The following is a 72,089-nucleotide window of genomic DNA, read 5'->3' as shown; positions in this document are numbered from 1 at the left end:
GCATTTGCAAGTCGTCCAGAGCTCTTCTTGATGTTGACCGTGTGTTGATAATCAGTCTTCAAATGCTGATCTTCACATCTTGTTACCATAGAATAAGTATGGATCCTGTGTTAATGGACAGCATTCTCTAAAACACTCCAGTCACTCAGCCCATCTTCTCTACCACAGGTGAATGAAAAGTATCTTTGTGGTATCTTTGGCAATGCACAAGGCTTACACAGAAAATAAATGCTGGTGGCTGGACTAAATATTATGTAGCTGGTACCAATGAGAACAATCACCTTCCTTCAGACCACCATTAGCAAGAAATTCAACTGCACGGATTGTCGTAGAGAAAGGTAGGACAAAACTAGGAGACTGTTTCTCTGACAATAAGAGGAAGAATCTAAATCTTCTACTGTCAGACTTATTCTTTAATAGATGCAGTGTTCAACACATTTCTATCTATGCGAAAGAGGTAGAGTACACAGACCGGCTTGCATAGGGCAGAGCACCTTTGGTGCCTTCCCTGAATTATTTAAAGAATTGAAAGGATGCTGTGTATGTAGAGTTGGCTGTAGTACAGCTGTTTTTGGTAAATATAAGGGGAGTAGGGGAATCCAGGGAAGAAAAGTAAGCAAAATCACCTAGATGAGAGGTTTACGGTCCTGAAGAGTGATCACAGAGCTGTACAGCTAAAGAAATAGTGTGTTTTGGAAATGGCTTGGGAGGGGTTGAGTCAGTTATAAAGCTATGTGCTGCCCAGCAAAAGGGACAAAAAACCCTGACTGTGTCATTTTGAAAGGAAAGCATTAGAGCGCACTGGAGATATAAGACATTGTGAATATACAGAATAGCCTCTTTTTAAAGCCTTGTTAGTATAAAGTGCTGGTGCTCTGGTTCAGTTAACTGAAAAAGACAACTTTTTATTTTTCCTTGCATGCAGAAAACAAGAAAGTAGCTGCCCCAGGGAAAAGCAGTGCATTCCTAGTTCTGCTTGCTGCAAGCAGAGCTTAGTTGGTTAATTGGGCTTCTGAGGATGTGAAACACACCGGCGGGAAATTACACTATGACAATCACGTTGCAGGAGCACAGCCAGCCCTGCAACATCTGTCTTTTCCCAAATTTTGCCGAAGCCAATTACATTCCCTCATAACCATCTGATCCCAATGTGACCACACACTGACTCAGTCAATGCAAGCTGAGCTTTCCACGCTGGGGCAAGGCAGCTTTCATTTCCACCTCTCTTACACAACTTGCGCACGTCAGCCTCAGTCTTGCTCCCATGGGCTTCCTTCACCAAAATGCCATTGCCTTCAGGGTAAGGCCAAAGGTGCCCTCAGAATGTCTTCAGTCTTCCTTTGTGTTTTAATATGTGAGCCAGATAACCTAATGTACGCAGCCAAAAATACCTAGTTCTTCTTGTGCTGCAGTTATGGTTGTCATATTGATGTCAGCGTCCCCAGTAAATGTTAGGCTGTAAATGCTTTCCCAGTGCTCAGAGCCTGCAAAGCCTTATTTTTCAAAGCAGTCCCTGTCATATGAACCCTCCTACTCAGGAGAGCAAGGGCTGGACTGACTGACCAACCCCAGCCCAAAAAACACGTTTCATTCCAGCTACCTTTCTAAGATATCTTTGTAGATTTCTGCTGGGTAAGGTCACTTGCCCCTTGGCCTACCGTCTTTTCAAAGGCATGCAAAAATCATTTGCAGAGGTGCTGCCTGTCATTTATTTCCTAGCAGGCAGAGTTATTAAGAGCAGAGGGCAAAATAATATGGTATCATGGTTCTGTTTTCTTTCTGTTCCTGTGTATCAATCAATTAAGATCACACAGTAAAGAAAGTTTTATAGTACAGTAATTTTCATGAAAGTCATAGTCATACATTGATGAGACTGTTGACAGAAATGTAAGTGAATTATAGCTTGGCAAGAGATGAAGCTATTAAAGGCAAAATGTCCTCCAAGTCATCCCTAAGGATCAGCAGGTTTTATACCCGACAGCTTTTCTTTACTTAATGATGTTTCAGTGGGAATTACAGGAGCCCAGTATGCCTTACGGTACTTTTTATCTCGCATTTGAAGTGCTGTGCCTAGTTAGTGTGGGATTAGGGGATGAGAAACAACACTGTTTTGAAATTAGGAACTGAAGCGGCTTTTTTCCTCCGTATAACCCAGCCTAAAATCTTTATATACCCCAAGCTGAGTAATTACTATTAAAACACTTATCTGATATGAATTTATCATCATTGCCAAATGAAAACTGTGATAGTAGGATTTGTTGTTACAGGGGGAAAATATAAATAATATAAATTACTATAAAATTTTTTTTATTCCATATGAGCACATTTTATTTTACCCGTTCATCTGCAGTTCATAATATCATCAGTGATCAATATATTTTCATGCTTTCTCTGTGACAAGAATTATTTTTTATATAGAGACAGCTCTACCTTGATAACTTCCTACATGAACTCATCAACATTTTTATAATCTGCCATCTCTTGCCAGAATGCAGAAATGCCCTGTAAATATAATGTCTTCGTTTGGTTCTGTTTCAGAGCCAAGTCTGGAGGGAAAAAATCTCTGTCTTACTAAATCACGATCAGTCTTGTTTATTGAACTCTGAGAGGTGCTGGAAGACCTCAGAAAAATGATAAGCTCATATAAAAATAATATTATTTGTAAATATTCTTGTTATTTATTGCATTTTCCCAAATAAATATATTTCGCAGAAAGCATAAGGGATGATTCAGTGTACTAAAAAGCAGGCACTCAACAAGCATGATGAATAGTCGATGATGCATATCAAAGCATGAAAAGGAAGACTTAAACAGGCCCATATGGTTGCTCGTGGTTCAAACTTTATTGTTTATATATGTGTGTATAGATGTAGAAGCTGTATCAATAGTATCTACGTTTTATATATATACACGTGTGTATAATTAATGTGCCCATGACCTACTTAAGATATTCTGAGGCATGGTTTCATTTTGGAAGAGATTACCTGCATATATTTACAGTTGTCCAAACAGTATGGATCCACTCTTACATTTTCAAACCTGTTTATATCATCCAAGTAATCACGAGCATTTTAAAAATGTATTTTAATGTACTTTTGCTAGCTTAAATGCAGTAGTATTTGTACAGGTCAGAAGAGAAAACATCACAGCAACAATCTTTTTGGTTGTTCCTCTGGGCTGGAAAAGACTGGCTTGCTGAAGAAGATGGTTTCTTTGAAGAAAATTTTTTTAAGCCATGGTCTAGAGACATTAGAGCAAAATAAATGGCTCCCTTTTGTGTTAGTTCGTTATTTGTCCTTTTAATCTCGGCCTGGGGTGCCTCTCTTTCTGTGCTGTAACCGCTTGTGAATGAAGGTCCTCAGCTTCTGCTGATGCTCACCAGACATCTCCTTGTCCACCAGGAGTGTGGTTTGGATTGTCTCTGTGCAATGTATTTCCTATGAAAAATAGCAGCACTTTTCCACAGGCAACTAATTATTCTCGTGACAGCATAAACCCACTGTTCCAGAGCTGGCAGCTTTGTCCTCCACTTTTAACCTTACGCTGTCCTGAAGATTTTGGGAACTATAGCGATTCTGTTTCTTGTTCAAACAGAAATTGTTTCTTTCATATTACTGTGCCTTTTCCTTATGATTCATTTTTGATCAAAGCATCACAAGCTTTCTGAGCAACAGAATAGGGAAACAGGGAATTGTGCTGCCAGTGGAGAAAGTAGCAGGCGAGTAAACAGATCTTTCCCTCTTACACCACGGTACACAGCATTAGCTTTGAGCCCTCAAGAAGCAAGAGCAGCTCTGGGAAAAGCAGCGACACTTTTGCCATCGTGATAAAGGAGAGCTTGAGGCTGAGCTTGCAGAGCTGCATTGCCTGGGACAGCAACAACAGTGACTGCTGAAATCACTTCCAAACAATCAGTGAGTTCAGCCAGCTTCTTGGGGTCTTTTTTTTGTTTTTCTGCATTTTTTTATTATCAGAGAAGGCAATAATATGACAAAAGTGTATTGTAACATTGTGTAATGACATGTCCGTGGTATCACTAGTTGTCTCAGTGTGACTACAAATTTTGCCCAACATGTGAACAATATGGTCATTAAGGAGCTTCCTAACCATTTTGAATTACTTCTGGTATCTTGTAAAACTGCTGACAATAAAATGCTTTCAGGACAAAAGTTCACTGATAATATACATCATGTCCCACACGAACTTCTACCTACTCTGCTGGCTTCTCATTTACAATGATATTAGGAAGAACATTTTTCTCTGCTGCACTCAGATGCTGTTCCCATCATTTTCATCAAAGTTGTGATATCATTGTTTTCTAGTATATTGTTGACAATATTTCTTCTAATCCCTGCAGTTCATTGCCAATATTAAAAACAGTGTATTTCAATACTTCCAGAAATAGCTGTCATCATGATGTGAAAGTTCAGAGCACAAACCATACATAAGCAGGTTTTGGCTGTAATTCCACCTACACATGACTGCGTCCTTTCTCAGTGAGGAACGCCAAGCACGAGGCACTCAAAAGGAACGCTGCAGATCTAAAGGAGGCATTAGGCTCCATCCTGCCAAAGGCAGGTTCTCTCCTATCTGTTGCCCACCTTAATCAGGATTCAGTTCACCGGTAGGAAAGCAAAGGAAAGTACTTCAGCTCTCTTACACCCTCACTTAGCTCCTGTTCTGGAAGGTGCTTCAAGAGGTCCTTCAAGAGGTACTCAAGCTAAAGACACTCGGCAGCTCTGCCAGTAAGCCTGGATTTGTCAAACGAGACTAAAGAAGTGAGAAAGAAATAGCAGCCTGTGCTCTGGGTGTTTGGAGTTTCTTGGGTATTTTTTTTATTTTTCACTTTCTTCAAGCCTGTTAACTAATGCAGTGTGTTGCAAAGTATAATTTTAATTCCAAAATGAAATCTGATCTTTTGGAATTAGTGGCATGTCCTAGTTTCGGCTGGGATAGAGTTAGTTTCTTCCTGGTACCTGGTATAGTGCTGTGTTTTGGATTTAACATGACAATAATGTTGATAACACACTGATGGTTTAATTGTTGCTAAGTAGTGCTTACACTAAATCAAGAACTTTTCAGCTTCTCATGCTCTACCGACTGAGAAGGCTGGAGATGCACAAGAAGCTGGGAGGGGGCACAGCCAGGACAGCTGACCCAAACTGGCCAAAGGGCTATTCCATACCATATGACATCATGCTCAGTACAGAAACTGGGGGAAAGCTGGCCGGGGGACCACTGCTCGGGGACTGGCTGGGCATCTGTTGGTGGGTGGTGAGCAATTGCATCGTGCATCACTTGCTTCGTATATTCTATTATTATTATTGTTGTTGTTGTTGTTGTTGTTATTAATTTTATTTCATTTAATTTCAGTTATTAAACTGTTCTTATCTCAACCCACAAGTGTTCTCACTTTGAATCTTCCAATTCTCTTCCCCATCCCCCTGGAGGGGAGTGAGCAAGGGGCTGTGTGGTGCTCAGTCGCTGGCTGAGATTAAACCATGACAGTCCTTTCTGGTGCCCAATGTGGGGCTCAAGGGGTTGAGATAATGACAAATCTGACCAGAGTGCATTAGAACAAATTTGTTATAAACGTTCACTATATTAGTTTGATAGGGGCTGGTCACAATGTTGATTAATTTGCTCTCAGAGTTGTCGTGCTTGTTCTCAGAGTTGTGTTATGTAACACCTTACTTGCAGTATATGTTCCCTGTTGTGCTGTTTGTCACCTCAGGGAGCTCGGTCAAGGTTATCATTTTGCTGCACTTTGTAGCACTGGCTTATGATTTGATAAAATGGCTGGTTGTGAGACTAATCTGGTATTTGTACTCAGCATTGCCGTCACCGCTGTACTTCAGGAGCCATCTCTTGGAAACTATTAATAATTACACTTTTTACCTTTTCTCCTCGGAGAGCTAATTTACAGGGGAGACACCTTCCTTCACCTTCCCCTTCTCCTCCAATCTAGTTACAATAGCTCTTGAGAATTTTGATTATCCTTAGGATGTTCAAACCAGCATGTTCCTGTTGCTCCTGCTCCTGGATGTGTTTCAGGTCTTGTTTAAAGTTAATCAACTATTTAAGAATACCACCCACAGATCTGCCCCGAGGCTGGATAGTTGTGAGTGGCGAGGTGTGAGGGATAGTATGGGCAAGTACCTAGGACAGTGGGCACCTCCAATGTTTTGGAACTTCACCCCTGAACAACTGCAGAATCCTGAAAAACTAGTAAAGTATTTGGAAAAAGTATGCTGTCACCTTGGCAATTCCAGAGAGACACAAATCACTGCAACATGCTTGGGCCTGGCCCATGCCTACCAGGCCCTTTTCAACACTATTCAGTACCCTCAAGGGGAAGAGAAGGTCTCTGGATCTGGACGACAAAATGACAGGCACTGCGGTTACTCCAACCCCCACAACAGGCACTGCAGCTACTCCAACCCCTGCAACAGGCACTGCAGTTACTCCAAACCCAGCTACAGGCACTGCAGCTACTCAAACCCCAGCTACAGGCACTGCGGCTGAACCAGAGAACCAACCCTTACCTGTATCAGTCACCCCTATACAGAAGAAGAAATCTTGGAAGTGAAAGTCAGCTCGTTTAGTAAGGGATGATGAAAAAGCAGGGCCATCACGAGAACAGGAAGAACTCATAAATGAGATGGTAACCACCTATCCCTATCCCCAACTGACCTGCGAGATATGCAAAAGGATTTCAGCCACTGTCCAGGAGAGCACATTGTCACCTGGCTGCTCCAATACAGGGACAACGGGGCCAGTAGCCTGGAATTAGAAGGTACAGAAGCCAATCAGCTGGGATCCCTTTCTAGGGAAGGGGAGATTGACAAAGCGATTGGAAAAGGGGCACAAGCCCTCAGCCTCTGGAGGTGACTCCCGTCAGGCATGAAGAAAAGGTATCCCTTCAAGGAAGATATTATATCATCCGGGCAAGTGGACCACCATGGAGAGAGGTATCCAGTACCTGAGGGAATTAGCCATGCTGGAGGTGACTTATGATGACCTGGACAATAAGCAGTTATCCAAAGATCCAGATGAAGTTCAGTGCACACGACCCATGTGGCGGAAGTTGGTACGGGGGGCACCATCGTCATGTGCCAACTCATTGGCGGTAATGACCTGGAAAGACAGAGAGGAGCCAACAATGGATGAATTGCCTGGCCAACTCTGACAATATGAAGACATTCTCTCTTTCTCCCTCTTCTCAGCTGTGGAGAAACTGTCCCGCTAGGTCCAGCAACTCAAAGAGGATATGTCCTACTCCCCGCCTCTATGGACCAGTATCTCAGCTATTAGGAGTAAGCATGCTTCTACTCAAGAGGGAGGATATAGTGGGTACACACCATGGGTCACCCTGTGGTTTTACCTGTGTGACCATGGAGAGGACATGAGGAAGTGGGATGGAAAATCTACCTCGACCCTAGAGGCACAGGTACGTGAGTTGCAAGGGAAAACAATCACAAAAAGGGGTTCTTCCAGGAAAATTGTTGTGCCAGTTTCCAATGGGCAGTTCCCCAGACAGAGTAGAAGGCCTGATCTTACTTCTGAGGTTAATGAAGAGACTTCTGACTCATATTTACAAGAAGTGGGTAACGAATCCTATGACCAGGACTAGAGGGGCCCTGCCTCCAGCCAGGTGGAGGAAAGGGACAACTGGGTTTACTGGACTGTGTGGATTCGATGGCCTGGCACATCAGACGCACAAGAGTATAAGGCTCTAGTGGACACCAGTGCAGTGTCCCCTAATGCCGTCAAGCTATACAGGGGCAGAACCCATCTGTATTTCTGGAGTGACAGGGGGCTCCCAACACCTAACTCTATTGGAGGCTGAAGTGAGCCTAACTGGGAAAGAGTGGCAAAAGCACCCCATTGTGACTGGCCCAGAGGCTCTGTGCATCTTTGGCATAGACTGCCTCAGGAGAGGGTATTTCAAGGACCCAAAAGGGTACGGGTGGGCTTTTGGTATAGCTTCCTTGGAGATGGAGGAAATAAAACAGCTGTCCACCTTGCCCAGTCTCTTGAAAGACCCTTCTGTTGTGGGGTTGCTGAGGGTTGAAGAACAACAGGTGCCGATCCCTACCACAACAGTGCACCGGTGGCAATATTGCACCAACTGAGACTCTCTGATTCCCATCCATAAGCTGATTCGTTGACTGGAGAACCAAGGAGTGATCAGCAAGACTCGCTCACCCTTTAACAGTCCCATATGGCCAGCGCGAAAGTCTAATGGAGGGTGGGGACTAACAGTAGACTATCATGGCCTGAATGAAGTCACTTCCGAAACAACCTTATAGACACCTGTCCAAGCAGGGGCAGGAAGGGGAAATGCTGCCACCAAGCACTGAGTGCCAAAGAGCACTGGCCTTGAGTGGGTATATCACATCCCCTATCATGCAGCAGCCTCTGGGAAAATTGAACAATACAATGGACTGTTAAAGACTACCCTGAGAGCAATGGGTGGTGGGACATTTAAACATTGGGATACACATTTAGCAAAAGCCACCTGGTTAGTCAACACTAGGGGATCTGCTAATCGAGCTGGTCCTGCCCAATCAAAACTTTTACATACTGTAGAAGGGGATAAAGTCCCCGTAGTGCACATACAAAATATGCTGGGGAAGACAGTCTGGGTTATTCCTGCCTCAGGCAAAGGCAAACCCCTTCGTGGGATTGCTTTTGCTCAAGGACCTGGGTGCACTTGGTGGGTAATGCAGCAGGATGGAGAAGTCCAATGTTGTTGTAGTTTAACCCCAGCCGGCAACTAAGCCCCACACAGCCGCTTGCTCGCTCACTCCCAGTGGGACGGGGGAGAGAATCAGAAGAGTAAAAGTGAGAAAACTTGTGGGTTGAGATAAAGACAGTTTAATAGGTAAAGCAAAAGGCACGCACACAGGCAAAGCAAAACAAGGAATTCATTCACTCCTTCCCATGGGCAGGCAGGTGTTCAGCCATCTCCAGGAAAGCAGGGCTCCATCATGCCTAACGGTTACTTGGGAAGACAAACACCATTACTCCGAATGTGTCCCCCCCTTCCTTCTTGTTCCCCCAGCTTTATATACTGAGCATGACGCCATACGGTATGGAATAGCCCTTTGGTCAGTTGGGGTCAGCTGTCCCAACTGTGTCCCCTCCCAACTTCTTCTGCACCACCAGCCTCCTCACTGGTGGGGTAGGGTGAGAAGCAGAAAAGGCCTTGACTGTGTGTAAGCACTGCTCAGCAATACTGAAAACATCTCTGTATTATCAACACAGTTTCCAGCACAAATCCAAAACATAGCCCCATACTAGCTACTATGAATAAAATTAACTCTATCCCAGCCAAAACCAGCATAGATGTGTACCTCAATGGGATTTGATTTCATGTGCGACTAGCCAATAAATTAAATTGTATGATGTTAATTGCTTTATAACATTATAGATCATCACTTCTATAGTGGCTATGTGCCATATCAGTGGTATTACGGTAAGAATCACCCAGATTAATGACAATGAACTTCGATGAAAACCGAGTAAAGTGCAGTGATAATGGAACCAGAACTGGCTTCAGCATGCAACAAGCCAACACCACACACCATCTCTCCTGCCCTGAAGAACTGTTATGACAGATGGAACCCAAAGTCATGGACTACATGAACACAATGAACATTTTACATGGATGGCCCATAAACTAAGGGAATTATATCTGTGTGTATATATCAAAAGACAGGAAAAGTGGTGGTGATTAATTGGAATTTATTGGAAAGCATGGGACATGGGCACAATGTAGATGGTATAGAATAAGGGTGGATACTGTCCTGGTTTCAGCTGGGATAGAGTTAATTTTCTTCCTAGTAGCTGGTATAGTGCTGTGTTTTGGACTTAGTATGAGAATAATGTTGATAACACACTGATGGTTGAGTTGTTGCTAAGTAGTGCTTACACTAGTCAAGGACTTCTCAGCTTCCCGTGCTCTGCCAGGTGCACAAGAAGCTGGGAGGGGTCACAGCCAGGACAGCTGATCCAAACTGGCCAAAGGGCTATTCCATACCATATGATATCATTCTTATTATATAAACTAGGGGGAAGCTGGCCAGGGGCCTGCTGCTCGGGGACTGGCTGGTCATCGGTCGGTTGGTGGTGAGCAATTGCATCGTGCATCACTTGCTTTGTATATTCTATTATTATTATTACTCTTTTATTTTATTATATTTCAATTATTAAACTGTCTTTATCTCAACCCACGAGTTTTCTCACTTTTACCCTTCCGATTCTCTCCTCCATCCCACCAGGGTGGAGTGAGCAAGCGGCTGTGTGGGGCTCAGTTGCCAGCTGGGGTTAAGGCATAACATAGCAGAATATATATGCTCTCCGTTTTCCCGTGAGCAACCAATCTCTTGTATTCCCCTACTATTACATTCCTATCTGTCTATTATTATCCCTCAGTTGGGAAGAAGTAGACTTTACTTTGAAAACATGGTTCTTTCACAATTTTTAAAGGATTTAGCAATAGACAAATTATTTATCTTAATTCCCTGATTGGTATCATCCTATGTCTGAGGATGGAAGTCTAACCAAATCCCCAATATATTCTAAAATGTCCTTGTTGACTTCCAGGTCTATAATAAATGTCTGCCAAAGCTGTCAAGGTACCTTCCAAGCGGAGACCAGCATCAGCATATTTTTTTTTGACAGTCAATATTTTATTCACCTTCCATAGAGACCATGAGTTGCTGAGATAATAGTTCCAATGTGTGTCATATTGCAGAGGTTACATAGTTCCTGTGTGTCAAATTTCAGAGTGATATCCTGGGTAACATAATAGGCCAAGGCCTGTTGTCAGGGCGGATAATATGGCCATGTGTGACATTAGGTGTGAAAGATCTAAGCAGAAAGTATTTTCTTCCAAGAAAAATATACAGATTTAGGGCCAAGTGATGTTAAGAAATATTTGCGCAGCTTTGGCATCTGAACTATTGCACTGGGTCACCAGGAACCCTCACAAAGGGGATTTCTTTCACCACATCATTAAAATTCAGTCAACTCATCTAAGTGATCTCTTGTGATATATGATATGCACTTAAGTCATGAGCATAGAGCAGCCTAAATTAGAGTGAGTAAACCCCTGGTGTAAGAGAGGTACATTAACAACCAACATCTACTTTTCACCAGGAACCTAAAATCCAAAGGAAATCAACATCTCATTCAAAACAGGAATGGTTTTGCTGCCTCTTCAGTCCTGCTCACCATACTTCTCATTTTCAACAATCTCCATCTTATTTACATCATTTATATAGATATATCATTAAGCAAGGTTAGAAAGAAGCTATGACATCTCTTGGCTGCTCTTTGTTTCTCAAAGGTACTTTCCCTAGAATTAAATAACACTTCTTCCCCTCTAATACCAATTTATTTAGGGTTGCTCTAAAAGTCCTTCAACATCCTTTTTGCTGTGCCACAATTTCTATTGCATTCAATCAGGAAGACATGCCCCCTTTGCATGATTACTATGGGCAGTCTGCCATTTTCCAGCAATATTTTTCAGGATTCCATGACCTTTTCCAATGAAGTAAAAATAGAACCCCAAATTACTATCTCCAGATCAAATAACTTTGAACACATCTAGGCAACATTTCTGCCCAGTCTCTGTCTTATCTACAGCTATTACTGTGTACAGTCTCAAATCCTTTCTTTTTTTAAAGAAATCAGTACTGCCAAAAATCTATCCTAAAAACACATTTACAAGTTCAATTGCTGTAGAGGATCTCCTTCAGTAATACAAAGAAGAGTTTGCAGCAGAAGGTACAGTGCTAAAAATCCTAAACTTGCTAGAAGCTGCATAAAAGCCCATATGGCATAAGTAAAAGAAACTACAGTATTATGTATCATTATTTTTTCCCACTACAGGTCTCACAGTCTCACTGTCTACTCTGATTTGCCTAGCAGACTACGTCTGCATTAGGGCTATTCTGCTTAATCCTTTTGCTCCCCAGAAATAAAATTTATGCATAAATTATGTTATATTAAGAAGAAAGGACATGGCTTTTAGTGTAGCTATTATGAATCTCTTTGTACTGAATGGTAATTTGTTCCAATATCATAGGACAGGAAAAAAAAAAAAAGAAAAGAGGAACATAATAATTTCACAGCAAGGACATTCACAGTTAATGCTAGAGTGCAAGTCAACTCATTCTTTCTTTATTACAGGCAACATGAGACCACAGTGTCATCAGAGATCTATCTGACTTCACTAAAGAAGTTACACATCAGCACTACTTAAATACCATTTTTGGGATTGCTATTAGTTTCAGTGTGCATTTAATATGATCATTGACTTCGGACTGAGACAGCAATTTCCATTTGTTTTAAGGCTCTGATAGATTTAATCAGGTAAATTTTCCCCCCTATTAAAAAAAAAATCAACTAATTCTAAAGGAAAGCAAAAATCCCTCCTCACTCACACTAGGAAACTGTGATTCCAGTAATGCTTTGTACCAAAATACCTTCTCACTATTTCTAATCATTAGGAATTTAACTGTTGCATAATATAACTTTTATACAGGACACACAAATTTTGCTTATTTAATTATCTTAGCTGGATTACTGACACAGTAGAAATTAGAGATGAATCAAGGATACCTAAAAGGAACTGGCTAGGAAGCCAAGGGATAAGATTTAACTCTCATAGTCTACTTCAGAGGGAAACTGTCCAGAGTAGCAAGATGAGTAGTTGCCTGCTAGAACATGAAAATGTCCAGCAAACAACAAATTAGAGCTGAGCTCAAAACTTCATGTAATTCCCTGTCCAAGGAGTAATGAGTCTTTGTGAAGTTATTCTCCCCTGCCTCAGTCCAGGAAGGTAGCCGTTTCTTTTTATTTTCTTTCGATAAGGGAAAACCCAGATCTCTCTGAACAACTCAAGGTTCTTTGGTATAAAGGAAAGAAATTTACTGAAGACTTCCCATAATAGAAAGAAAAGTTAGCAGTAAAATGTAGCGAAGAGTCTTCCAAGGACTGCAGAGAGATTGTGCCTCTGAGAGCACACTGGAAGAGAAAACAGTTTGCAAATTCCCCTTGTCCTCGAGATGAGATAAATATGGGCAGAAGAGAAGAAAAGCGGTGAAAAATCTGTCTTTTGTGCAGTGACTGAAAGGTTATAAAGCATCCAGCCAAATATATGGGAAATGTTTGAAACAGCATGATTTTAGGACAATAATTTATAGGTTCTTTCAAATTTGCCTTGGATGTAGCAAAAAACTAAAATTAAATGACTGATGCGAACATATGCATTTGTGGAGGGATTTTTATTTGTGGTTATTTTAAAGATATCAACTGAACAGACAGTTTCTGCTTGTTATGGGCAAGCACTCTTTCCTGTTAAAATTTTACTTAACATGCTAAATTTCACTAATTTAAGTGCTGAATTGGTATATTCTTTCTCATGTGTAAGAAATGGCATTAAGACCATTACTAGATGGAGTGTTATTGGAGAGCACTAGAGGTGAGTAAGTGTCTGAACATGGGACCTTGTAGGAAGGATTGTCCTACAACCTCCATGAATGCATATGGTCCAGGATAAATCACCCTGACTGGGCTTGCTGAATTCAAGCACTGCAAGAATGCACGTTTTCCAGTTTACCTCCTTGCTTTTTGAGACAAAAAGAGAAGCTAATCAATTCAATTGCAATGGAGACTGAGTTGTATCCTGATCCTCAAGAAAAATACGTAAAACACTTTATGAAGACAAACTTGTAATTTAAAATTCATAACTCTACTGGACACCAAAACGATCAAGTCAAAAGTAATACTGTTTTCATGCCACATTATATTATCCCTTGTTCCTGTCTTTGTCCATAGCAGGCTACGTGCTACTTGTCTCTCTCTCACCCCAAGAGATAAGTACCTTTATCATCTCACCCTGTCCTATTCCCACTCCTTCACCTCCTAATACTGCCTCCACTCCTCAGAAACCAGATACATCTGGTCGATCTGATGCATATGTAAATAAACCTGAATGAATTGGTTTCAACTCATATTTAGCTCTGAAATCAGTTGCTTTTATTTCAAACCTAAAGAAGGAGCTGTGTGTTGAAAACCTGCTTCTTTTTATGAGATACAAGTGATATAAAAAATGCAAACTCTTCCTCCAGGCTTCTGTTGCTTATATCTTTAGACCATACAGCAGAACATGTGTTCATTACACTAAGGCTATACTGACAACAAGCATGTGTCAGGCATATGACACACCACGTCTTACAGGGCAGTCTCCACCCCTGCATGGTGTCACAATTTCAGACCACTGTCACGTCAGACCTTGCATCTGGTGTTGAGGGCAGCTTTGGAGAGATCCCCCAAAGTCAGGCTGGACATGCTCATAATGTTCTGCCACGTGCGTCTTTGCCAAAGGGATGGTGAGGAGGCACTCAGCATCTTTCAATAAGTAGATCAGTCATTAAAAATCAGCAGTCCCTGAACAGCTCTTAGCATAGGAGAACAAAAGAATAAGAAAATCTGAGTTTTATCCAGCTGCCCTACTGGGATCTGGGGTCTGAAGTAGAGGAATTTTCCCAGAAGCAAAAGGAGTTTTCAAATTCAGGTGTTATTTCTGGGTTATAGTACCTAAAATTGTTGGAGCAGGAGTCAGAGAAGAACATAACTGTTATTTGAATAAGATTAAAGATAGATAGATAGATAGATAGATACACACACCTCTATAGAGGTATGAATACTAGGTTATATTTTAAACTGTATGACCTAAGTTGATAGAATTAATTTATCTGCACTCACTATGCTATTGAATGTTTAGGTATTAGAATATCTTAAACAAGTTCACCTTAGCTTTTTTTATTTCATGCTGAACTACACTGACAGAATAACTTCTCTCTCCTGCATATAATGTCATTACTAGACATCTGTTAATTACTAAATATAAACACTGCTGCTGATCAAATGTATCTTTGTTATAGACAACAATGTTCTTCTGCACAGGTTTTTCTGAAATGAAGAAGTTGTTACTGAGAAAATGTAACTGAAGACATCCAGTCTCTCATTCTAAACAGAATGCTTAAGATAGCTTTTAAATTTCCTTTGTATTTTTAGGTGTGAAAAATTTTTGTATCTTATTTGAAATACTTTGTATTAGCTGTAGGTCTATACACACTTACCAGTAAGAATTTCTAAGCTTAAAACAGATCATATAAAGTAAAATGCTAAAAGAAGAAGTTCCTTCAAAACTTTAACAAAAAATCATGGTAATCATGTTTGGGTTGAGTAACATGACAGGTAGTTAGGTTTATTTTGTGAAACGCAGAAGCATTACCTAAGGCCTGACGTGTTTTCCTAGTTATGGCACAGATTTTGGCCAATTCGTGGAGGTACATTAGGAGCAGTAGCAATAGGTGCTACAGCATCCAAGACACTCACCTGCTGCGTCATCCCACAAGCAGGCTGGAGAAGGCATGGTCGTACGTGGGGCATAACGCGATATCCAAAGCCGCTGCTGAAGTGCTGTAGTCTTTCACCATGTCTCAGGCAGGACTGAAAGTGCTAACAAAGAATGTGAACTGGTCTGGTCTGGTAAAGTCTAGAGCAAGTCCTAAGTATTGTGCCAGGAAAGGGTTCTTCCAAACAGACCTTTGGGCCCACCTCTGAGAATTTTGCAATAAAAATAAGAATGAATGCTACATGGCACTGTGCGACTAGCAAAGCAAATTGCTGAGGACAATGGGACAAGGGTTTGTATTATTTTCTCCAGAAACAAAGGAAGGAAAATGGGGCTTTATTATTCCGAGTTTTGTTTTCAGCTATGTGGGTTTTTAGCCAATAACTGATGTCACTTGTAGTAAATACTACTTCTATTTTTTCATAATCTCCCTTCAAATGAAAGAAAACATTCTGAACAGATTCCACACATATCAAGTTCTAGAACAAAAGTGCATGAGAATGGGAAGGTAAAAGGTAGTTAGTCAATAATCTTAATTTGATTTATTTCATTTAATAGCAAAACACATAAACTATTTCATCCATGAAGGTTGGTTGTTATTTTTCCTTTAATTAGATCAAGTATCCAGCTGATGCATGTGTCATCATTAAGCTCTTTCTCTTGCAATTAAGGTAATAGTGGTCCTTCATGGATAAGACATTTTCCAGTATTTGGGCAATAGAAACAGCACTTAAAAATTCTTATAGCTCTGTGTGAAATGAAAAAATATTTGCAGCCAGTTTCAGTTGCAGCTTACAGGAGAATAAAGTATCACTAAGCGCAAATGCTCAAAACTGAAAAAGTTTTCCAAAAACTTGTGACAACCTCTCTTAGTATGAAACATAAATCCTTGCTCCTGCAGATATGATATGATCCTTTTGAGCTATCCTGTAAAAAATACTCAGAATGTAACAACTGCTGAAAATATTAATAGAATTTTAATGTCAGAGAATCAAACAGTGACAAAGATAAAAAAATGTTACCAAACTTGTTACCAGCATGTCACTATCGACGTCTATCTCTAAGGAACAGTGATGACATGGTGAATCTGTTGCTCAGTGTTAGGTAACATTTACAACAGAAAGCTTAACTTTTCAATTTACTTTACAACAGAAAGCTTAACTTTTCAATTTACTTTACAACATATTTGATTTTTATACACAATCAAATTTAAGAAGTTAAAACAGACATATTATAGCTATGTTTAATAATTTAATTATTTCTAGGTATCTAGAGGAAGGAAAGAAGGAAAGTCAGAAATTGCTAGTTTTTCAGATACAAAGCTTTTAGAAAAACTTTATACTTAAAAAAAGGGGGGAAATACTTCAAATAATTTTTTTTAGGGGGAGAAGACTTAGTGTATTCCAATTTCTGCCTGATAACATCTACATGAATCTGGGCATCAGCAAAGATTGGTTTTGTCTGGAGATTGTTTAATCTTCTCTCTCCCAGTGCCTCTTAGGCAAGAAGGGATGTTAAAACAGGGATGTTAAATCTGACTTACCATTCAGAATTGCTGTGCTGATCTTCGCTGTTTATGAAACACTTTCAGATTCACAGCCAAGAAATCCTTTACCAGTTTGCAATTATTACTGTTATTACCAATATGAAATGCCATGTTGGGAAAAAAGTGCTTTGGGGATTTAGTAAAACTCTTGAAAAGAAAGCTCACTATGAAGTTAAGCAAAAAAAAAAAAAATTAACTGCTTTGGCTTTGTGCTGTTTCTCTGCAGGTGTGCATTGGATGGAGGCAGTTGGTTCCAGGAGGTTAACAGCCCCACTCAAGGTGGCTGTCAGGAGGAGTAGGGGACAAAGGCTGACACCAGCTGAGAATTTAGGAGAAGAGGGTGGAATAAACTACCTCTATTAAGCAGGATGGGTAAACTGCTTGATGGAGAGAAGATGAAATGAGTGAATCTGGGATCAAATTCTAAAACTAAGTTATGGTATAGCAAGGTATGCTGGACCATAAGTTATAGTACAGCAAAGATAGATGGTAGGAAGGCTCCAAGACAGGACAATAGGATTTGTAGCTAGGCCCTGAGGCTATAAATCCTCCAATAAGTAGATATACCAAGTTGGCTGAAGGTAAGCGTAAAGTGCGGCATGACATATTTGGCATTACTGAGCATTAGATGCTCTGCAAGAAGTACAGGCTGCAATAGGAAAGACTTATTGCTATCATAGACCTGATAAAGGAGTGGAGAATAAATGTGGAAAAATATTATAGGGTTTTTCGAACCATATTGTTCATGAAGTATGTCCTGGAAGATCAGATATGGTAGCTATAAAAAGAGGAGAGGATTTTATTGTTAACTTTTCTTTGATACAGGATGTGAACATTTGGTTGAGAATGTGAGAAAAGACTGACAAATTTAGGATTATTATGTCCCAAACTGGTAAAAGAATGTGGAACATGGAAAAAGGCAGCCCAGCACCAGTCAGTAGTCTCGGTGCACTGTGTGCACTGTTGGGGGTATCGCAAGAATATGACATCAAATGTCAAGGAGCCCCGTTGTGAAACTCTGCATCCCGCAGAAAACATGTTAATGGGTCTCTCTAAAACACTGAAGAAGAGGATTGCAGACTGAACTTTCTGATATGTTTGTCTGTTAGTCTTGCTTTAGTTATTCTTGCTTCTCCTGAGATCTTAACTGATGGAGGGTATAATAATAATAATATTCTACATATGTTTAAAAGTACAATTTTTTTGTTTGATAGTATTCTAGTAAATTTTATTCTGTGATTATGATGAAAGGGAAAACATACCAGCATCAGCTATTACCATCAAGCTGTAATGAGAGGCAGCATGATTTTCCTGTAATAGTAAAAATAATGATCGCAATATCTCAAATGTATGAGTAATGATGATGAGTGTTTATTATTTTTGTGCTTATATTTAACAAAAAAAATTACTAGTTTTTACTGAATTCTTTAATTTTGCAGACTGAGGTACTGATCTTATGTCCTGTCTGTCTGATTAGATCCCTGAGGCGGTATAAAGCACTCATTGCCAGTGCAGCTCTATTAATGCATAGGTTTAATATAAATATATCATCCCACATGTCTGGAGGCTTTTTGTTGGAGTACAACACCTCTGCCCTACTGTGTGCTATTCCCACTTGTCATGGGATGGGGAAAATTAATCTTGGGATAAGACAGAGTCTAGATGTTCTTCAAAGTCTCAGACGTTGGCCCAAATCAGGGGCAGAGCCCCAAACAGAGGTAGCAGTATGAAGTTGGTACTGGGAGTTAGCTCAGAGAGTACTCAGGTTTAGATGATGCTTCGTAGTTTTGTCATCCTCAATCATCTATAATCTACCTGACCTGAGATCAGAAATTAGTTTCTCCTGTATCAGACAGACAAGAATGCATCCACCAGATTTAATACTATAAAGTAAAATAGGCACTTTTAAGTGGTAATTTCATGAGTGTTCACATTTAAATGATGACATTTGGTGATTTTCTATAGATCATTATTTGCCTACTTTGAACTAACCACGATCAATAATAAAAATAACAACTTGTAGTCAACCCTTCTGACTGGTCATATAACCCTTGCTCATTTTGTGTAAGTCACAACAAGTTTTTTTCTCCAGGTCAGAATATAACTGTCAGCTACCAGAGGGCATTACCCTGCAGCATATTTCTTTTATTTACTTTCAAATTTCAGGTCACTAAAGGATAATGATTTTTGTTGTACTTAATGTCCAATTGTTGGGTTTTTTCTTTTAAATAAACCTTTGTTTTCAATAAGATGATCCTTCCATCAGTGGAAAAAATATGAGGCCTTAAAAGAGAAACAGAGTCTTATTGCAGTGTAGCTTTTCTTGAGCGGAAAACTTAATGGACTTCATAAATCTTTTAACTCATTTGAAACCAATTTTTCAAAGTAGAGCTGATAAGCTAGAAGAAGCTTAAACTGCAAGTTTTTTTCACAACCATTTCCTTCTAATGCAATTATTTCCTGATTCATCACCCCTAAGCAAATTAAATCAAGAAGAAAGAAAAATAGGATTAAACATAAAGATTTATTTCTAATAATTTTTACTTTTCAAATTATTGTTGGATTCCAATATCCTTTACTATCATCTCTAAATTATTTAAGGTAAGCTAAGCAATCTAAATTATTCTCCTTACTAAATTATTTAGGGCATAAATATTTCCTGTGAATAATTTTGTGGTTAAACAATGTATCTCAGGCTAAGTGAATAACAGTAATTTTAATGTAATAATACAAAGGCAATAGCTAGGAAAAGTACCTGAAGTGTCTTCCGTTATTTATTTACTTACAAAAATTGTAAAACTCAGCTCAGTAAAATTCATTTCTTATTTTCATTAAAAAAAAACCAAAACTCTCAAGAATTTGTTGTTACTTTTTTCACGTGACACTGAAGTCAAACATAGTAAGTTTTCTTCCAATACATGTTTACTTACAGCAGAATTCACTTCTCTTGTTTCAAGACCTATCAGGTTCTTTTCATTCATAATTATGAGGTCCCAGGTGGAGCAAATTAACTCACAGAATGAGTGAACCTCTTGGAAGGCCTTGAGACACACTGCATTCTTATTTTAAAAGAGGCATTTATGCTATACACTACATAGCGTTAATTTGGTAACTGTATTTCACAGTACTTCACTTGTAAAGGGAAGATAGGCTAGACCCAATCAAACAAACATTTAAATCACTAGAACAATTCTCATTGACTTGAAAGGACTATGTTTGAGATCACCAAATTTTAGAATCAGGTATGGAGGTCAGGAAGCTCTTTGTCCAATATAGTTTTTTAGATATGAATTAAAAGGCCAAGCTCGTCTATGTAGCATTACCTGCAGAAACTCTCATCATTCCAAATTAATATAAAATATTTTATTGCAGTAGGCTGCTGACAGGTAAGACAGTCTATCTGTTTTTATGTGTCTTTAGAAATAGTAGATCAAGGAAACAACCAGAGATTTAATGGAAATCAGCTCCCAGGCGTACTATTTCTTATTAAAAATGGCTGGATTTTTCCCACAGGAAATGATGCCCATTGGTGTGTTAAAAGAGTAAGCTACTCCCCAACATAGCAAAACCAAAAATATTTATTAAGTAGTGTAATATTAAATAAAATTCATAATCTCTAGGCTCTTAAACAGTGCAAGTGAGAAATGCGTTACTCCGAAATACTCCGATGTTATTACAAAGAAAACAAAGTGAGGAGGATGAAAACCCTGCTTAAAGGGGTGCTCTCTATTTAAAGTAACAAGTTTACTTGCACTCTACTCTTACGAACAGTAAAACCCTCTATGGAGAAGACCAGTCATAAGCTCAGATTCCATCCTGAGACTACATAAAATGAAAGTACATGTAGGTTTGTCAATGTGTCATCTTCTGTTGAAATTTAAAATATGATTATTTTATTCAGTATGACATGGTTTTTTACTTGGAAAGAAGTACAAATGCTTTAAGGACATTCATCCCTTCCTTAAAATTAATCAGATCAATATTAATAACAGGAAGAGAAGAAGAAGGTTTCAGGTCAAAACTTGTAGAGGAAAACCTGCTATTGTAGCCTTGAAGCCAAACTTCAGGCAAGCAGGGAGAAAAGAAAGCTCAAAAGACGCTCCTAACCACCATCTGGCCACTGAAAATTCACATACACAGCTTCTCAGAGTACTTGTTCATCTCAGATGGGTCTGAACTCACATGAGTGAATGCGTGTAGATGCTGAACAGGCACCTGACCTGCAAAGATCTTGTGCCAGGTATGAATTCAGTTGCTAGTCCCTACCACATCAGCATTTGATTTTGTTTTAGAAATGTGCTGGTTTTGGCTGCGATAGAACTAATTTTATTCATAGTAGCTAGTATGGGGCTGTGTTTTGGATTTGTGCTGGAAACTGTGTTGATAATACAGAGATGTTTTCAGTATTGCTGAGCAGTGCTTACACACAGTCAAGGCCTTTTCTGCTTCTCACCCCACCCCACCAGTGAGGAGGCTGGGGGTGCACAAGAAGCTGGGAGGGGACACAGCTGGGACAGCTGACCCCAACTGACCAAAGGGCTATTCCATACCGTATGGCGTCATGCTCAGCATATAAAGCTGGGGAAGAAGAAGGAAGAGGGGGATGTTTGGAGTGATGGGGTTTGTCTTCCCAAGTAACCGTTACGCGTGACGGAGCCCTGCTTTCCTGGAGATGGCTGAACACCTGCCTGCCCATGGGAAGGAGTGAATGAATGCCTTGCTTTGCTTTGCTTGTGTGCGCGGCTTTTGCTTTCCCTATTAAACTGTCTTTATCTCAACCCACGAGTTTTCTCACTTTTACCCTTCTGATTCTCTCCCCCATCCCACTGGGAGTGAGCAAGCAAGCGGCTGTGTGGGGCTTAGTTGCCGGCTGGGGTTAAACCATGACAAGAAAGTACTTATATACTTCTTTCTCTGCCTCACAATGGGCAGTTGCTTCCTTTCCAAAAATTAGCCAGAAAATGTTATCCATAGCAGTCTAGTATTTTCTGTATTACTCTGCTTCCTTTCCCCCTGTGTTCTAAACACTTTTTTTGTTTCTTTTTAAGTTTCTCTAGTTAGGCAAAGTTAGTTCAAAAGTTTTCTCCTTTCAAAATTATCATGAGGTCACCAAAGCATGCGTATTCTGCAGGTCATTATATACTGTAACATCATATTTGTCTAGCCTGTTATTTGGAGCGATACATACCATCTCCAGAGCAATAGTCACAGAGTCTTTGTTGCTTGTACCTGAAACGATACTTTTATTTGTCAGTCAGAAGGAGCCTTTGCCACGGGAGGGCCTGTGTTTATCCATGAAGTTTCAAGTACACATGACCTCAGATGGCCCTGATGTGTAAGCCAGTTCCCTGCAGCATTTCAGTTTATACTTTTCAGTTCTTTTTCATGAAAGTAACCAGTTGCTAGAGCCCATGAAAAAAAGGAAATGAAAAATTAAATTCATAGAAAAATCAGAGAATGAGTTGCATCATGTCATGTCCTACGATGTGAATCCTGGTAAAGCCAAGCCACCTGATGGCTGTAGCATATCAGTATGGGGGATATGTAGCCCACTGGAAAGCATGCTGCGAGCTACAGGACTGAGAACTCCAAACCATTCTCTTTCTCAGGATCAAAAAGATTATTTTGCAAAGCAGACAGCCTAAGGATTATATCGCTCTCTGATACTTGCTTTCATATATGTTAATATGCTGAACTGTCAGCCAGAGGATGTCTACTTGGATCCTTACCTCAGAGGGGCAATGAGGGCCAGAAACAAGAGGAGCAGAGCTTGATGCATTGAGAAATAGAAAATTTCCTGTACAAAGATGCAGCTGAATGAGTCTTATTTGTCATATCAGGGGAGATTGCTGCTAACTCCTTGAAAGTAAAGATGCAATGCTGATGTAAATCAGAACAGAGCTGCAATCCGTGTCTGTTCTCAGGCTGGCTTAAAAGCTGTATTACTAGCTGTCTGATACAGCTCTTATACCAGAAAGTGTCATACAGCATTTTTTCTGCAGGCTGCTACAAGGAAAATATAGCTGGAGAGAAAAAGCTGGTAATTCAGTTGATGACAGAGGAAAAAAGAACTTTTCTAGTACTGGAAATTTGTCATAGGTTTCTTGAAAATATATAGTGCCTGAAGAATGCTCTATTTGTGAGCATTACATGTCCTGTGTTTTATTTTATTTTCTAGTCTCCCATAAAAACCCTTTGAAAAAAAAGATTCTACAAAACGTGACCTGTTGCTTTCATCATTTCTCCTTCTAAAAAGAAAACTAAGGAGGTTTTGCCTCATCTTTGCTTGTAGGAGTTAAGTGCCTCTGTTAGAAGGGTCATGCCTAGGCTAGGACAGTCTCTCTAGGTTTCTTGCATGGAGATAAATCAGGAAAGAAACTGAATTGAGTGTATTTGTCTTACTCTGAAGAGAAGTCACTTTCCAATTGCCTGAGAGGTGGGAAAACCAGCTTCAAACCCTTATTCCAGATCAATGAAGAATTCAGTTTCACTGAAAATGTTTAACATACTTTGACGAGTTATAGTAATTTGGCCATGTAGTGCTTCAGTGGAAGAACGGTTACATGGACTATTTCATCAAGCAAACTGTCTTTTCCAGGTTGAAGACTGTGGAATTACAGTATCACAAATACACTGGCATTTTCTTCAATAGTAATTTCCCTCAAGGGCAAGTTTGCTTATGCTGTCTTAAGTGTGGTATTCACTACTGTGAATGAGCTCACTCCCTAGGTCCATAGCATGTTAACAACTAAAAAAAGTAAGTTTTCATGCATCAGAAATTATGGCATTCTAAGCATCAGTATTCTGCTTTATGCTATATTTCATTCCCTGTCACACCAGTCTAGACTGCAATATTAGCCAGAAATGGAGGTTACATGATGGTATTAAATAAAGGAACGGAACTGTATTTTTTTAATTTTCTTCTTACCCATGCAGTAATAAGTTAAGCACATCTGCAATTCAGAATTTTATAGCTGGGGTACTGCTAAGCATTGTGGATGGCCTCTGTAGAAAATTTAATCTCTCTCATGTTATGCAGAAGATCCAGACGCTCCCTCTGAGCCTCACTGTAGAAGCTGTAGGAGCAGTAGGATCTCACAAGCACATTCAATAGCTCATAGAATATGCATAAGTCCTTTAGATTCAAATGTTCAAAAAGATAAGTTAGCCCAACTTGTCCAACTCTTCAGCACCAGCTACCACCTCTAGATATAGCAAGTGGAATGGAGGGGGAGGAAAGGTTGTTTTCTGTTGACTCAGGTGAGGGAAATAAGGCATCAGGAAGCACAGATGTTAGCAGAAAGGGCTTTTTTGCAAGCCACGCTTTGTGCAGCTGTAGCTATCCTGCTTTATACCACAGTTGTGCTGTGCCCAAAACACTGAAAGGAAAGCTGAGTTTCCCATCACGGACAAATTAAGCAAGGTTGTATGGGAAAAGGGAAGGGAAATGGGGTCCCCCACCAGAGTAAGCAGCCACTAGTAAAGCCAGCTGCACTTACCCAAACCCCAAACAGCACAGCTTTACAAGGAATGAGGCAACAAGCAGAAAGTGACATGGCTTAACATTTGCTAAAGCAGTTTGAGCAGGATGAAATACCTACCACGGAAGCCTTTTCTAGCCAATACCAATTTCAACAAGCTGCTAAACCTCTGTATTGCTTGTGCTAGTACAGACTGACGGCAGCAACAGGAGGAAGATGTGCAACGTCAATGTAAGCAGAAGAAGGTGGCCCACTGAAATACCCTGTTAAAAAGTACTCTGTGGAAGTGCACGAATGCTAATGCATTTTCAAACTGGAATATATCCAAAGGGAATATATCCATAGACCACAGTCCATTCAGACTAACCAGTGACTAATTCTCTTGAGCTTGCGTTGGGGAAACACATCAAAAATAACAAAGGTATATACAGTGCCTGGGTTGTCTGGGCACAGACCAGTGGCCCTCAAGCACTCGCACCAGGCTAGCCCTTGAACCATAACAGTAACTAAGCTGAAAATGCAGAAATCTCATCCACAATGGCTTTCTATGTAATTTATAAAGTTATCTGGTGTTCTCACTTGATCACTGTGGGATCTGCTGTGATATGGAGGATCATAAAGCTCTGAGATAGTACAACAATGATTATCAACATCTATGATGTTAAATGTTTATGTAACTAACAACATTAATTTAGTACCGAACATGAAGCAGTACTAAAAGAGAAAGCTGATTCATGGGACTTTTAAGAAATGTTTCTGTTCCTCTGTTGTGACTTAGAATTCAGGCCAGAATTTGGCCAGAGCGACTTTTCAGGGAAGTGCTAAGTGGAATGGTCTTGGGCTAGTCCACATCACAAAATGTTTATTCTCACTGATTTTTTTAAACTGCAGCTACTCAATAATCTGAAGGTTAAATTTCATTCTGCCATAATCTTGGGGGCGTGACTCAGAATTCTGTGACCAGAAACACATACTAATGCTGATGAGCCCCCACAGAAAAAGGGAAGACTTCACATCCAAAGGGCTGATAATACGATAAGTTTTGCAGACTACAAATCTCTCTATAAAGAATGTAGAAAAATGTATTTCACAGTTCATGTTACAGTCAGTGACCTAAGTTTAAATGGCTCCAACGATCAAACCAGCAGAAGTATACTACAAATGGATTTTTATTGACTGAATTGGATAAACAGATTCATTTTTAAAAAATCATATTACAAACTGGTGGAGTACCATAAAATCAGTTTGTGCATGTGGAGATGCCATTCTTAGCCTGCACAGCTCCTGCAGCGCTGTAGCCCATTCTCATTGCAAGCAGTACATTTCAGGGCTTTGAAAGAGTCCGTAAAGCAGTTCCGAAACACAGACATCTTGCTCCCATGGCACGCTGAGCACGGCAGGAAACCAAAGCCCCCGCAAGAGGGGCACTCGTGAGGATGCTGGACTCTCTGCTCAAAGAAGAAAGTGAGAAAGACAAAAATGTTACCTCATCAACCACCATAAGCTCTAGGACAGTGAGGGCTCCAGGACAGCTGAAAATACACACTCTGGTTCCCATCTTGAGCAATACCCACCACCCCATCCCAAGGTTTACCACCACGGAAGACCAGTATGTCTGCCTTTTCCTCTGGTCAGATCCACATGCAATGGTCAGAGAGGCTCACTGCGGGTTCATCAGTCATGTTATATCTTAGTAGCTTGTGTTTATACTTTCCAAAATAGCTAGTTAAAGGATAGCTTGCATACATTACTCTGATGTAGCTTTAGGTCTAGATCAATTCTAGGAGGTATTGCAATTGATTGAATCTAAACTCCAGACAGTTTATGTTGGCGTTGTATTTCCTAAGCTCTATGTTAAGATATTATGACTTTTAGCATTTGCATGCTCATGCTGAACATGTTGTTCCTATTACAGTTAGAGCTGATCATATCAAAAAGCAATTCATAGCTTCTGACAAGGAGTGCTTGCGGAAATAAGTGGTGTATTCAAATTTAAGGATGTAGAATGCCGAAGCTTTAAGTGTAAAAGAGAAAGATCATCAATATTCAAAAGTTATACCTGGAGAACATTGCTGCAAGCAAGGCTTGGGCTCCCTCAACTGCCCTAATTCCTGAGTGAAACAATAATTTTACTCTATTTTTTTTATTAAAGACAATAGAGAACACAGGAAGATATTTCAAAGACATTTTTAAGTTTCACTTGCTGAAAATGTTGCTAGTTTGTTTAATGATTGCCTTAAAGTTCTATATCAGAGAAATGAAAGGTGCACCACGTTGGGTACTTACCACAGCACAGATATGTGGCTTTAACATTGCACTGTTGAGTAAAGACTTTACAGATTTATTTACAAAGGAAGAACAGTAATCCATACAATTTCTGCTAGTGTTAGTCTGAGGAATTACACACCACTAAAAAAATCAGTCACAAATTATTACCAGAGTATACTAACATATGCACAGATAACATAGTCCTTCTTGTAACTTAATTGAGAAAACTGAAGAGATTTCTGCAAAACCATTAATAATAGCATTCATCTATTGACAACTCAGATGAACATGCAAAAAAGGCACTTTTTCTTTTGGTCCTGTAGCTCATAAACTTGCTGTTCTTCACCAGGCAAACAAATCCTATTACTATTAACGTCTCCAGGGACAATGTTTGGAAGTATTTAATGTAAAATTACCATTGTTTTCATCTCAGGAGTGCCCACATCTTTCATAATTTATGATGGCAGTTTACTTCATTGGAAATTATTGCAAATAATCTCAAAATTTTAAGAGAATAATATTTTTAATTTTTACATTCATTATTGCTTGTTGGGCTTCTAAATAACTACTTTTTCATGTAGTTAAGAGAACTAACAAAAAACAAATGGAAAATTGCTTTAGCTCAGTTCCTTGAACAATGGCCGTTTCTTCTTGAACAGATGACATTTTGTGTAACCACTTCCTGCACCTTCAGTAATGAAGAAACCCGACTGCCCCTTGCAATTGTAGCGAAGCCATTTTTGCAATTAAAAAAAAACAGGCAACAATGTGTTTGAAGCAGTGTTTGTATACAGTAAGCAGTAATCATAGTACACTGTAGTCTGGCATTGTTTGTCTTTTAGATGTACTTTCTGTCCCAAGATTAGGACACACATTGGGCTAGGTAATAACGTTATAGGACCCCCCACAGCAAGATCTGGGGACATTTCATTCCAGAGTAATGAAAAATGTTAAGGAGGTGTATTACCTAACCTTTCTAGTCAGACAACAAGAACGCTGCATGCTTTAATCCTATGTATATATTTGTTTAATAGTTTCTGGTTAGCTATTCAATATGGTTCAATATGGCCAGCAGGTTCATCTGCATTTTATACAGAAATACATTCATTGAGTCATGAGGCAAGGAATGTTTTGCTGAGCTAAGGAACAGGCCAGAAAAATGCAGAAGGTACCACCTGCACCACAAAGGCATGAGGCAGTTCACGATTTACTCAATAGTGTTAAATCTACCTCCTGAATAAGACAGAGGTGAACAACCCTTGGGCTCAGCCTGACTGGAACTTTTGGAGGAGTTCAGGAAGGAGACTGGCTGTTAGAAACCAACGTGCTTCACAAACAGAGATACTCATTTTGTGATAAAGTCAAAGATGTATGGTATACAAAGAGTTACTGAAAGCATATTAGGAAAACATATGTTGTAGTTTGGCTAAATGCAAGGAAAGAAAACCCTTGGGGCTAAATCAACTAGATGTAGCTTTCTTTTGCTCTTTCATCAGTGTCTTTTACACATATCTTATCCTCGTTATCTATTTTTAATGTTGATGTTACATACTTCTGAGGTTTATGTGTTATCTTAATTTGGTTAGGGGTGATTTCAAAATCACAAGAAAATTAATAGCAATACATTCCTTTTCTAAGGACACAGCTATCCATATAACCCAGACATTATGACACACGTCTCCCCAAAGCGTTCTTTGTTGCAGGCTATCCAAAGGAAAATAGAAAAAGCCTTGAGCAGCCAATAGCACAAGACCAGCAGAAAAGTGATGACCAGTAGAGATCCTAGCTTACAGCAAAGGTGTGGGAGCAGGCCCACACTTCAGGTGTCCTCAGGGAGCGTGCATCTACTGTTCACAATAAAAGGCAAACTTGCCCCAGAGGCCTTCAATGGACAAGGCAAACTAAGAGCTGGAGAAAGGCATGATAACCTGTAACTTGAAATTTGTGCCAACTGGTGTAATTGGAAACTTCCAGCATTTGCCCAGATTTTGTAAATGTCCAGCTTTAGGTCTAGCCAGAATGTAGATGTGCAGGTTCCCAACACGTTCACTGCAGTACACAGAGAAGTGGTGCAGCGTCCGCACAAGAGGCCTGACTCCTCCAGGGCATGGTGAAGGTTAAATACCAAAGATGATGTCAAAAGTTATGGGAAAGGGAAAATGACTTGTGTTTCCTGCTGTGGCAAAACCAAGAGAAAATAGAGATGGACATTTTGGTTTAATGTTACGCCATTCACGTTTTCTCAAACTTAATGGGCTGTGATACTATGATATCATTCATTCAAAGAGAAAAACAAACAAAAAAAACCATTTGGGATCATCAGTTTATGACAGAAGAAAAGGAACGGGTAAAAAAAAAATCTTCTGAATTACAAATAGTCAGTGTACTTCCTTATATTTATTTGCAGAAATACAATTACCTCAATTTTGGTTAAGAGATCCTGCAGTTCCCCAGATTCATTCATTAGCAAAATTTTCTCAGCACCCTATTAGTAAGAAGAAGAAGAAAAAGGTCAGCCACTTTAGCATGAAAAAACAGAGATGATCAGATGTGGTCTTGAAAATTTAAACAGGCTGAGGACAAATTTGACTCACATTAAGTATTTTGTAATTAGGTCAACCTTAGGAAAGTTGGAAGGAGAGGAGAATCTAACTGCAGTTCTGATAGAAGTGCCTGCGGTTGGTTACCAGGCGTTATATCGCATTGCCTTTTTGTAAAAGGTGACACAGCTTGGAAATTCTGATTGTGTTCACTTTATTTTACAGGGTATGCTTCCTGACTGAATAAAAAATATGTCTAGTTACCGTGTCAAAAATTAAAATTATATAAATATACAACACATCAGAGAATGCAGCAAAATGAGAGGAGGAAATTGTATTTCAAATATTCTGGCAGCTGAGCATTGAATTAAGACATAATATGCCTAATGTATAACACAAGGAGAAAAAGGGTAATGAAAATACTGTAACAACATTAAAGTCAGACACAACAATGAATAATAATAATTTAGTCTGAGTACATTAGGCCTCTGAGGGATTCTGTGATCTGAACCGAGGTAGTACTGAAGTGTTTTTCCTTTTTTCCTTCTGAAAGTAAATGCTAAGAGATTACTGCAGACAAAATGAAAGTGTCAAAGATGATGTAAAACTTTTTTTTCCCTTCTCTTCTAATTAGAGGGCCAGATCTGAATGCTTACACTTCACTTATATAACCAAATTCACTGAATACTGAATATTACCAAGTGCTTACAGACACTTTTAATCAGTGGGTCACAAGAAACGGACAAAAGGTGAGGAAACTGAGGCACAGATGGAGGTATCTGCACAGCCCTTACTTGCTGCTAAGGGCAATTGGCCACATCTAGACCGGGTGGCAGGTTCATGCCATCGCGATGCCCCTGTTTGCATGCCCAGAGTGTTAAATTTCACCTTTGGGTTTCCTTCCAGCGTGAGCTAGGAGGTGTGGTGGGGTGCTGGCCCAGGGCTGAGCTGTGGTGGGATGCTGGCCCACGGCTGAGACCAGCCATTACTTGGAGCTGCCCATGGTCAGCCGCAGGGCTCTCAGCCCCAGCTCCCCACAGCACCACTCTCCCTCTTACTGGGAGGTACAGGAAAGGCTGCTGGGGAGCACAGGGAACACATATGGACTGGTAACGTACGTGCTAGTGTCCAACCATTCATAGTGCCTCACTGGGGACTGCAGAGGTTACAGGTATTGTAGCCCAAAAGCCAACTAAGGGCCACTGAAACGTTGCAAAGGATTTTGTATGTCACCCTACGAAGGCTAGTTTCCCTGTGCAAAGTGTTTTTGCTCTGGCTCTGTACAAAAAAGAAGCACTTTTGACTCTGTGTTTGATGACTTTCATTTCAGTTAAAAAGCAAAATATTAATATTTTAGTGGATGTGAGTGTTACACTTGCAGTGAACGCTACTCTTACAGTGCTACACTTTCAAAGCAATTTTTTTTTTAAAAGAAGTATCTACAAAGTAATTAGTTGTGGTTAATTAGTCACAGCAGATGACAGGAGACTCAGATCAGCTAGCCTTACTTGTGCTGACTCTTCTATTGAAATCTGTTACAGATCATGGGCACAGAGAACACTAGCTTCGACATAGGCATTAGGGCTCTCTGTGTCCCCAGCAGAGCAGCTTTTAGCAGTCTGTCGGCCCCTTTCACGCTTGCCCTCTAATCTTTCTCTGCTTTCACAGAGAACGGGCAACAGGAGTGATTGGCACAACAAAGCGAGGGTTTGCCAAGGCGGCCCACAGAGTATTAGCTCAGGGCCCGAATACACTACGGCGGCTTAAGACAAAGCTTGCACTGCCATCGGATGCGGAGACATTAAGGATTTGCAGCTTTATTGATGTAATTGCAGCACTGCAAATTCCCTAAGCCAGACAAGCCCCAATTTGCCCTCGTTTAGGGAAGGATCTCTTCTCTGCGACAACAGTTGGCAGAAGCATTCCTGTGACTTCTGCTCCATGTTGCAGTGATGCTGTATGGTAACATTCACTGGCTTTTGCAGCGGTGTAATTAAAAGTCTGACAGGTTTCCCATTATAGATTCATATTTTAAAGGATTTATATTTCAGATGACATTCAGTCGGCCAGCTGCGTTACTTTCAAAGTGGAAAGCCTCATTACTATGGTTTTAAAATTAAAAACCAAATGTCCGAATGGCTATCAAAGTTTTTAAGTGTTTCAGCATGTCTTTTCTGATTAACGGCTGCCTCAAGTGAAATGTGAATAAAAGCTACTTTGCAGATGTTAACCTTCCCTTTGGATCTGTGAATCGTAACACACAGAGTCTGTAATTAATAGAGTAATTAAAGCAGCTGTTAAATAAGTCCAATAGCTGCTTTCTGACCAGAAAGTAATGCTTTTCTTTTTCTTCCTGGATTGTACTCAGTCCACAATTACCCACCAAGGGATGTGAAACATTAAAGAGACTGTCCTTCCTAAGACTTACATAAGGAGCACGAGGGACAGGGGCCATAATGTTTAGAGAAGCAGCAGGGAGAAGTGAGGTTTCAGTTTTGTTAACCAGTTACATTTCAAAGCACCAGCCTGTGAATCCTTTATCTACTAACTTCAGTAGCTCTCTGAGGTGGTGGAGGAGCCCAGGGGCTGTGGTCAGGTCTTTGCCCTTCTTTTAGCAAGGAAATGCCACAGACTTGGCTAAGTCACTCAACAGGTTTTCAAGACCATTTTTAGTCTTCAGAATATTTTCCCAATTTTCTCTTGAGAACGTCCAGAAATTAGCATCATATTTTAGGTACAGTCCCAGTAATTGCAGAACTAGGATAAATCCAAGGTCCATTAAATCTCCTATTGCCCCAGCTCTGTCCTGTCACTAAACCAGTCTGTTGCTCACCTATTCTGGGTGTAGCCCATTACCATTTTCACGACGTAATTCTTCATCAAGGAATACACATGGGTATATGGCTCTGCATCTGGCTGTACTCGAATACCTGCTGATTTTGGGAAGCAGCCTCTCTTCCACACTCTTCCTTATATACAGAGAAAAATTAGCACGGCACTGCAACATCCTTCCTGTGGACACATTTGCTGTGCAGATAAGTTGCCTCCCTTAGCTCCTTAAAAACAAACTTTTGCTAAGTTTACTGCAGAGGCCTCTTGCTAAGGCAGCAGAATGCAATCACACGCCTTACCCTTACTGGACCTGCCATGTTTTTTCACTGCGGTTTAGCAAGGAGACAGACTGTATATATGTCTGTCTTTGCCCAAAGCTCATACACTTTTCAGCCTACAACACTACACGTCTCACAATGAGGTGCCCCTTGGCATCAGACACGCATGGAGTACGATTAGATGCCTGGAAATCTGCCCATAAACTGAGAAAATGCCACTGTGTTATAGTACCAGCAACAGAAATGTTGGATTTGATATGCAAAGAACTGAAAGATTGATATGCAAAGAGCTATCAGATTAGTTAAACCCTGCAGTTCCTGAAATGTTAAACTGCAAAATGGAAGAAGCAAGTGGGAAAACGCTAGGTGACTCGATGCCATGATTACATCCCAGTTTTACTGCCACAGCGCCATTCATATCCACCCCATCAAGCGAATGCCAGGAGAATGTGTTTAACAAAACAGGGAGGCAATTGAGAGTTACTAATCGTATATGGCCACTGGAAAGCAGCAAAAAGGGAACTGCTACTACTTGCATCACAAAAAATATGTTACACACATATCTTATAAAAGTCAATTACAAAAGTAGCCTCATCATTCTTAGGAAATAATCATAATCAATGAGTCAAATAAAATAATTTTACTGTAAATCTCATGCCTTTGCAGATTCATTACAGCTGGGAGAACTAAATAGGAAACAGTTTCTTCAGGAAAAAAAGATATTAAATTTACATATTTGAAAAAGATTCAAGTTGGTTTATATGGCAGGTGAATAGTGAATTCAGTCACATATTTAAAGTGAAAAATAAAATAAATGGCTTTTAAAACTATTATGCAATGAGCTAACATGTTTACTAAAGATGACTCTATTTGCCTTTTTTTATGTGCATCCCTTTTCCAGCAGAGTGGGTCTTTATATAACATAACCCTCTAACAGTCCTGGGTGCCTTTGTAAAAGAATCAATTAATGCTCCTTTTTTTTTTTTTTTTTTTTTTTTCCTGTGTTGTTTTCTGGTTTTTGGAAGTAATTTTTTATTCTGCTTTGGTGTCCCAGCAGATGGCATAATTCCATTTCAGATGGAGACAGCCTCAGGTGAAAAGGAGGGATTAGATCAGCTGGTAAAGAGCATGCTGCAGAAAGAACCTGCAATTTCCTGACAGGCTGATATTTAGGCAGTGCGTGTCAAGAAATACAATGATTCAATCCTGAAAAAATGAGGAGATTAAAAAGCCTGCTGTACTGCAGCACACAGGACTTTGCTTGACAGGGTCTAAATATGATTTTACTATTGCTTCTGCCCAAGTCGCTGGTTTGTTTTGTTCCCCCTGTGCAGGCAATGATAAATTCCACAGCACTGTGAAGATTTATCCACAAGCCTGCAGTGCTGTAACAACCTTGTCCCTGCTTCTGAACAGCTCGGATACCGTATACTCTATTAGGTGCACATATGTTGTGTTCTGCTGCTTTTGTTACATTTATCTCATTAAAAATAATCTTGTCCCCTTTCAAAACTGTTCATATTTTAATTAGGGGTTGTTTTTTTTCTCCTTATGACTCATTGAAAGGTGCCTGGCTCAATATAGATTCTCCTTCGTATTGCTACATGCAATCTCCTTCAGGAAGGGATTTGCCAGGAAATAAATATTCAAAATTTTAAAAAAAGAGAGAGAGAAAAAATATTGCATAATTAATTTACTGACACACCAGGCTTCTGAATTTCTGTGTTGTATTTGCATATCAGAAGATAATTATCATAAAAGGCATTATAGAAATGTCCACTGTTACCAACGAGACCAAATTCTGTAATTAGTTCTCAATCGCATTTTAATGAAACACAAGCCCAGCACAGGTTCCAGCCAACTTACTGCCTTTGGAGTCACTGATGCATTGCCTTCTTAAGGTGCCACATCCACCAGGCATTGCCATCGCTGGGGGGCAGTTACTTCGTTGCCAGACCTTCTCGATATGCAAAGTGTCGTGTCCCCCCCTTATTTCTCTTCCTGAATGAATGAATGCCAACCTCTCTTATGAAGCCATATTAAGACAAAGAAATAAAAGCTGCAACAAAATAATGAGGGTTTGCCACATTTACCAAACAGAGTGTGTGGACCCAGGTTCCCTGCCAGCGCGAGTGACACGTTGACCCTGGGGCTGTCCCTTCCCATCGCCCTGCCAGCCGCGGTGCTCCCGTTGGCAGCCACAGTGGGCTGCCGGGGTTAGCTCTGCTCACACTGAACTTGGTCTTCCCATCCTGGTTCATCGCAGCTAAAGCACATTAGAGAGTGATGCTGTAACAACAGATCCAAAGCAGCAGTGCTCCCTAGTATGGCGATAATTAGCGGTGGGCACTGCAGGGCAGAAACCTCGGCTGTGAGCACAGGCGAGGGGCACCCGCATGGTCAGAGCAAAGGGCTGCCACCATCCTGGCTGGCCCTGACGCTCCCCGTCAGCCGAGCAGGCGTCTCCTGGACTGCTCCCTGCCCACAAAGCAGATTCTTCAAAATAATATCGCTGTTGTGTGGAATAACTTTAATCCTCTCCTGGAGCTAAAGTCTGCTCCATTTAACCACAGTGTGCCTCACCAATTTAATCAAAAAAAGAAAAAAGAAGAAAGAAAATGCCCCCCAAGTCTGATTTTGTTCTGGTTTTTAGCAGATCAATACTTTTTTTTTTCCATGTGTTAAACAATGTCAGTGGAGTTGCCGTGCTGTAATAAATGTCTGTAGACCAGAACTTCCTTCATTTTTTTACCTACAGGAGGTAAAACCTGCTGAGTACCTGTCAGCAGGTAGCTGGACAGCTAGATTTATCTCTCCCACAGACACCTAGCCTCCTAATTCACTTGCCTTCCTTTCCATAACTCTCCAAAATATCTCATACAATACTTAAATAGTTTTAATGAGACTGTATTGCATGTTAGACTTGCTCCTCTGTTAAAAGACAAGTTTCCTATGATCTTGTAAAAAAAAAAAAGCAGCAGTGAATTCATGGGCCATCCATCATACCAAAATGACTTCACCTAGGCTTCACCTAAAGCTGAGCAAATAATTTATTCAATCCATTTCGGTATTTTAACTGAATTCTTTTGACAATTTAATCACACACGGACTGAGATTTTCTTGGACTCGGTCATAACTTACTGGTTTTACTTTTAATGTGATAATTAGGTGAGCGAATCTTAGTCTGAATCCTGTTAAATTTTAAGGTACTTTTGAACAAAGCACTTCTGTTCCTGGCTGGCTGGAGAACTCTCCAACTCAGGTTTTTGATAAAAGCATCCTCTACTAGGAAGTAAAAATCACTGTCCGCTAATATTCTGTACTTAGGCGATTTTGCAGTCGCTGCAGTGGTCTGGCGAGCCCTGTGCCAGCAAATGCATTTGTTAGAGTGCTCAGGGAAGCCCACCTCGAGTAGAGCATACCGAGAGCTAGGAAGGGGACAGGGAGAAAGGGGAGAAAGGGTATTCAAGTGTTTATATAGCCCCAATATCAATTATGCCTGATTTTTTATTACATTTCATTTCATTACTTAAATCTTTTGTGAAAATTAAATTGTTAAGCAATACAAACACAATAACCCCGCTGTGTGTAAATGTAGTTTACCTTCACAAATCACAGTCTCACTGTTGGTGCTAATTGCTAGTTCTTTACTGCTCGAGACAAATACCTTCCCTGAGCTCTCAAGCTGGTTTTTTTGTGCCACTTTCCAGAATCTTTTTCTCTTAAACTCTGATTTTTTCAGTTTCTGAGAAATACATTTTGAAAGTACAGGCTGGCCTTAATGAAAAGGTGATTTCAAATATCAACAGGCTTTTAGACCCAGAGTACCAGAGTACAAATTTGGATTATAGTTTTCCATTTGGAGTTTATGTCTTGCAACAGGGCAGAGTTGGGCTGTTTTTCTCTCTTTTTTACTGCTAGACTTTTCTAAAATTGAGTATCAACCAGTTCTGTACCTAAAACAATGTTCAGTTGATTACAGATGCCTGATACCTCATATAAAATTCAATGCATGTTTAAGGTTTGACACCCCAAGCTGTTAGTTTCATATTCAACACTTATATTACTAAATGACAGGTTTATGCTAGGTGTGTTCATCTTCCTGGGTCAATCATACATACAGGTTCCCATGAGGAAAAAGAAATCCATTTCTCTGGATTTTCATGGTTTCAACTACAAAGATAAGCTATTTTTTAAGAAACATGGGATAGCTTAGATTGCATTACTGCACCTTATTCCCCTCTTGATAGCCTCTCCCCGGTTATCTTTTGCATCTTCAGATCAAACCTATCAGTGGGGATCTGTGCAGCACATACCACAAAGGGATCTCTGGCTTTGATTGTTCCCATCATTCCAGCATTGAGAACAATTTTCTAAAAACCCTGCTTCTCATTCATCAAGATTTTCACCTGTTGTTCCAAACTGCAGAATAAAACATAGGCTCATGCTTTACTTACCCCAAGATAATGGCCATCGATAAACACAACAGGGAGTGAGGGAACTTCACAGACCCTCCTGCATCTTTCATCTAATTCTTTTCCATAATCGCTGTTCAGAGCAATGTTTTTTTCTTCAAATTTAACTCTGTGATTTTGAAAGATCTTTCTAACCAGTTCACATCTTTCAAAAGTGGTTCTCACCACACGAAGGCTGGTAGTATAAATTACTATGCGGCCAAACTCTAGCACTGTTGATACCTGGAAAAAAAAATAGTTCCCATTACATTAAATAAGCTGTTAATAGCTTCCAATTATTGAGTAATTTTATTAAAAATACTATTTAAGCAAAAAAATTGCATCTTGAAAACACAATCCAACATTCCACTTTTTTCAAATGTAAAGGTAGAAGGGGAGGAATTAAGTTCTTGCAATCACCAAGTTAGGGCAATTTAAGCTGTTTATCTAAGTAAGGTGCAACTTCACTTTTTTTTGAAAGCTTTGGAGATGGTGAATCAAGCCCAACATTTTCAAGAAACAGTTATATTTTAGATGCTGGTGGACTTCCAATGTGAATAAATCATCACCCTTTTGCTTTTGTCCTGTACACAGAGTAACCCGTCCTTCCCCAAGCAGTAACATACAATGCTGTGGGTTAATCCCCTCTCATCTATTAAAGCACAAATTCTTCAAAGCTGCAATAGTAACATGAATGTAGGACTCCCCAGACCCCGCCGTTTTTAGAGATGTCTGATTCTGTTATAACAGTGGCCTGTGTTTGTTTGCACAAACAGTCTGGTAGTACCCAGACTAAGTCTAAACTTGCTAGCTCAAGTGTTGTTGACAGCCTCCTTTAAGCAAGGACGAGAGCCTAAACTAAACTCCATCATGTCCATGAGCCGTTGCTAACTTGGAATACTTTAGGTCTCTCCACGCTGAACTAGATTATCACTGCAGAGGTGACAGATGTATCTGACAGATGTATAAATTTTAGTGAGGATTGATGTCAAATTACTTTAACATCCAACCAACAATAAAAAATTACATTTTGTGTGTATTCAGTGCCCGATTCAAAGCCCACTGCAGTGAGGGGAGGCAGTTTCCTTGGCTGTAATAAGTTTCATACTACAATTCAGATTTGACGTTTTACCCTACTTCTTCATATGTAAAAGTTTATCCTGCATCTTTCCTTTCTGAGATTAAAACTATTAGGGAGGGTAAATACTACAGGGATTACGTTGTCCAAGAGACAGTGATACATTTTCAAAAAGCCTGAGAATCATTGCTCTAAACAAAGATGTTATGTTCAGATAAATAGCTAAAATCCTAGCTTTTTTAAAAGGTAGTAAGGCATTTCCAAGCTTTTCAAATTATCCATTACTTTCAGCAAATGATATTTAATTATTTCAGCAATATTCCAGGAGTAAAACCACAAGTTAGAAAATAATAAGCAAAGATAGCTGTAACGCACTGTGGCAATCTATGGAAAATGAACCTTGATAGGTGAATAGATAATTTTTGAACTATATCATGTAATAACTGTAAAGACAAAGTTGTAAAATTGGGTAGATGCCATTCCAGATTTTGTCAAATAACGAAGTCATGATTTATCTTACTATCTAAATGCAAAAAAAAAGGCATTGCAAAAAGCATATTCTAGTTAGAAAGGTGTTTACAAGGTTCAACGTAGGGTGAAGAGTTCTCAGGAAAAACACTTGGGTTTTACAGTTCACTTCTAGATCACTGGAATTGTAATTACAAACATATGTAATTTATCGTTTTTCTGTCTCCCATTCCAGGAAGGAAGCATGTTGTGATAGGTCAGTATTCATTTATCTTTGAATGGATGTCAGAAATTCAATTTGAGGAACAAATGTTATAAAAAGTGGGCTACTTCTCTCCAGCCTGTTTTCTAGGTTGAAAATCTGTTATACCGCTACTGCAGCGTTGACTCTTCTCCAGCATATTGTTCACACATTCCAGCTGTGAGGATTAGCTCGTCCTCTAATTAAAAGACAAGTACTCTACATAAACACTGCCAAATACTTTAGTAACCATGCATGGGTTGCTGGAAGGAAGAGGAGTTCATCCTTTTCAGAAGTAACCAAAAGGAGTTCTTAAAATATTCCTTCAAAAGATAATTTCACATACTCATTGTTTTCTCCTCTTTGGAGTGAAAATACATTTTGAAGTGGAAAACTATTCAACAGGATGGAAATTCTTGTTCCTTCATAGCGCTAATCTCTAATGTTGTTTGTTCCCAGACACCAGAGGCTGGCAGCATAGATACAGTCATTATCTAGCAAAGCATCAGGACTGTGGTGTCACTACAGCATACAAATAAGCAGCTGAAGACATGGAAAAATGGAAAGTTGTAAAGTGATCTGGAAAGATATCAAGTGGAGGGTGTGTACGCAGAGTCACTTTTATGTTTATTCCTTTATTTTCTCCTAATGTGGCAATGAAGAAATACCCTTGTTTGCCCTGCAAAGAAGTATCAAGGGCATTGACTGAATAATTCTTTAGGGAAATTTTAGTAAACACCTTGTTTTCTGTGCTACAAATGCACTGAACTTGTCCTTGCCAGGACTTTATCATACCAGGGAAAATGCTTCCTGTCACCTGTCTTGAACTACACTGGTAATTAAAAATAGGACTCAAGACAGTTAGATTTACAGGGTTTTTCTTAATGAGAATCTATGCTAATTCCTATTTTGCTACCCAATTCAATGGCTACAGCCTGTAATGTTTAGTGACTAGAATACGCTCTTCAAGTAAATCAGCAGAAAAAATTTTTAACACTGTGCTTTTCCTTCCTAGGTTGGAACTGTGGCAAAAGCATAATAAATGACAAGCAATATAAACAAATGAATAGAAAGTCATTTTAGAAAATGAACTTTTACAATTTTGTATAACAAACTTCAAATTAGAATCATCTTGTATAACTCACAAATGCACATAAAATTTTAGCTGAAGTTAGAGAAAGTAATTCTCTGGTTAATGGGCATGACAAAACTTTACTTGGGCTGTGGAAGTTGGACAGATGAACAAACAAAAAGGCCTGGAGCAACGTACATTGACCACTTTCTCGCACTTCCTGTAAGTGGGATTCTCATTGAAACCTGAAGCTTATGGAAATCATTTGGTCTGAGGTGGCAACTTTTGTTTCAGATTCAGAAAACCCCATGCACATGGGCCAAGAGTGTGTTTTGAAGAAGGTGTCCACGTAGAAAGACTGCCAAGGAAGGGATTTAAGGTTTCAGAGGGAAATAAAGTTGCTTTAGTAATGATCCCGTACATCATTTACAGGTTTTAGTTTAACAGCACAGTGCTATCATCTCCCAAAGGGTCCAAAGGCACTATCTGTTTTACTGCATCAGCCTGAAGAGCTTGCATTTTGCTTGGGAGCTTCAAGTAGGCAGCACCAGCAGCAGCATGACCTGCATCACTTCTTCATGGCACAGATGCCACTCCCAGTGATTCAGGAACGGCTGCCCTTTTTTTCTCAATCTAGAGAGAAAAAGCAACTGTTGCACCATGTCAATCCTGTTTGTGGTTGAGCGTGCGAAAACCAAAAGATCTTTCTTATTTTGCACCTGACTCAGTCCACCAGGTGGATCAGAGCTTTTGCAAATGAGGAGTTAGTTACACTTTGGTGTACAACTAGGGGAAACCTATCCCTCTGCCATCCCACCAGCATCCATCTGACATGGTTGCAACTAAATGCAATCACTAACTGAGCAAGTCTTCTGCAAACAGCATGAGGGATGTCATCCCATGAGGCTAAATACATGAGCTTGGCATCAAGAGAGACGACAGAACAAAGGAAGAAATTGCTGATGAAAAAGAGAAGACTTAATAGAGCAAGCAGATGAGCAACAAAACAGAGGGATGCAAGGGACTGAAAAAGCACTGAAAAGACAGAAATAACCACAAATAGATAATAAACCAAAAACCAAAACATCAGGATACTGACAAAGGAAGAGTAGTACAAACTAAATGTAGAAATAAAACCATGAAAAATATGACAAAAAAGAGACAGGCAGTGAAACAAAACAAAGTAAATGATAAAACAGAGAGAAGGTCACTGAAATATGACATCCTGAACCTTTTTTAAAAGAAATCCTGGTAGCTAGTGTAAGTGTACAACAACAAATATATTACAGAATGTGTGAATCTCCAAGTTGTTTCAATATTTTGGGGTATTTTTTTAAAAAACTTCGTGTATTACTGGAGCTGCAGAAATATGAAATATTTGGGAATCATACTCCTAAAATATGTGTTTGAGAATTTACCTTTTCTGTATAACAGCTGCCATGATAATAATAACAGACTTCTCAGTAGCTCTGAAAATATTGTATAACAGTCAGATGTTTCCATGGTGCTTCTGAAAGCCAGTTAAATATGTACGCCATAAAACTCCCACGGACACCTCTGGGTTCAGACCTTCCCCACTGTATCTTATCCTTGGCTTCTGGATCCAGTCACAACTGAAGTAGGAGCAAAAAGTGTCTGTGTTTCTCTACTGGTCCCATAGCTACCCTGGCCCTGACCAGTCCCCCCATTCTGAGCAGATACCACTCACACTCCTATTTGTGAGCGGAATTTATAAAATGAATTATTGAATAATACTACTAGATTATTTGTTCAGCACACTTGTCATGAATTGCTTTCCCAAGGCTATAGATTTTCTTTAATACCTTTTATGATGTTTTCATGTCTGCTTTGCTGACTTTGAGTGGTTCTTTATCTTTGGAACAAAAGTCACAATATGGATTTTTTTGCAGCACAGCTAATAGCTGGCCAAATTCAGGTCAGAGGAAGTGGTCCAAGCCAATGCATTTCTACTTCTGGTGTAAGTACCACTGGTGGACCTTTGGGCATAAAGCAATCGTTCTAAAACAGTGGTAACATTTTCTTTTTGAAAACCTTTGTACGTGACCGTGTCTGCAAGCAAGTAAACAGATAAGCCCAGCAGGAATGTTCATGGTGTTAACCTCATTTTTATTTGGTTGCAGATGAAAACTATGACAGCAACACTACAAAAGAAGAGAGATCCATGAGATTTTTTTTTTTTAATCCTCTCTCTGGATAGAAGGAATAAAAATGTGTTTTAACCTCATTGGTGTGAAAAGAATAGCTATTTACATTCATATCCATATATAATTTATTTCAATGGTGGCATCACCCACAAATTTACATTTGGTTCTTTTGAAGTACAAAGTAACAAATGTAAAAAAAACCCCACCATCCCACTCTGTACTTTGCATTATATGCATTATATGAGCAACTGTATTCTAGCAAAAGCAGAATATTTTTCTCCTAAGATTAATGGGCTGGTACAGTACTTTGGCAAAAGCGAAATGTTAATGCCACCCTTTATCACATATGAGATTTTTTAAGGTTTTTACTATGTTTGGACATAACATTCAACTAATGTTATTCATGCGGTAGTGAATTGCTTCTGTGACCTAAATCAATGGTGATATGCCCTTCTCTGTCTCAGAATATCATCTTTCAACATCTCAGAGTGTCCTACTGAAATATGCACCCCTTGGCTTTGTAATTAGATACTGTCAGACTGGCAGAAGTATCTGCTTGTCAGACTGGCAGAAGTATCTGCTGCCCACTAAGTCAGCTGAGGCAGGAATCTAGAGCACATTACAAACCCTGCGCCAGAGATGCTTCAGTGAGTAAACGCAGCATTCATGATCTAAAGAAAATGTTGAGCAAGAGAAAATTAGTATATATATATATATATGTGTATATATATGTATGCATACATGTGCATACATATATATATTTTATGTATGCTTGCATATCTAGAAGCTTTAAATTAGGCCGCTCACTTCATAATTGGTATTGCATAGCTTATAGCTTGAATTAGTATCAATAACTGAGTGGCAAGAACAATGATGGTCTAACACTAATTTTCTGACCACAATGTGTTTTGGACTTTTTGTTTTTATTTTCTGCTCAGAAACAGAAGGGAAGAAAACATCTACGACTTTCTTGTTGAAGAGGTTCTGTAGAAAAAAAAAAATCAATTTAAACATTTCATTTCTGCAAGATTGAAAAGCTTTTACTAGCTTTTGAGTTTTAAAGGGCTTTCAAAATGTATACTAAAAGTAATGAATACTTTCTGAAAGATTATTTTAAAGTAAAAAGCTATCACCAAAATGTTTCAATTTTTTTCTACATGACACTTCATCAGAACATACAAGTTTTCCAAAATGTGTAGCATTTAATGAAAAGCATACTTTTCATCATGTCACTGTTTAGATTAAAATGTGCAACATTCTTTGAATGAGATGGCTGGAGATTGAAGGTCTGTGTTCTAGTGAAAACTACAATATTTGCCATCACAACAACATAGCACGATGCTAATGGAGTTGTGAACCAGTCCCTTCTGCCTGTCATCGTTGGTTGCTTGGTTCAAAAATAAAGGTTTAATCGCATTTTTCAGGAAGAATTGATTCACTGGCCAGAAGACTTCTTCCAAGAAACAGACCTCTTTGACCAAAAATAAAATGTTTTTCTTTGGCAGGTAAGATCTATTTACGCATACAGGAGGAATTGCAAGCAGTCCCCAGCTGCAGTGTGTGCTCTTGGTACGAAATCACATTCCCTTCCACTTCGCTGTTGGCCGTTCCAGCCCTTCATGGGCTCTCACACAGCAAAGCCAGTGAGCACTTAAATTTAAATTTAAGCATTCTCTTAAGTGCTTTATTACATTAAGGCTGTAGTCCTGTTTGCATTGTCTTCGGGGACCTGGCACTATATAAATATTTGGGAAAATTCAGAACTTGAACTTTATTAAATTTGGAAAACTGCATTTTAATAGACCTCAGTAGAATAAAGACTAAATTTCTGCAACAGTGCAAGTCATATACTCAAGTCAAAGCATGTACTGACCTTCTCTTAAATACATCGCTTCGAAAACGCTACACTTTTTCTTATTGAGTTTTGGTAATTACAGGAACCATAACTGCAGGACTTGGAGTCTGTGACCCTGTGTCATTGGGACAGTGAAATGATAATCACTAGTTATCATCCTCATAACCATCAGCAAGATGGGAAGGTCTATCGATACCAATTTACAAGTGAGGGCATCAAGAGCTGCACTCCTAAACAAGGTAGGCAGAGAGTCTGGGACACTCTCAAATACAGATACTAGTTTTACTTTCCACAAGAAAGTGGTCAGGTCACTGTTTCTCTCAGCTTTTAAAACAGCACAAATACTTGTGTGCCTTTTGTCTGCCTATATTCTAGCACTCGCCTCCCCCACAAACAACAGCCCTAGGAATACACTTATTTCCAAAAGTTGTATAGGAACACAGGTTCCTCTGCCTGACTGAGTGTCCCAACACAGGGCATGAAACTTCTTATTTTTTACCGTTTCAGTTTCAGCTCTGAGGAGCTGGTCACAGTTATAGAGAAGGGCTGTGATCCCGCAAGAACCTGAATTCTTCGATCTTCTAACTCCTGGGTGACTGTCGTCTCTCTTATCTACACACTCACCACATGCTGCTGACTGTAAAACAGCACAGTTTTACCGCCTTAAGGTTGGCATCCTCAAAATTGTTCAACAACTGCAGCATGAAAAAGATACTATAGACTAGGACATTGGTATAGTATATTTATATATGTCTGTAATTCATTTGTACTTTTCAGGCCGTATATCAATTCTGGGGATGTCAGTGAAAATAACAAAAGTAATAATAATATGGCATGTGATATTTATACTGTTCCTGTCATCTTAAAATCACTTGACTAAATACTAAAAAAAAACAAAAGGAGGGCTTTCCATCCTCTAACACCATGTATATGTGTGTTGTGACCCTTTCTGTTCCTCAAATAATACAATATATCATACCTTTTTTCCTGCCACTGCAGGCTTTCCCATATATCTTCTGGAACGGACCACTGTTCAGGGGATGTCAACGTGTTTTCATTTCAAAGCAGAAAAAATACTTACAATACCACAGCAAAGGAGTGCAGGGCATGACCCTGCCTCTCCCTGCTCTTTGTAATGCCTCAGCTATCAGCAGGTTCAGAAGGTACAAAGACTACAGCTGAGCTCCCCTCCCAATGTCCTTATTACCGTTCATCCAGCACACACCCATACAACCAGGCTACAGCCTGCTCTCAGGTGACCTGAGCTCAGATAAGAGAACAGGTTATCTCCCTAGGGTTCATGGTCTCTGCTAGACCCCCATGCCTCTGCTTGTGTAGACTTTCTAAACTGAAAGTGCCGGCTACAGGCGTAGCACTGACTCTGAGGAAGAGAGTGGCTCCTGTTCAACGAGGCACAGTGGAAGTCACAGTGGAAGTCACAGTGGAAGTGATGCTGTGGAAGTCAGCCAGGGCAATATTTATTACGGTGCTCAAGTTAGTCGAAAGAAGATCCTTATCTATCCATGCCTAATTGGATTTTATTTATCAAGCATCAGAAGGTCTATCAGTATTTTCTTATTAGTTTATTTATGCCATTCTGCATGTGATAGGAATAAATGAAACCTCTGAAAATCAGAAGCAAAAGATAATCCTGTAATTCTAACCTAGTCTGCAATTCTCCCAGGAAGAAACAATACTGTGATATAACGCTTGTTTCTCTCTTTTGCTTGCTCGCTCCTTATTGCTCTCTCTTCATAATTACCAATTCAACATCTCCAAGAAATTCTTCCCAGAGGAAAAGAGAGAGAGTCTCTGGGAAGACCCTTGGCAATGTTACACAGGTTTGTAAGAAAGGAGAAGCATTCCTTTGTTGCGCAAGGACACTGCCCACAAAGACTGAAGGGGAAGAAACAAGACCTACTGAAAATAGTTTTGTCCTCAGCAGTTTATATGAGGCTCTAGAAGTTGTTTGAAAAAGGAGTGTCCAACAATCTCCTCTCACATCGTGCAGTTTTGGAACTGTTCCTGTATTCAGCAGAAGAGACCTGAAGCCAGACAAGTTGTACCTAGACTGTCCTGTAACATCGCTGAAGCTACTTTTAGGTAGTCTGGCATATGGGACATAAATTAAGACAGGTAATAGCTGAGTTGTTTACACTAGCTGAGTGTTTATGTACACTCTATACCTTATACCTATACCTTACAGTCATCAAATTAGTAGATCTCATCTTTGTTTTTCTTTCCAAAAGAAATATAGCGACTTAAAAGAAATGGTAGGGTATTTCTGATCCCTGAAGTATCTTATGCTGCATAGTCAGCACAGTAATGTATTTTATAGCTGATAAAATGTAAGCATTTAGAGGATCAAACCACATCTCAGCAAAGTATTATCTCTCATATCCCTTTTTTGGAGCAGTCAATTGCATCTGTTCATGGAGAGTAAGAGAAGAAATTATTACAGCAAGTTGTAATAATGGCCAAAATATTTTCCTGGAAACAACAGATTCAAGAAATTGCCAAAATGTGGTTTCTCTTTTTCAATTTCCATGCAAAGCCTTCAAACATAATCCTGGTGTGTTGTGAAAAACCTTTAAATGATACACTCCCCATCAAATACTGTTTATATATCTATTAATGTAGCTGCCTAAAATGTTGCTTATAAATGAAATATAATTACAGTGTTAATTGACAAAACACTGTTACACTATCTTTAAAATGCAGTTAAAAAATCTTTCTCAGATAATCTCATGGTGGTCGTAAGAACCAAAGTGTGGATATCTCCTATTTAACTGACTTTACTTCATTGTTTTCCATTATTTAAAAACCCTTCATTGAATCACAGAGATCTCTGTGATTCAATTTGCTAGCATCTTCCTTCCTTCTCATCAGCCTTATAAAGGAACCAAGAAAAATACAATGTTGGGAAGCACAAGGCAAATAGCAATAAAATATTAGAGCCAGACAAATGGTCCCATGGGTAATCTTTTTACAGTTGGCCTGAATAGACTTTGGACTGCCAATAACTTTGAAACTTCCACTACCAGTACAAAGAAAATCTTTATTACTCCATCCATATGAGAAAAATCTGACACATAATTCCGGACAGTGCAATTTTCTTAACAGCACTAGCCAGAGAAACTGATTTCAGAGAATTTTCATCAACCAGTGCAATCACCATGCAAAAATAATACGCAATTATTTTTTAGGGCAGACAGATTCAGTTTTTTGCCATTTACAGCAGGAAACTCCCAGTGCCATTTTAAGGCAGCAGCCAGGAACCTTACTTTAACCGTTTCAGAAAGCCACTTGATAACTTTCCCCTGCATTTGCAAAGTGTGCTATGGGATCTTACACCAAAATAGATAGCTGAAACCTGATATACTATCTTTCAGCCTTATTATGATCTAACCTACAAAATATGTCTCCAGAGCCAAATGTTTCCTGGATTAAGTAGCAATTAAAATCAGGATTCGGGTGTTGTCCCATTGTTTTAGTTTCTTTGAGTACATCAATCATTATAAGCCACAGAAAGCATTATCCTAGGATGATTATTTTATATCAATTAGTTTGAATAATGATACAGATACATTCAGAGTTTTTTAGCCAGCCAAAATCCAAGATTCAGCCCTGCAAAAGTAAATGTGATGGAGAGAATGCTCTGCCATTCACAAGGCATTCACTATATAAAGTGAATGAAACTGCAATATTTCCTAGAATACACCATGCAAAGGGAAAATATTTGTCACTAAGAAGGTTGACAACTGGAAGTAAATTTCATAGAGTGATTTTCTAGCTCTTGGACTACGATTCCTTGAGCACACATCAGTGAAGATTCACCTGGATAAAGTTCCATGAAAGTTTCTCAGTGTATGCATTTTACCAAATACGGTGTTTTCTTCTTGGGTGAGCCAAGTGGCCTCAAACCACATGGAAAGCACACTTGCTTGTTCTGATATTGATCTTCATCTTCACTGAGAGCTTGATTGCTTCTCAGCCTCCAGTGGCAGGGCCATGGCACAATCCAGTCTTGTTCTTTCATCTGTTAGTTCGATAACTGTAATGTCAGCTCTGAAATGGACTGATGCGGAAAGGGGAGAGTACAGAAAGTTAAAAATTGCTCTGATGCTGCTCATCAAACAGCGTGTTCATCTATTACCCTCCTCCTCCCTTATCAATTCATTTCAGAGTAACAAGACTTCCTATACAAGAAGAAAGGTGCTGGGATTACTTTACTTATAAACACAGTATTTGCAAAATGGCTCTTTAAGACAATGGAAAACACTAACCTATAAGATTTTTTCTTTCCAACAAAACAAACTCAGTTTTTCAGTGGGGAAATGCTGCTGTTTCTGATAAGTAGTTTTCACTTTTCATAGCTGTTTTACAGTATATTTAATATGAACATGCTTAATACTTACCTCAACCTATACAGAACACATCATGAAAACTTCAGCCAGCACCTGTCCTAACAATGATTTTTCTTTGGCAATGGATTATTCCATATTTCCCCTCTGTGCCTACTCTGTGTTGAAAGACTGATTGTAGTGTGCATCCAACTAGGGAAACAATTGTTTTCTACAGGTGCAGTGTTAGTAGGAGAGCTGTAAGCTAGTTTTACTAATGTTTGATTATCTGCTATGTTTGATAAATGGCTTTCAGCTGAACAATCTGGGTAGGATATAAACAATTTCACTTTGCTTGATATAATCGCTGGATCAGGAAATTGAAACCTATACTTCTGCAAAATTGTGTTACAGCGTTACAGGAGACATAAGCTCTCTGATTTGCTTCTTGGGTCTTTGTCTGCATAAAACAAAAGCAATTAGAAATGCTTATTAAATGTTAATACCACTTCTTAAGTAGGCTGTGCCAGTCAGATACAGATGAGGAGCTAAATTCAGGAAAATTCAATGGCAAAAGCTGCAAAAATTTTGCAAAACTTCAAATTCCCTTGTGGTCAGGACTCAAGTTCTGGTGGAAAATTATGCTAGAGTTTGTGCTTCTGGCTAAAGCAAAGTTAGGAAGAAAATTCACCATACATATCGTTAAAATATAGGTATTTTTAAGTTGTAATCAAGAGAATGAACAAAAGGATTATTCTTAATGTTGGTCACCAACAGGTGTTGTTGCAGTACAGTGTAAAAAACAACCTATGTCCTCCCATTCATCTGGCTTTGCCAAACCTTCTGAATTCAAGCTATAATTGAAAACTCATGTTTCCCTAGTCCTTTTTTCTTTCCCTTTATTTCAGAGAACTGACCAGATTGCACACTAAGCTTCCCTTCCCCTCCAGTAAGACTGATTGCTCTTCATCTCTCTTCCAGGTCAAAGTAATCTCTCAGGACTTTAACACTCAGTTTTCCCCAGGCCTGCAGGAGAGATTTGTACTTCCTCCCACACTGCCAGCATGCGGAAGCCTTTCTTCTCCTGCCTCTCGCTTTCTGCTTTATTCTCTCAAGACAGAGTACTTCACTGCCACACTTGACATTTCTGGCAGCTATTGAGGGACTGATTTAAGTGCAGCCCTTATCTTTTCATAAGATTTATGTAAGGTCAAAATTACAAACCTGTGCTGCAGGCAGGCTGCAAGAATGGTTGGGAGCTAGAGATTTCCATGGTGCCATCTCTGAAGTAGCTCGTGCCTCCTTATTACGTTTCAGTAGGGCTGAGCATATGATGAATCAGCCAAAATGGGACAGAAGCCCACCAGAGGACTCACGCCACTAAGCAAATAGACCTCCCCAAATCACATCTAGGAGCATTTGTGGTGAACACAATTTCCAGGTTTCTGGACATGCCTTACTCGCTGAAAGTGTCACACATATCTTATCTTGCAATCATCGCCATGCATTGCCATGGAGCATGTATAATGCCACCATTTCAGATTAACTCTGCCTTTCTGGTGCAAACTAGTGCCACAAGCTAAGCCAGGAAGAGACTGAGCCAAAACCTTCAAAGCTTTGTATTGGTTGCAGTTTATGCCTGAAATGTGATGAATTAAAAGCATCGCTTCCCTCTCTGGTAGGTTTGTTGAGGAATTCTGTGAATCCAAGTGAACACATTTACCTAATCATCTTAACAAACACTGAAAATACAGGGTACTTAAAATCATTGCAGAGCATCTCCACAGCCATCACACCAGCTTTTCAGGCTCCCAGACAACATGCCAAACACTGACAATCATAGTTCTTCCATTTCCCTCCAAGATGTCTCTGTGAATCCAGATAGCAGGAAACTTTCTCCAGCATCCCATGGATAAACTCAGTTTTTCTCCACAAGTATTTGATTTATCTCCTGAATTCCCTCTATAACATCAGTGTTCCTATTTTATTCCTCTACAGCCTATCCCATATATTCACATTCACAGATCTTGCATAACTACCACTTGAGATTTTCTGCAAACTAGTTACTTTATCTCAGTATCTACAACCCGGCCAGTCTCATTTGCCATGACCTTGGTTTCCACTAGTTCTTCTGGCTCTTGGTTAGCTTCATCTTCTCAAATACCTCTACAGAATAACTTGACAAGGATGATACATAATTTCATCCTATCAACTTTACTCAGAGACATTTCTCCAAAGACACTTCAGTTACCTTTATCATCTGAGAGAAGAGAAGGACCTTTGCTTCCCTCACCAATAACCTCTTGTGTTTTACCCATTTACTCCCAGTATTGACTCAATATTAGTTTTCCGTCTCACCTCCTGCACCACTTGATGTTAAGTTGAATTCCTTTAAAAATCATCAGATATAAAGTATTTACTAAAGTAATGAGGTATTTGACTATGTGTAAATAATTTGCACTAAAATTCACACCCAGTCCACAGAAAGCATGGTAGCTATGAAGCATGGTGTCATATCAGTGGTCAAACTGAAACTTCTCACTTCTGCCAGACAAATATCATTTCCGGCAGGTATGGCTTGTATTGTGACAGGCCTGAATACAGTTGTGATGTCTAGAGAAATATACATTATGTTGTTGCAGGAATCATGTGACTATTTGGAGGTCTTTTAATTTAGGTTTAAATTTTGGCCTGAACTTTCATTGCACATTAGACTTATTTTGGCTCCAACAGCATGTCTGATCAATGCAAAATTAAGGTGACATAGCTTTTAAATTATCCCAGGGAGGGTTTATGATTATGTTACATCAACAACAAAGGAAAGGAAAAGAGCTGAATTTCTACTTTGGCTGTTTGCAGCTGTTTACCTGCAGACAGTTTTCTGAAGACTCTGCTCACAGAACAGCAGCATAATAGTTTACGCAATGTGCCTTTGACATGAGAAAGATATAGGCATTTTAAAACGTCTGCAAAATTGGGAAGTCAAACAAAAGGTGAAAATAAAAATGGTAGATTCACAATTTATCATTCCTACCAATTTTCTGTGCCTACTAACAGACAACATGAAATTAGAGAAGAGGCAAACTGGTAGGTCACTGTTACTACTCCAAAATACTTTGCAAACAGAAACTAATTAATGTAAGAGAGGAAAAGAAAGTCTACTGCATGTCACCTGAAGAAATGCTGCCATCCGTAAATTAAAAATGTATGGTTTGAGCTGCATAGCATCTGCCAGCCTAAAGCTATGTCTGCAAATACTGTGGAAGACCAGATAACTGAAGCAATGGATCACAGATGGGTCATGAAAAGAATGTTAATATTAATTAAACAAATCTAAACAATGTGAAAGCCCTGGAAATCTGAGAATAAGCCTCTATTCTTAGAAGAAGCTTTGTCCTAGATTACACGGTTTAATTTCCTTGCTATGAGGTATGAGTTACTACTTGGTAATAAAAGTTATATGTAGGAGTATGGAAAATAATTATTATTCAATATTTGTTCAGTGTTTATTTCACCTCTATCTCTTTAGCACTAGCAACAGGGAGAAACAGACTGAGTAAAATAAGAATTGGACTTCAATAAAATGGAATCTTTTCTCAAATTTAAAAAACATTGTTCCATTTTTTTCACTCATTTTTTTCTGGGCCTTTCTGTTTTCTGGTTCTAGTCAAAACAAGAAGAAGGGCTGGAAATAAACAAAAAGAGCACGTAGGTCAACTTGAAAGAGTTCTGACTAGCACTTAGTGTTTGGTCACTTGCCCAAAAAGGACTTTTAAACATATCTAGACTGCCTATATTTGGTTGTATGTATGAAATACTTGAATAAATGACTAGTTATTTTTCTTGCATAGTTATTTTTCTTACTGTCAGTTCACATTTTAAGGTACTTTGGGGCTTGCTTTTTAATAATATGAGTAGGGTTTTTCAAATATGTTTAATTGTCTTGAGCATGAATGTTTTGTCCTGCTGCTTACTGAGACTTTGGTGGTAATTCTCCTATTTATGTACCACTTCCCATGATGTCACCCTGAATTATTAAAAAAACCCAGAATACATTTGTCTTAAACAGCACCCTTAGTTGTCAGGCCCAAATCCTGTTTTCTCTTGTCATAAGCAGCTTTTCCTTTTGCTTTTTATTTATCACACTGTTCAAGATGTTTGAATCTTTAGTTGCCTGTCTGGGGAGGATCATTGGGCAGCTCGTGTCCTATTTGAGAATATTCTGTAAGTGGCTTTAGCCAGAGGTGAGCTAAAGCAGAACTTGCTGAGGGCTGTCAGATAAAGGTGAAGGTGTTTGATATCTCAGATCATGTGAAAAAGTTAGCAAACAGCATGGCTCCAAGTGAGTCCTGGTTTGAGCACACTGGCCCCATCTGTCTGTAATCACTGCTGCTTCACTCAATACAACATTTCACACTGAAGAGAAACAAAGTTGTGTTCAGCAGCAGCAAATGGCTGTCATGAAAATTACTATGTCTACTCTGGCCCATTTCTTTTCAACTTGGCAGCAGCTTTGGAAAACCCTGTTTACTGTTCTCTGGCAGGTAGATGAAGTTTAAAAAGAAAAAAAGGTTGCTATCCCTTCCCTCTTTCTCTCTTCTCCTCTCTTTCATCAGTCCCTTACTCATCCTTTCTAAAATATTCCCTGTGCATCCTTAGACTGCTAGAGAGACTGATAGATGCTACTAATAACATAATAACAATAATACATACATACATGGATCTCTGATTCAGTCATTTTACATTTAAACATAGCTAGGTGCAGTTTACTCATGCAGTGATCCCCTTTATAGTTCCCAAATGTCAACTACAGTTTGGTTAATTAAAAGAAATTAGTGGTCTATGAAAATGAATTCTAATCTGTTGAGCTTCTTGCAAATCTGGTTCATCATATTTCTGACTGGAGAATAAAACGGTTAGCTGGTGAGATCCTGCTCATGATATTACATGGCTCGCTCTTCTTTGCCAGGCTGTGCTTTGTGTGGTGAATGGATTTTTTTTCCTAAGACTTACCTTCAATATACCAGAATGTCATAGGAAACAGCACAATAGTCCATAACTTCTTTCTTATTTGCACCAGTGCTGCAACTGGTGATTTTCCTAGTGTTAAAGATGGTCAGCAAGTAAAAACCAGTATTCAGGAAAGCTCTTACCAGTCAGACTTAGCTCAGTTGAAAAGGTACTGCATTTTAATTGGCAGGTGTTTCAGCCTTTCATCATAGATTAATTACACCCTAGGGTCAGTCTGTCTTATACAACAGAACTACTTCTGCTCATTCAGAAAACAACTGAAGAAGGTAATAGCATAAATGAAATAAGGTGCCACTCTGAACTGCAATCAGTAGCAGAGAAAATTCAAAATTATGATTCTTCACAATTCTTCACAGTTTACCTTCCTAAGCAATAAAACCAGAGGAAATTGTTAAATGAAGTCTGGCTTTGATTTGGGATACACCCTGGAGTTTTCATGTTTGGCAGATAATGAGCTTTCTGTCAAAAGTTATACTACCTGTATTCCTGTGAATGGAAGCTGGAATGAGATGTGTTAAGTTGCTGCAACTCCCAAGGTGTGTTGAACGAAACTGGGAAACCACCACCCTCCCAGTATGCTCAGTTTTCATTTCCAAACATCTGGCACATGATGTACTTTTTCCTTTCTGCTGCTCTATATTATTTAAATTCTACCTGAAAATGTTACTCATCTGGGCTGAGATAAAAACAGGCTATTGCGTAAAAAGTTGAAGTTGTCATTTGTACTGCACAGTTAAGGAAAACTCCAACCATTTTTCAGGTGGACAGAGGGCATTCTCTTGCATAGAGTCACAAAGCACTCTGCAACCGGTACTGAATTTTGCACAGGTCTTTGAATGAGGCAAAGAGCAAAGTTGAGCTACGCTTAGTGCAACAAAGTGCTGATGAAGTGCTGAATTCATTCGTTACTCCTCAATGCGAGAGAGCATTATCACTCAATATGAGGAAGTGATGAAAAGGAATCTCGTGAAGTTAGAGCACTACTTTGTTCCGTACTAGCACTGAGTGATGAAGGACCTTATTTCCCTGGTATACTTAACCTAATTGGAACTACGCTTTCAGCTATGTCATTACTCAATAATACCTAGAACTTTGGTACCTTCCTCTTCAAACCCTGAGTAGTGAATTACTAGTTGTACACTCAATCTCCATTTCTTTAAATTAAAGATCCATCTGCATTGCACACATATGGTACTTCATTCCTTTTCTTATGTGATAGATTCCAAAACCAAAGGCAGAGAGCTTGAGATTTTTGTGCAGACATAGAGGATGCGACTCCTAGACAGCATACATAAACCAGCTCTGCCCTAGAATAGCCTATACTGCAACTGCTAGCCTTAGAATCATAGAATCACAGAATCGTTTAGGCAGTAAAAGACCTTTAAGATCAAGTCCAACCATTAACCTAGCACTGCCAAGTTCACCATTAAACCATATCACTAAGCACCACATCTACACGTCTTTCAAATACCTCCAGGGATGGTGACTCAACCACTTCCCTGGGCAGCCTGTTCCAATGCTTGACAACCCTTTCGGTGAAGAAATTTTTCCTAATATCTAATCTAATCTAAACCTCCCCTGGCACAACTTGAGGCCATTTCCTCTTGTCCTATGGCTTGTTACCTGGGAGAAGAGACCAACACCCACCTCTCTACAACCTCCTTTCAGGTAGTTGTAGGGAGTGACAAGGTCTCCCCTGAGCCTGCTATTCTCCAGGCTAAACAACCCCAGTTCCCTCAGCCGCTCCTCATAAGCCTTGTGCTCCAGACCCTTCACCAGCTTCGTTGCCCTTCTCTGGACACGCTCCAGCACCTCAATGTCTTTCTTATAGTGAGGGGCTGTCCTGGTTTCAGCTGGGATAGAGTTAATTTTCTTCCTAGTAGCTGGTATAGTGCTGTGTTTTGGATTTAGTATGACAATAATGTTGATAACACACTGATGGTTTAGTTGTTGCTAAGTAGTGCTTACACTAAATCGAGAACTTTTCAGCTTCTCGTGCTTTACTGACTGAGAAGGCTGGAGATGCACAAGAAGCTGGGAGGGGGCACAGCCAGGACAGCTGACCCAAACTGGCCAAAGGGCTATTCCATACCATATGGTGTCATGCTCAGTATATAAGCTAGGGGAAAGCTGGCCAGGGGGGCCGCTCCTCGGGGACTGGTTGGGCATCTGTTGGTTGGTGGTGACCAATTGCATCGTGCATCACTTGCTTTGTATATTCTATTATCATTATTATTATTATTTTATTTTATTTTATTTTATTTCAGTTATTAAACTGTTCTTACCTCAACCCACGAGCTTTTTTCACTTTTACTCTTCCAATTCTCTTCCCCATCCCCCTGGGGGGGGCGATTGAGCAGCTGTGTGGTGCTTAGCTGCCGGCTGGGGTTAAACCACAACAGGGGCCCAAAACTGAATACAGTATTTGAGGTGTGGCCTCACCAGTGCCAAATACAGGAGGACCATCACTTCCCTACCTCTGCTGGCCACACTTTCTGATACAAGCCAGGATGCTATTGACCTTCTTAGCCACCTGGGCACACTGCTGGCTCATATTCAGTCGGATGACTCATCATTTCATGATCGCTGTGTGCAAGACGGCCTCCAACCATCACATCACCCACAAGTCCTTCTCTGTTCACAAAGAATGGGTCCAGCCTTCCCTAGCTGGCTCACTCACCAGCTGTGTCAGGAAGTTATCTTCCACACACTCCAGGAACCTCCTAGACTGTTTCCTCTCTGCTGTATTGTATTTCCAGCAGACATCTGTTAATTTGAAGTCCTCTTGAGGTACAAAAGCTAAAAATGACTCATCCACCATTTCTGTGTGAGCAAAATAGAATACATCTCTGTGGAGCAGAGTTACAGACCTTGTTGCTGAAAAAATCTAAGGTATAAGCTTTTTTTGGCTTTTTTAACCAAATAGGTAAAATGTCTGAAAATCAGAATGTATCAGGTGGTATGCTTTATACCAGCTCCTAAACCTGTTAGTCAAAATAGCTGCCAAGTTAGTTATTCCATATATATCACATCTGCAGCTGGAGTAATTATTTAGCAAGGTCAGTGTGAGCAGCTTTACGGTCTAGTCTGATCCAGGATTTGGCCCAGAGATGTATATTTTTTAAATAAAACAGAAATTGTTATTCTTATAATCATACTTTTCATATAATAATGTTCCTTACAATAGGGCTAGGATCTGTATCATGTCATACAGTTAAATGTGTTCTGGTCAAGGAATATGACTACAAATGCAGATGCTGAGATGATTAAATTCGCTATCTGCTTTTCTTTTGGAGCAACATTTCAGTGGCGCCTTTGCATAGATATCATTTAATCCCCTGCAGCAAGAAAAATCAATAACAACATTTATTCTAATATCAGATCATGTCTTCAAACAATGCTGAAACCCCATACTGATTACATTTCTGCCAGTTGCATAACCTTCTGCCAAAATGAGAATTGAGACAGGATGAAAGACAGGTCAGAAAGCTCACTGGACATCTCTCCTTTTTTGATGACTCTTGTCCTTATCTGTTGTGACTTCAAAAGAGAATTGCTAGAGCAGCTGATGATAAAACTACCTCATTGAAGGAGCTAAATGGTTCAAGGCTGCTCCCGGTCAGTGGCAGCAGAAAAAAATATAGTATTAGTCACCTGTATCCAACTGCAAATATTGACCTGTAAAAGTGCCCTTCCACCCCACAGTGTCTCACATGAGGATCCACAAGAACATCATGCACCAAGCAGATAGATAGGTTTGCAAAAGGCCTAACCACCTGGCAGATACAAAAACAACAGCTGCCAGGGCAAAATTTTGCAGACAGATTTCAATGAACAGAATCTATTTCCTGAACAAGTCATTTAGAAACTGCTGTCCCTTTTAAATCTTCATGACACCTTAAGTTTGGACTTGGAGGGACTGAGTAGGTTATATTTTTGGATAACGGTGGGATTTGGAAGAATAACTGGACTTATCCACTGCATGTTTGGGAATCTGATTGAAAGCATCATCACCTGGAAAGGGAAGTTCTCAAGATGCAGATTAATACCTGTGATAGGTGGAAGGAACTCCAGCAATAATGCTTAAAGGTCTCATTTTTCACTGTGCCTATCCGTCTGTCTCTTATGACATTCTCCACTTGAACAGCAATGAAATGCTTCACAGTTGCCTGTGGGGCTGGGAGGGAGAGTCCTTTGCATTTAGATGTAGTAAACCAAGAGCAGGACATAAGCAGCTGGGCAGAAAAAGATCATGTTTTCTTTAAAAAGCTGTAATTTCATTGGCAGGTTTAGAAACGGACTGCTTTCTGTCTTACAGAAGTCGCATAGGGAAATAGATTTTTCTTAAATAATAGTGTATGACTGCTGTCAATTCTTCCTATTTTTATAAGTTGTTAGATAATTAGCAATCAACAGTGTTCCAAACAAGACTACCAGGAGTAAAGAAAAATTTCTTTGCCTTTGCACCAGCATTGACTGATTTGCCGATGCAGGATATAACATTGCATGTTGTTATAAACTTGTGCAAATATTGGCCAGTAAGTTTTCCCATATTTCTTGTGAGTGGAGGTCTGCATGTGGTATTTCTGTGGTATAGAAGACATACTCCTCTGACATTGATGGATGGTGTCTCTAGCTATAGTTCCAAAGCAAAATTGTACTAAGGTTGTTAAAATGCTTTCCACAATTCATACTAGCAATGAATGATGTTTTTTCTGTCTTCTTTCTTGCCATGTGTGAAATGAGTCTCTACCTCACTGACTCCAGCTGCTCGCCTGTGACCATTTCTGTTGCTTTGTATGATGGAGGCTGTAAAGAGTTGTGCTGTGGCAGCCTCTCCACAACATAACTACTGTGTCAAGCAAAACCACAAGATTGCCTGCTTGGATGAGAAGCTATATTTTTCCAACTCCTTTTCAAAAGCAACAGGCTGGGGATGCTGTCCTAATTACTATTTATCTTACAAGTTTTGGAAAAATTCAGTGAGATCTGAGTTTCTTGCTTTGTCCTACCTAATACTCGATGTTGCAGCATGAGGAAGGTTTTCATGCATGAAAGTCATACCCTTTTCTCTCTGGCTGCAAATTCCATTCTGAAGCATATTTTATTGCACTTAAGCTACAAACTTATGATGCTGCCGAACATTGCAGTCACAGGTTAAAGCTCCAGCCAAAAAAAAGCACTATCTCTTTGACCATTACTTTCCTTCAAGCCGTTAATCACGTACCTTGTGTTGGTGTAGTGTGTAATAAACTGTCAACACTAGTAGACAAATGTCAGAGCAGGCTGCTGACAGACCAAAGCAGTCTAGCAAGCGTTATCTGCAAATAAAGCATGACTTCATTTCTTCTCTCTCAGGGAAGGAAATAGTCCTCAATGACACCTACACGTCAATTAAATTGGCAGCAGGTGACTCCTGAAATGTGGCTTTGGTCAACTGACAAAATGCAGTTTTCCTGGGTCATTGTAACACAATACCGGTATGGCACGCGTACATTTATATTTGTCTAGCTTGTGTTTGCAGATACTAGTGTAAGTGTTTGCAAATCCTAGTCCAGAACTGAAACAGTTCTGAGATCTGTAAACTAAGTGTAATTGTTATTTAATTAACTTGTTAGAAAGTATTTTTGCTAATGTTTTCCATGCCATGAAATCAAAAGCATTAGTACATGCCTGGAGAATCATACCACTAAGGTAAAGATCATCCCTGATTCTTTTGAACTTCTTTTTTTTTAATAAAGGAGCTGTGTTTCATCCTCATTATTACCATATTTTTGCAATTACACAACTGCAAAGCTCTGCAATCTGGTGACAAATTGGCCCAGCGTAGCCAAATATTTGCTTCCATGTTTGTAAATGTAACTAAAACTTACCTCACCTAAGACGCTCAGGTGCAATGAGGCCCCTTAAATATTTGGTTGCAAAGTAATTTATTTGTACACAGAAGTTAGGGGTCAATGACCAAGAATGACGCTAGTAATTAAGCATATAGGACATGTCATATTTGTAGGCAATTTATTTCAGCTTTATGTGTTCCACAAACTTTGTGTATGCTGTGTCAAAGCCACGCAGATATTCAGGGGCAAGAGGACACAGCAAATGAGCTAGCAGGCAGCCTGTTGTACCATGTCAAAGAAAGGGGAATAGCCCCAACTTTTCTTGATTTTGTTTTCTAGTTCTAAGAATTTCTAGTTTTAAGAATATTTCAAAAGATATTTTCTCATAATTGTCCTGATGAGTTACTGAGTTGAGCTCCACAGCCAGAAAAAAAGTGAATGGTTATTGCTACTAATTAACAATTAAGACTAATCAGTTCATCTTTTTCATCTCTGTTGTAAGAGGCCAATTTAGAAAAAAAAAATTTCCTACTGTTAGAATAAGTAGAAAAAAATTCTGCTCTAGCATCCTAAGAATTTTTTTAATAGGCTGTTTACATAAAATTACTTTTTTTCTCGTCAGTTTGAAGTAAGATGAAGCATTTTTCATCTTAATTCAAAGGTTGAGCACCTTCTTGAGCAGTTCCACAAAGGGACATTGTGTAAGAGTACCAGAGCAGTACACAGGCTCAGACCCAGTGTTCTTCTAGTATTCCAGGTTATCTACCAGACAGATAATTAAAAGTAAGAGAGTGGCAAGTATATATGGTATTTCCTCTTAATACTTTCTCAGTTTATGACTATTTTTAGTTCAGAGAATTTCCTGAGGCCAATATGATTTAAGAATCCCACTTAGAACCACCAGGATGCACCTTTTTCCATTTGGCATTCACATTCATTGCCTGAGAACAGTACCCTGTTTCTTTCTTTCAAAAAGAAAGCAAATGTATTTTTAGATTTAAAGAGAGAGGATGAAACAAGGTGGCAGAACATCATTATCTGCAATCTCTCATGTCTTGGCTATCTGGATTCAGTCTCCTCCCAACCTCTTGTCCCTAACAAGCAAGTCACAGGCTACAAGCTTTTCTGGGATACCTCCATGCTGAAGCAAATGCCTTCACTATAATGCTTAAGAGCAAGCAAGAAGGAAAGAAATGGAAGTAAGTCAAGCATGATGCTGAAGTATAGTATTTGGAATGGCAAGTTGAGAATCAGCAAGCCTGCGTTCCAATCCTGATCCATCAACTTATTCATGCTGTCTTGTGACTGTCTAATTCAAAGTACAACTCCCACCACTGCCTCCTGCAGACACGATTTGTAACAAAGCAGCACCTGCTTATGTACAGTTTGTGTAGGATCTGATCCACTAGGCATGCTCAGAGGACATCTACTGCATCAAGCCCTGCAGGTGAGACAGGCAAAGGAAAACCTATTTTGTGGTTCCCATAGGACATGAGTAGGAGGTAACTGTCATGTCCTGTCAATACTGAGATGCTGAGGCACATGACCAAGGCAGATCTTTAGTCAAATTTTCATTAATAAAAGGCTTTTGCTGCCTTTGAGACAAGGTGGCACCAAAGAGAGATTTGGAGGATCACAGTTTTGGAGCTTGATGTCTAAGTCCTTCTTTAGGAGCCTATGGGTTTTTTGAATCTATACCTAAAGTCTTGATTCACTCTAGTACTACATAATCTGTATATACATATTCACTGCAGTATTACCATAGCTTCTTTGCTACGCCATTTGTCATGCAAAGGATAAGGCCAAGGGATGAGGCTTATTAATAAATCACTCTGTTTGGGAAAGTAGCCACATGGCGTAGACTTCACAGAGGGAACGATTTAATTCTGTTCTCCCTCACAGCCCGGGGCAGCAGCTCTGCGTTTTCCTACAGGCTGCACAATCTGCTTGGACCACAGGCACTTAGATCCTAGCTGGGGTAAGCCTGAGACAACTCTGTTCAGTACCAGTCAGTTGTCAGAAGTTGTTTTCTATCAACAGAAGAGATAAGGTGCTAATGAAGTGCAAAATTATCTTTTCCTCACTGCTGCTTCCATTCTGCATCTACCAGAGTTTGGTTATACTTGAGAGTCCAGTGTGTTTCACAGACCCTTGCTAGGAAGTGTGTCAGTTCAGACTCTGTCTCAGGGAAGGCTGGTGTGCACAGATTCAAAACAGCACTGCTCATGCCACTAATGGCTGACCTCTACTGCAAAATGCATAAAGGTTAGTTCTCAGCTGTCTTGCAATGTATGTAGTCATTACCTATGCTAAACAGATAAAAATTTTGCAGCCAGTGGGGAAATTTTAATTCAGTGTCATAACGATTTTCACTCACCTGCAGATGTAAGTGAGATTCAAGAAGCAGTCAAAGTACCTGCTTATTATATCCTCTGAAGCAGAAACATATGTAAACACAGAACAGAAATGTTTATTGTCCCAGGGCTTGCCTCTGCTTAGCCCCATACAGTGCACCTGAGTGTCTCAAGAACAGTGTCCTTATTTATGGATCCTTTACAAGGATCAAGACACATCAGAGCAAGGATAATTTTGAGGCCATGCGGTGCTCTGGAAGGTTGGACAGATGTCCAGTACATGCTGATCAGACTGCCAGCATAAAAGTCTAACAATTTTTTTTTCTTCAATTATTGATTCAATCTTGAAGAAGTGATAAATTTAACCATGGTTTTGTTGCTAAGCTTCCCGATGCTGAGTGTATTGAAAAGTCAGGACATCCCATACCTTCATTTTTAAAAAACGAGACAGCTAAGTCCTTTTTAACTCAAAGCTTGTATATCACTTTCAGAGGTTTTGATAGTGTAAAGTCTATTTACTGATCATTTCAAGTCTATGTCAAATATGTATTTCAAGTCCAATAGCAGCAAACCCTAAAACATCATGCACAGTCTAATAATAGGCTTGTCTGAGCTCAGTGCTTTACAGCTGATTTATATGAGAACATGAGAACAATAAATACCAATATCCTAAGTACTGACCAACCCCAGGCTCCAATTAAAAGCTCACAGACCTGAACATCTTCCTTTTTAAATCAGTGTGGCTATTCAGCCACCAGCCCTGGAAACTACCTGTTTTAACTGTGACTTAATCAGCTGAATCAGCTGAATCACTGTCCCATGCACTGTGGTCACAGATCAAAGCCCTTAGGAAGGTACAAAGGTAGTGGTGAAGGGACACTACGCCCCTTCCAGTGGTGATCCAGTTTTCCGTCTAACATTGAATTTTCTGTAACAAACAGAAACCTACTTTTCATAATCACTTGATCCTCTGTGTCATTACAATTTTTCCTATCCTTCAGTGGATTTCAGTGTGACGCTGTTCAATAATTAGTTTTCCAGACTTGCTAACACTAGGAACATACACTGGAACTTTATACCTCAGAGGAGGTACCTACAGCTCAGGGATTTATCTCCATCCATATAAGTGGCATTACTACAGAAAATGCTATGGCTTTAGGTTATCAGCAGTTTTCCCTAACATTGCTACTAGCAGGTACAAGCAATCCAGCATGTCTTTTCCTTTTGCAAGCTATACCCATTTGGGAGTGATGGGCCAGAGTATATGGATGAGAATATGAAGGGAAAGTTCAGGAGACCTTTTACTATCTTAGTCCAGTCCTAGCAGAGGTCTTTGAGTTCAGAGAGTCCAATGCTGGAGCGTCAGCACTGATCATCTGCCACAGAAGTGAGGAGGACAACATCATGACTTCTCCAGTGAAAGTGCAGGCCTCTCTCTCTCTCTCCTCCCCAAGAGTTTGGGGGATTGTATCGCTATATGCTCCAGGGGCTGGAGTGGTATGCTATTGATATATGCTCCAGGGGCTGGAGTGGTATACAACGCACCACCCACCCTAAAACCTTTGCTTGTACTATTGCACCAGAAACTTTCCTTAACAGCGTTTTGCATCATCTGCCTTCTTTGGAAGACAGTTGGTTTTGCTGCTGTCTTTCATTTTATTTTCTCAATGATATTAGCTAGCCCTACTGGTTTGTAAGCTCTGCATGTCCTGCTGTGTATTCACTTTTCCAGGTCACCTATAAATAAAGAAAGATGAAAGTGAACCTGACCACCCCAGAAGCTATCCTTCTCTTAACAAACTTCCACCTGATTCTTAACTCTTTCCCCCCTCTCTCTCTAAACATTAATAAGCTAATTCTTTATCGAGCTGAATACTGACTTGCACTTTGCAACCTTAAATGTTAGCTCTACCTGAGACACCGTGCTGGAAAATACTGTTAAGACCAAGTACGTTATGTCTGTCTCTTCACCCATATCCCCTCTGATGCAATGTTCACAAAGGCATTAATCAGGTTTGTTAACCAAGCCTGTCCTTTCGTAATAGACGCCAGACAGCCCTGCCTGAGAATGAGATCGGTAGCTCATTTAGCAGAAGGTGACCTTTCAGAGGAGGCTGGAAGGCCAGTGGAGTGTGTAAGTATGGAAATGGAGGAAAGGACCCATGCTGAACCAGTGGAAATGAGGGGAGACCTGTGTAAAACCTTTGGCTGAGCTCCATTACGTTGCACGTCAGGATGGAAACCCGGTCTGGCATGAAATGATCATTGCACTACTTATTAATATACCAGACGACCCAAGGATTTTTGCTCTCTGTCACCTGGAAGCCATCATAGTGATGGCCTAGTTGTAAAAATTGGTCATGAAGAGAATTATATTTATTTCAAGGAAACAAGAACCATTTCTCTACTACGTTCTATGGGAAAATATAGGAAATATTCATACTCATTTGCATTTTAACAGTATTCTAAGTAGTAGAGAACAAAAATTCTAGTAATGTACTGAAATAAGACCACAATTACTTTGGATGTGCAGAGAAGGGGCTTATGCTTCTGATGCAATTAGCAGGCCACGTCCCCAGCTCCAGAGCTGCCGACACCCTCAGTTTTAGTGTTTCAGCAGGAGATAATTTCACTTTTACCAAGGAGGTGCACGAACAGGGAGACTAGGAGCTCCAGATCCTTTCTGTTATTCAGGCTTTTCAGTAGCGTACGTTTCTCACGAATAAAACGCTTCCGGCTGTGTGACCGCTGTATCGCCAGCCCTGGAGGCAGCTGCCCCTCCGGTCCAGGTTCGGTGCAGGCGGAGGCGGGCGGGACACATGCGGCCATCCCTGCCCTCCACCGGTGACCACCGCCTGGCCTCCCTCCACCTGTCCTCCCACCGCCTGGCCTCGCTCCGCCTGGCCTCCTTCCACCTGGCCTCCCTCTGCCTGTCCTCCCACCGCCTGGCCGCCCTCCACCTGCCTCCCTCCGCCTGTCCTCCCTCCGCCTGTCCTCCCACCGCCTGGCCGCCCTCCACCTGCCTCCCTCCGCCTGTCCTCCCTCCGCCTGGCCTCCCACCGCCTGGCCTCCCTCCGCCTGGCCTCCTTCCACCTGGCGTCCCGCCGCCTGGCTGCCCTGCGCCTGGCCTGCCGCCTCCCCTGCCAAGCCGGGGCTGGCGAGGTGTTGCCACAGCAACGCCCTCTCACCCCCAGGATGGGGTTGCTATGTCAACGCTCTCTTTGTGGCATCCACCCCCGGGAGGGAACGGCTGGAGGGGTTGCCGTGGAAACCGTGCTCCCCTGAAGCATCAGTAGGGGCTGGTTCCTTCCCCACCTTTCTGCCCCCAAAATGTCCTGCCATGAAGCTGAGATAACCCCCCGACATGTCCTGCTCTGTCCCACCCCGCCGTGCAGGGCCAACCTGACGGGAGACCCTTTACTGTCACAGTGCTGCAGCAGCTCACGTCTGGGGACACGGACAGTCATCGGACAGACTAATGCAGGGGACCTAGCTTCTCTTCTCAAGGAACGGGGGGAATGGGAAGTCGCTGGTTGTGCTGGTGATGGAAGTGCTCGGTGCATGGATGTGGGAAGATGCAGCAGGGGATGCACGTCTACTTGGCAGTAGATATACATTCTCAGGCCAGGCTTGTATCGTACAACAACAAGAACCAAAACCACCTTTTCATCTAGAAACACTTCCTGTATTACACCACTCTTTTCAAATTCCCAAAAACTCCAGAAGGTGTGATTTTTTTTTCAGGTGAGTCTGTTGTGAGAAGGAACCGTCTGAACCAATTCTGGAGAAAGGCTGTAGTTAGAAAATGTGGAAAAAATATTAAAAAACCCAAATATTCCACAGAACATTAAAATACATAGGAGTGCTTTTAGCACAGGTATTTGAACAGAAAACATTAAAGGGCTTGACTGCACGACTTACTTAACAAAGCCTAGTTAATGAACCCCTGCTTATCCCTAGAATATCTTAGCAAAGTGATTTGATTTAAAGGATCTCTCCTCTATGACAGGGAGCACCTGGGGATTTTGGCAGTAGCATAGCAGAGGAGTTTGCAGATATAGTCTGAAGAATCGGAATGCTGACGCTGCAGAAAATCTCAAAAAAACCATAGTTTCCAGTCACAGGACACTCACACATACTCAGTATTTGGCTGCTTGCATACACATTTCAGTTAATAACTGCTACATTAAATACCAAATAAGAAGTGTTTGCATTCAATAATTTATCGGTGCTCAGGATTTAGTACTGTCAAGAGTTCATGTGCATACTCTGCGATTACAAATACCTGCTTTGACACTGACTCTGAGAAATGTATAATGAGGTCATCTACTGCTGAATCATCAAAGGGGCAGAGATGGGCTCTCCTCAGGAATAAGGGACTTTGTATACATCTTAACTGTTGTTATACATCTGCTGTTGCTTATCTAAGAGAAGTGAAACATGTAACTGCAGATGACCTCGCATAATCAAGGGGGGAACTTACAAAAATGCCCAGATCAAGAGGTTTTGAGTTATATCTTCTAATAGAGACATATTTCTATCTTATTGTATCTTTGAATGAAGAACTCTTGTTGTTCTCTAAGTGGTATTACCGCGCAATTAATTGTCTGGAACATACTTACAGAAAACTAGAAATCATCCTCTAATCTCATCCTAAAGGTCATTACTTCATTTGTAATTGGACAGATTTTGATCATATTTCACATTGGGATCAAGCAGTTCTGAGTCAGTCTCAAAGCCAACCTCTGTGCTTTGCTCTCCTCTGCGTTCACCATGTGGCACAGAAAATTGGCTCACAGTATGACATAAAAGATATGCAAACGATCATTCTTCTTCACTAGACTTCAAACTTTATCTCTGGGGAAACAGGAACTTGTTTGTGTAGAAAGCTCAAATCATGATGTTCTCTGTATTATTGAATATATGTCTTTGATCCAGTAGATGCTTAAGGTAAGAATATACAATTATTTCTGGAAATCAGTCATCTAGACCTGCCTAAGCAGAAGCTGCTCAGTTCCCCATATATTTTCCTCCTCCGCTTTCAATACCTGCTTATTCTTTTGGCCTTTACAATGCCTGTAGCAGACAGTTCTTAAATTTAATTATGTGCTGTTTGTTTTCACCTGATAATTTAATTTTTCCGCTTTCTTCTTCTGTAAAATACTGTCAATACAAGATCCTTATCACCTTTTAAACCATTCATTATTTTACAGGTTTTAATTATGGACTTCTGTGGTAGACTTGGCTACATATAATTTTCTGAAGTTATCAGATGGATATGCCTCCTCTCAAGTCTTCCTTTCTTCTGGCATGGAAATAGTGTTGGTCCTAGCTGTAACTCTGTGAGGAATAAAAGAAACTTCACTGCAATCAAAGTACATTGATTTCAGTCCATGAACCTTTCCTGAAGAATTTCCAGCCTAAAACTGGAGGTAAAAACAGCAAGATGACAGGGCCACTAATTAAGGTACATATGTCTTCAGATGGGTCCATTTATTTAGGTGATTCAAATTTCTTAGCTTGGTGTCACTGATGCAGTGGAAAGAAGCTTTTAGGAGAGAATGAGGCTAGTGAGGTGAAATGGCGGACTGCACGTAGCGAAACATGGAACAGTATTTGGAATCAAGGTTGGCGAAGAATCCAGACATGCCCCAGTTAACACTTCCTAACTCATATCTACTTAGAAAAAGTGAGTTTGTTACAAATTTTATCGGAGTAGGGAACTCAAGGACAAACTCTTCAGTGAGTGGCGTGAAAGCAAGCAAGCTCTTTGAGTGCTATGTAAAGCACTCAAAGGAATAGAGCACTCAAAGGAATACAAAGACATAAAGAACAAAAATGAACAGCTAATTCATCTTTGAAATATCCATCTTCCACAGGAACATCGGTATTGACAAAAAGACTGTTGTAATTTAGGCACAATATAGAGGATAAATTCACATTCAGAAGCAAGACAATGTTAATCTATAGCCATTGCTAAAGGTATTATGAAATTCCTCAGCTTTAAAGTAAGAAAGAACTTTTAGAAGACTTCATTTCAATACACAACAACAGTTGTTACTAATATCAAATTCCCCATGCTTTAAAACTGCATAAATGCTTTTAAAACAATGCATTGAAGACAGTTACAGGTTAATTTAAGTGACCATCCTAATTCTGGATTATAACAACCTTTAGAAAGAGTTTGATTGCATACATGTTGCTCTTTGCTTGAATAGTAATAAGACTTGAATAGCATATATAGATAAATTATATATATGAGCTAAATTTTTTAGAACTTTTATCTTGATTTTTCTGAGGCCTGTATTTCTCTGCCTAAGGCATCAGTGTGGCATATACTGTTTCAAATATAGATATTCTGCTCCTTCTACAAAATAAATGGAAAACAGACATTAATGAAAGAGACCCATGACTAAGATTTCATTCCTCTGAAATTTTCATATAGGAAAACTGCCATTGCTGCCATCTGCATCTAATTTGATCTACTTTGCAGATTAAACACAACGGAATTTGCAAGTATACATATTTACATGTAGGGGACAGTAGATAACATCTTAAACTCATTAGAACTAATATAATAGGAGTGGAAACATGACACATCCCTGTACAGTGGATCTGTACAGATCTCTAATAAAGCACCAGTTAATTCCTCTGTTACGTTTCTGTCCTGGTCCATACATGGGAAGCACAACATACACACTTCTAGTCAGCAAACTTTAGGTCAATTTTGAAAGAAAAATGTCACAGCTAATTTGGAGTGTGGAGCCAGTGTATACCAGAAAGAGTAAGCAAGAACAGCAAGTGGACAGCAGTGGCAGTGAGGCAGAATCGAATCTGGAGTTTGAGAAACCATAAATGAGAGAGGTGTGGACAAAGGGAAAGAACAATGTGGGGAGTTAAAAGGGACAGACACAGGCCTTACAGCCAGCAGGACCACATCACCTACCTGAAACACTTTTGCCAAATTGTCGAAGAGTGCTTGACCAGCACTGACTTTATGCTTGACTCCCCTGACTGTGCCGTTTTTGCTGAGGATGTTGACTCGTTTTGTACCAAACCCCCTCTCTTTAGTGGCTCTGACTAAAATGAGCAAGTTGTCCTGCTCGTTCTCGTTTTCATCGCACTCGGACCCTACATGTCCATTCTGCTGCCCATCCACTTCACTCAGCCGGCTGGTTTGGTCGGTCTCCGAGCTGCTGGCGTACTCGGAGTCCAGAGAGCCGGCAGCCTCCCCGTCGGCGTACACCTCCTTCAGCACCCTCCCGCTGTGCGAGGACGCAACGCGGAACCGAACCTTCCTCGACAGCCTCTCGCTGTCCGACTTCATCTCACTTTTAAACATCACCTCTTCCATTGATATAAGCAGCTTGCATTGTTCCAGCATGGTGCCCATTGCATTTGCCAGTTTGTCACACTTAACAACAATATCAGCGCTGCTTGCTGTTGACAGGGGTTCTCATATTAAACTAAAGAGGGTTCCCAAGAAGCTACACTGCCGTTCTGCAGTTAATAATGGATGCGTTTGTGCTATGGTTACCTTTAAACTAAAACCTGTAAAACGATCTCATCAATTAAATATTAAAAAGCCACTGTGTACTTTTTAGCACTAAGGAAGAAAGCAAGAAAGGGAGAAATTATATTCATTGATTAAAATAAAAATGCAAACCCACACATGACAAACACAATAACAGAAATTACACAAGTTTATATGAATGCAGTTTTTGTTTGCTGAGAAAGGCAAAAAGGAAGAGTTTTTTTACAAGATCTGCAGAGCCAAAACTGTTTATGTACATTACACCTGTGGTGAAAATCGTAAACTTCAGCACTAGAGTCAATGATGGGCACATTTCTTTCATCAAAACCCTTCCTTCCCCTACCAGTCAGACCTCATTCACCAAAGTTTGCTTTTTATATAAGCTTACAGAGATTTGGCAGGGAGCTCTGACTTGGTGTTTTGTGATGCTGGCCTTTTTGCAGACTGGCAGAGCAGTGGAGAAGCAATTAGTCACAATTTGTTGCACTAACACAGCGTTATTAAATAAAACCAAGCCACAGCTAGAACCAGACAGTAACCACAGTCTCTGTTCTGTTTTGTCAATTATTCAAGGGACTGGGCCAAGGGAATCTGAACAAAGGAACAGCAGAAAGCTAATTAATTGGGGCAACAAGGATCAAACAAAGAAAAGTAGGGTAAGGTGGATTCAACCACAGGGGAAGCAAATTCTCCTATCCCAACAAATCACAAGTAGAGGCTGGTGCAGCGTTAGGCACCCGGCTCTAGATGTAAAAATAACAAACCCATACTTCAAATTTCTGTCTGTGTCTACTCAAGATCATGTAGTAGCACCTTAGACACCCAAGCTGGTTCTGAGTTTGCATGATGAACCCTACTTACAGTGGTATTTCTGTATTTTTTCCATTTAAAGTAAAATGCAAAGCATTCCTTAGAGCAGCATTGAGAACTCCACCCCCTTCTCACTTTCCTGGCAAACATTCCCTACACACTCTCTACAGCTTCATTTTCTTTCTAGACTCATGAATACTGAATTGCTTCCTGAAGCCTGTGACCCCCTCGACAGGTATAGGCATGAAATGAGTCCGTAGATGCTCAGCCAACCCAGAATGGTAATGCCTGCGGTCACAAGCAGCTGCAGAGCTTCAAGCATCTGAGGAGGCTTTCTGGCCAAGATTTTGGAAATGCAGACACAAATCTTTCAGCAATTAGGTGATGGTTGTTGTGACTTTCTTTTGAACAAGAAGCATGAAAATACTGCTCTTCAGCCCAAGTAAAATCACAATTCTTATGACTAAACTCTAAAATTACTTATTTGCCATCTACAAAATGGAAACACAAATTATTAGTGGCATTTCATAGCATTAGTGGTTGCCACATTTTCTAAAGAGATGATTCACTGTATTATCAACTACTATTATTCACACAGAAAAAAAATTAGGTAAAAATAATAAGTTACAAGAGTTAAAATGCATTGCTACTCATCTTTCAGAGAAGAAAAACAGCTTGTATTAAAGTCTGTACTAATATTGAATACAGCTATAAGATACCTTGTGAAATTCACTTTGGAGGGGGGTTGAATCACAGATTGTAATACAGCCACTTGCCCACAGGAGCTTTGACAATAAATACAGTTCATTATTACTAAAGACTGACTTAGAACTAATTCTGTAGCTGAATTAATATTTCATAATATCTTTTATGGAATTATCTAAACAGGCCTGCAAGATACCTGGAGAAATCACTTAGCCTGTTGCCTACCCCAAAGTTAACTATATCATAGTGTTTCCATGATTATCTGAGTGATCTCCTCTAAGAAACCTGCAGTAATGAACTTTGTTCATATTCTTTTTTTTATTAAATAATAAAACCCAAGTGCTTTGCAACAAATTGCCACAGATTAAGAAATCTGAGCTTCTATAACAGAAATATTTTGCACAACACCTTTATAATATTTTTATCTCCTCCACTTGATGCTATATATTCCTTAACATAGAATCCATTTTACTGTTATTGCAGGCAATGGGAAAGCTTGTATTGTCTGTACTGCAAAGGATTTGATGCTACCCGAGTGATTTAAAAAGTTAATGTAGCATTGAATAAACGCAGAATTAATCAGTACCGCATTTTAAAAACACTCCAAATACTGTTAGCATCTTGTTCTCTGTTAGTAGGAAATTAGCTCATCGTTTAGTTTCATGGAAATTCCATTATTCACTGGGAAATATTTTATGTCTGGTTATGAGAAACTGTATGCACAGTTTTCTCTGCAGAAAAATAGTTAAGCACAGTGGAGAGTGCCCCTTGACAGAGGATCTTACACGCATAAGATTTCATCTTGATGTTCCAGCTGTGGACCTTCTCCGAGCAAATGTGACTTTTGGGGTAAGTGCACATAGCCAGCAGGAAACAGATTACAGACTCTAAACTGGTTGTATTCATGACATAAGATATTTGAGAGTTCAGAGACCTGAAATGCATATATTTGTACCATCCGCTGGGTGCACGTTCTCAACAAAGGCAGAAAGGATGGAACTTGACTACGCATCTCTGTCCCTCCTGTAGAATAAAATTTGTTGTAAATGCTGACACTAACTCCACTTACCCAGTTTGATGTTGCACCCTGCCAGCTGTTATATTTGTGTTTATAATTTTCTAACTTCTCTAGACAAAATTATTTTCATTCAAAGGGTTATTTCATTTAATGAGCAGTATCCATTAGAAATTAATGTGGCGGGCTTTTGCAGTAATGAGATATTTCTTACCCATAACTATGACTCTTCCTGAATCATTTGGCTCTTGTTAGTTTTTGTTTCTGCTTAGTTTGGTCCTAACATTCTGCCATTGATTAATTCGAGGCCACAGGTTCCAGCAAGCATAAAGTTGAAGCACACAGAGAAAAAAGTTGTCACTACAGAGATCTCTCCTGAATAGAGAAGCACTCCATAAAAAAACACCTGGAAAGAAGATATTACATCCATTACCTTTTTTTTGACTCTGTCTCGTCTCACAAGGAACTGGACCAACCCATTACCTTGATGTTGTACTAAATAATATGGTTTCCAGTAAAATCCTCACATTTTATCATGTTCAAATTTATCACTAAGTTGAAAGGAACAAAGAAGGTGATGCTTCTGCTAGTTGTTGACTTCTGATGCTCCTTCTTGACACAGAGTCAAGGTAACAGTACTGGATGAAGCCCAGGGGACAGATGCTGTACAGTGCAGCCTGAAAGACAAACATCTGCTCTGAGACAGACATCTGAGAATCTTCCACACTCCATACAAGAAGGTGCCT

General features: G+C 39.9%; 1 protein-coding gene across 1 annotated transcript; it reads right to left on the bottom strand.

Annotated features, from left to right (window-relative positions):
• Window positions 1–25,731: 25,731 nt before the first annotated feature.
• On the bottom strand, window positions 25,732–68,621 carry GRXCR1 (glutaredoxin and cysteine rich domain containing 1). The gene is made up of 5 exons (XM_072863058.1): window positions 68,226–68,621; window positions 66,328–66,330; window positions 36,839–37,078; window positions 29,151–29,216; window positions 25,732–25,911 (listed from the first exon to the last, which is right to left on the bottom strand). Exons 1-5 carry the CDS (start codon window positions 68,619–68,621, stop codon window positions 25,732–25,734), a joined length of 885 nt encoding a protein of 294 aa, XP_072719159.1.
• Between the last annotated feature and the right edge of the window lie 3,468 nt (window positions 68,622–72,089).

The sequence above is a fragment of the Ciconia boyciana genome, chromosome 5 (assembly GCF_034638445.1).
Source record: "Ciconia boyciana chromosome 5, ASM3463844v1, whole genome shotgun sequence".
Lineage (NCBI taxonomy): Eukaryota > Metazoa > Chordata > Aves > Ciconiiformes > Ciconiidae > Ciconia > Ciconia boyciana.
This window is presented reverse-complemented; position numbering and strand designations above follow the sequence as displayed.

Coding starts and splice junctions, on each gene's coding strand:
- GRXCR1 (XM_072863058.1), bottom strand. CDS start 68,621: ATGTTTAAAAGTGAGATGAAGTCGGACAGCGAGAGGCTGTCGAGGAAG. Junction 29,217..36,838: donor TCGATGGCCATTATCTTGGG/GTAAGTAAAGCA, acceptor TCTTACTAATAG/GGTGCTGAGAAAATTTTGCT. Junction 25,912..29,150: donor ATCTCTTAACCAAAATTGAG/GTAATTGTATTT, acceptor TTCTTTGAGCAG/AGAGTCCAGCATCCTCACGA.